This window comes from Erinaceus europaeus, chromosome 1, assembly GCF_950295315.1.
Source record: "Erinaceus europaeus chromosome 1, mEriEur2.1, whole genome shotgun sequence".
NCBI classification, from domain to species: Eukaryota; Metazoa; Chordata; class Mammalia; order Eulipotyphla; family Erinaceidae; genus Erinaceus; species Erinaceus europaeus.
The window spans coordinates 115583028-115655116 of NC_080162.1; the positions used below are offsets into that span (position 1 = coordinate 115583028).

Here is a 72089-nt window from a genome sequence, read left to right on the forward strand (position 1 = left end):
CTGATTCAATCCTCTCTTCCCCCATCCAAGCCACTCATGACACCATTACTACTTCCATTTGCCCCTCTCCTTTTCCTCCTCTCTCTCTCTCTGTATGTGGATGGAGCTGGAGTTCAGAGCCCTCTTATCCTCTCCCTCCTATTACTTCTCCTCCACGGGGGGGGGGGGGGTATGGATCAAGGTTGTTTTGGGGGTGCAGATGGTGAGAGTTCTGGCTTCTGTAATTGCTTCTCTGCTGCACATGGGCATTGGCAGGTCAATCCGTACCCCCGGCCTGTTTCTATCTTTCCCTAGTGAGCCAAACCTATGGAGAGTTTATTATTTTATTTTATTTTTTCTGGTGATTTCTTTTAGGTTGTGTGAGGAGAGCAGCCCTGGGCCGACAGTTGTGAGAGGCAGGGGAGCAGGAGGCTGGAGCACTGGGGTCACCTCAGAGGTGGGAAGCCAATTGTTTTCTCAGGACTCCTTACTAAAGTTTATTCTTGTCAGGACCTCTGTAGCTGGACTGGGCTAAAGCCATTTCCTACATGTAGCATCATTTATTTGAAATGGGCAACACACACACATACACACACACACACACACACACACACACACACACACACACACACACACCAATCCAAATGCAAAAGGAAAGAAAAAAAGGGGGGAGAGCTACTGAAGATCAGAGTCACTAAAAGTTCAGGCTAAGAATAGACAAGGAACTCTGAGATCTGTTTGGTTATGTGACCTCCTGCAGGGGTCTTGGCAACAAGCCCAACCCAGCTTTTGTTTTGTTTTGTTTTGTTTTGTTTTGTTTTGTTTTGTTTCTTTCTCATCCTTCACAGAGCAAGAGTCAAGAGACCTGGGTTCTAGACTGGGCTCTGCCAGGCCCTCCAGTGGCCATGGGGAAGCCCTTCCTCTGCATTTCAGCTGCCCATTTGTCAAGTGAAAGGGTCCATCTAGGCTCCTGTACTTTTCCAGCTCCTCTACAGGCAAGAACAGGAAGGGAAATAGAAAGATGCCTGGGTGACCTGAGAACCAGGAGACACAACACCTGGCCCCAGCTTTATTCCCTGTGAAGCCCAACCTCTGGGCTTCTGCAGTCTCATCTGCAGTGTTGTTAAAATTCGGTGGCTCCAGCTGGCCAGGCTAGCTTCACGGGCGGGTAACAGAGACGACCAGAGACATACGGCTGGGCAGAGAAGCTGTATTTCTTTATTCAGGAACAACGATTCATAAACTAACCCAAACTAATCACCAAACAGAACTCTGTTGCCTCTTTCCCCCGCAGCGGCGCCAAGCACCCTCGAACTCTGGAACTCTGGAACTCTCTCAGGGTTCCTTGGGGCGGGGACAAGCGGGCCGCGAAACTAGCAGGACTGAACCAATTTTCTTGGCAGGGGGAGAGCTAGAACAACCCAGTGTAAAGCATACAACACTGCAGAATGAGACGATAGGCTCCATCATCTACTCCTTCGGCTTGTGGTTTTTGAACACCTGCAGCAGCCCAGGATTCGTGTTTTATAGAAGTATAGGGCATCGAGACAGATGAGGTCTGTGTTCTCCTATGTTCTCCTGGAATCTCCAGACCATTAGAGACAGAGGAGATTAGCTGTAATCAATTACATCAGTAATTAAGATGTCATCAAGGCTAAGATATATATAGATCACATATGGCTTATAGGACCAGAAGATAGTTACAACCTCTATCAATCCCCATGCTCTGTGATCCGATAGGTCACTCCTCTGGAAGGTGCAGAGAAGCCCTTTAAAGAGCTCTTATCTTGGGGCCAGGTGGTGGCACACCTGTTTGAGCACACATATTACCATGAACAAGTGCCCAGGTTTGAGCCCCCAGTCCCCAGCTGCAGGAAGATAGCTTTTGTGAGTGGTGAAGCAGGGCTGCAGGTGTCTCTCTGTCTCTCTCCCTCTCTATCACCCCCTTCCTTCTCAATTTCTGTCTGTCTCTATACAATAAATAAATAAAGATAATTTTTAAAAAGTTAAAAAATAATAATGTTTAGAAGAATTAATAAGTGGGGCTGTGTGGTAGCACACCTAATTAAGCACACCTATTACCAAGCACAGGGACCTGGGTTCAAGCCCCTAGCCCCCACCTATAGGGGGAAGCTTCACAAATGGTAAAACAGTACTGCAGGTTTCTGTCCCCCACCCCCCCCTTAATCTCTCACCCTCTCAATTTCTCTCTGTCTTATAAAATTAAGAATTGTTCTAAAAATAGATGTTCACAGAATATCTTTTTTGTTTTTAAGAGAGAGTTAATAAGCAAAGGCCGAAAGATATCCACCCATGGGCCTGGCCTTGACGTTGCCTGAGAATGCCTGAGCTGTGTTTCTTACAGCCAGATATTTATTTCTTATCATGCCTTCTACAAACAGAGCTGGCACAAACCAGCAAATTTTTAGATGTAGCATGCTTTTTTCTTTCAATGCACATGGAAGGAGTAATATTCTTTTTTTTTTTAACTGAATTTTTGCCTCCAGGGTTATCACTGGGATTCAGTGCCAGCGCTATGAATCCACAGCTCCTGGTGGCCATTTTTTCCCCATTTTTATTGGATAGGACAGAGAGAAATTGAGAGAGGAGGGGAAGACAGAGAGGGAGAGAGACAGAGAGACACCCATAGACCTGCTTCACTGCTTGTGAAGCGCCCCACCCCTTGCAGGTGGGAAACCAGAGGCTTGAACCAGGATCCTTGTGCTTCGTACTATGTGCACTTAACCCAGTGTGCCACTGCCCAGCCCCCAGAAGTAATATTTTATTCTATTCTGAGCTACTGCTTTATTTTACTAACTAGCAAATCTCAGATTGCTGTATGTCAGCACATCACTGCATGAAGCTCTCCCTCACATGTGTAGATTTAGTTCTGGGTTCTCTATTCTGTTCCATTGGTCCATATGTCCATTTTTGTTCCAAGATCACATTGTTTTAATTACTGTTGCTTTGTAATATAAACTGAAGTCAGGGCTTGTGATGCCTCCATTTTTCTCCTTTTTCCTCAGGAGTGCTTTTGCTTTTCGTGTTTTTGTTTATTTGTTTATTTGTTTTTATAGTTCCAAAGACATTTTTGGATAAGTTGTTCAATTTCTTTGAAATATGCCATTGCGATTTTAATAGGGATTGCATTGAATCTGTAGATTGCTTTTGGCAGGATTGCCATATTAATGATATTTATTCTTCTAATCCATAAACAGGGGATATACTTCCATTTCTCTGTGTCATCCTCTTTTTTTAATATTTATTTTATTTATTTATTCCCTTTTGTGCCCTTGTTGTTTTATTGTTGTAGTTATTATTATTGTTGTCGTTGTTGGATAGGACAGAGAGAAATGGAGAGAGGAGGGGAAGACAGAGAGGAGGAGAGAAAGACAGACACCTGCAGACCTGCTTCACCGCCTGTGAAGCGACTCCCCTGCAGGTGGGGAGCCGGGGTTCAAACCGGGATCCTTATGTCGGTCCTTGTGCTTTGCGCCACCTGCACTTAACCCGCTGCGCTACAGCCCGACTCCCCTCTTTTTTTTTTTTTTTAACAATGTCTTATAGTTTTCCTTGGAAAAAGTCCTTCAGCTCCTTTGTTAGATTTATTCTTAGCTATTTTATCTTTTTGGATTTAATTCTAAATGGGATTCCTTCTTTGAGTTCCCTTTCCTCTGGCCCATCTTTTGTATAAAGAAATGCCACAGGTTTATGAGTATTGATTTTGTATGGCATATAGAGATTTTCTCCCACTCTGTAAGGGATCTCTTTGGTTGGTGTTTGTGTGTGTGTGTGTGTGTGTGTGTGTGTGTGTGTGTGTTTGCTGTGCAGGAGCTCTTTAATCAGATGTAGTCCCATTGGCTTATTTTTGTTTCAGTCTTCTTTGTAATTGGATTCATATCATTGAAGATGCCTTTAAAATTTATATGGAAAAGAGTTCTGGCAATATTTTCCCCCTAAGTATTTGATAGTTTATAGTCTAACATCCTACAGGAAGGAGGCTTCACAAGTGGTGAAGCAGTGCTACATATTATCTATCTATCTCTCTTTCCTCTTCTCAATTTCTGTCTCTGTCCCAAGTAAATAAATAAATAATACTTTTTTAAAATAACAAAACTAAACAAAGAAAGGAGTGTTGGCCAGGGGTTGGGGTTAACAATTTGAATAGGATGGTTAGGATATGTGAATTCTAATTCTCAGTCTCCTTATCTGTAAAAATGGGACAATAACAATACCTACCTATCTCATAGGATTATCAAAAGAAGTTAGTGAGGGTGGGGGTAGATAGCATAACGGTTATGAAAGAGACTCTCCAAAGTCCCAAGTTCAATCCCCCGTTCCACCATAAGCCAGAGCTGAGCAGTGCTCTGGTTAAAAAAGGAGGAGAAGGAGAAGTGGGAGGAAGAAGAGGAGAAGTTAGTGAGCTTATATCAAGTACATAATAGTAAGCATTTCATGGGGGGCGGGCAGGTGATAGTGCACCAGTTTAAGCGCACATAGTATGAAGCACAAGGATCCATGCAAGGATCCCAGTTCAAGCCCTAAGCCCCCCACCTGTGAGGGGGGTCACCTCAGAAGTGGTAAAGCAGGTCTGCAGGTATCTATCTTTGTCTCCTATCTTTCCCTTCCCTCTCAACTTCTCTCTATCCTATCCTATAAAATGTAGGAGGAAATGGCCTCCAGGAGCAGTGGATTGGTAGTGCCCAGAGCTCCAGGGGTAACCTTGGAGGCAAAAAAAAAAAAATTCATAGAGTATGACTATTCAGCCAAACATCCTTGTAACTGTGGCCTAGGGAAGGATGATTTGCCTAAGATCACAAGAAAAATGAAAGGTTGGCTATGAACCCAAACCAAAGCCTCTTTTACCCCCCAAACAGTGTCACTTAATTCGTTTATAAGATGGAGACAGAGAGATAGACGGAAGAGAGAGAAAACTCACTATACCAAAACTTCCATCAATGTGGTAGAGGCCAGTACACATTGCAAAGCACTATCCAAGTGAGCCATTTCACTGTCCCAGAGCTATTTTAATATTTAACTTTTATATATCTAATATTTTATATTCTTTTGTTTTATATATTTTGTATTGTGTATTTTATATTATATTTATTTTTTAATATATTTAATGTTTTAAATATTTATTTTTATTTATTTATTTTACCAGAGCCCTGCTTAGCTCTGGCTGAAAGTGGTGCTGGGGACTGAATCTGGAATCTGGAAGCCTCAGACACCAGTCTTTTTGCATAAACTGCTATGCTATTATGTGTCTCTCTGTCTCTCTCCCTTTCTATCTCCCCCATTCCTCTCAATTTATCTCTGTCACTATCCATAAATAAATGAATAAAATAAATAAATAAAATATTTTAAAATGCCATTTCAAATATTCCCACTTCCAAACATGCCATTTTAAATAGACCACAGCGTCTTTCTCTAAGGAGACCTCCTCCCAGGGCTGCCAGCGGGCAACGTGATTTTAAATGGGCTGAGATCTGAGAACATGACTCTCAGTATCAGAAAGAGGAGAGAGAAGGTGTGGGAGTACATGAGGTTCTTCTCTAAGGAGGAGCAGGCCAAGGTTTCACAAGGGTCTAAGGCTGAGCCTGCTGGGGTTTGCTCAGAAGACATCCCAGTCCACAACCATACTCCCAGCCAAAGGCAACAAGCTTTCTGGCTGCCGCTGGCCCATCTGCTCTGCTGAGACTCTCCCAGACTCTGGTCTCCCATTGGTCTCATTCCAAGGAATCTCCTGGAGGAAAGATAAGCGGCAATGCAGCCACAGCTGTAGAAATAGGACGTTCTGAAGGGCCCTTCCAGCCGCTTGGCCCAGTGAGATTTGCAAGTAGGCCAAGTGTGTGGTGGTGGTCTCTCAACTCTTTCTGGGCCTTGTCCTCACCTCGGGTCACCTCCATCCTCACCCTTAACTAAACACCCACTCCCTCCCCTGGCCTTCTGCTTACACAGAGCTCTCTCCTGCTCAAGTCCTGACCTTCATTCAGCCCTACTCATTCCTGCCTACTCGGCACTGCCTCCTATCCATCCTAAGCCCTCCTCCGGGAATAAATACATATAAGCGAGAGAGACGTTAAAGAGAGACCAAAGCATCACTCCACCATGATCTCCATCAAAATCTATTTGATTTTGGCATCCTTATCTTTTTGTTTTAATCATTTTTTTAAAAAAAATATGTATTTACTTTGGATAGAGACAGAGAGAAATTGAGAGGGGAGGAAGAGGTAGAGAGGTAGAAACAGAGAGACCTGCAGACATGCTTTACCACTCGTGAGGCTTCCCCCCGCAGGTGGGGGCTGTCGGCGTGAACCTGGGTCCTTGTGCACTGTGGTGTATGTGTCTTACTAAGTGTGCCACCACACAGCCCTCATTGTTTTCCTTTTTTTTTTTTTTTTTTTTTTTTTTTGCCTCCAGAGTTATCGCTGGAGTGAGTGCCAGCACTACAAATGCACTGTTCCTGGAGGCCATTTTTTTAACCATTTTACTGGATAGAACAGAGAGAAATTGAGAGGGGAGTGTGAGATAGAGGAGAGAGAAAGATAGATACCTGCAGACTTGCTTTGCTGCTCATGAAGTGTCTCCCTGCAGATGAGAAGCCAGAAGTTTGAACCCAGACCCTTGTTTGGGTTCTTGGCATAGTGCTATGTGCGCTTAGTACTATATGCACTTAACCAGATACACCATCACCCTGTTCCCCACTCTTCTTTTCTAACACTGTTGTGCATCAAACTCAGGGCCTCATGTATATAAGACACATGTTCATCAAATCACCCTCCCAGCCCTGGGAATATAAAGTGTTTTAAAATATATTTATTTATTTATTATTGGATAGGACAGAGAGAAATTGAGAGGTGCAGAGGAGACATAGAGAAAGAGACAGAGAAACACCTGCAACAATGCTTCACCGCTTGTAAAGTTTTCCCCCGCAGGTGGGGCTTGAACCTGGGTCCTTGTGCACTCAGGACATTGTGTAATGTGTGCACTCAACCAGGTGTACCACAGCCTGCCTGGACCCTGGAATATAAAGTTTAAAAGAAGGTGCTTAGACTGAGGGAGAGAGCTCTGTCAAGCAAGCTCTCTCCCAGTTCTATGGTCTTCTTCATTTCTTTTCCCCCCATTTTTTGTTGACCTTGTTGTATTTATTGTTATTGTTGTCATTGCTGTCATTGTTGCTAGTTAGGACAGAGAGAAATCGAGAGAGAAGGGGAAGACAGAGGGGGAAAAAGATAGACACCTGCAGACCTGCTTCACCGCTTGTGAAGTGACTCCCCTGCAGGTGGGGAGCTGGGGGCTCGAACCGAATCCTTGCTCCGGTTCTTGTGCTTCCGCCATGCGCACTTAACCTGCTGTGCTACCACTCAGCCAGTCCTCTTCATTTCTAAGTCACACTTAAACCTGTTACTATTTCTGAATGTCCTTCCTTTTCCTCTTCGCTCTCCAAGTCCTAATGGAATTGGCTTAATGTCTCTTAATGTCTATTAATGAGGTTCAGTGAACTTGGGCAAATCAGTTACATATGCCAGGACCTCAATTTCTTGATCTAAAACAAAATGTATAGCATATGGCATTTCAAGTACTACTATTAGTAGTGATGTTGTTATTAAGGCAAAGTATTCTGTAAAAGGACCCCAGTGACTCACTAATACAGAGAAGTGGTGAGGCCAGGGGCAGACACTCACAGAGTAGAGGTGCCGGAACTAAAATTCTCCCAAGAGCTATGTTATTATGAACTGAAGAAGAAGAAGGAGGAGGAGGAGGAGGAGGAGGAGGAGGAGGAGGAGGAGGAGGAGGAGGAGGAGGAGAAGGAAGGGAAGAAGAAGAAGAAGAAGGAGAAGGAGGAGGAGGAGGAGGAGGAGGAGGAGGAGGAGGAGGAGGAGAAGGAGAAGGAGAAGGAGAAGGAGAAGGAGAAGGAGAAGGAGAAGGAGAAGGAGAAGGAGAAGGAGAAGGAGAAGGAGAAGGAGAAGGAGAAGGAGAAGGAGAAGGAGCCAAACTGTCTCTAAGTCTTTGTGACAACTGGGGTAAGTTAGGAAGGTAGGAGCACAGAACTTTAGCAGTGGGAGTGGTGTGGGGTTACACCTTGTAAACCACTATTAAATCGCTAAGAAAAAATGTTTTACAGAGAAAGATTATGATGACCTGCCTTGTGAATGACAGATACTCAGTATGCAGTCCAAGGCCAGTATAAAGGAGTTCATAACTGAACAAGACACCTAGGTTTTAAGGTTCATTTTGATATTAAGTAGACCTCAATGTGGAAGAAAAAAAATCAAACCATCTTGGGATCATAGGTGTCTGCTTTTTTAAAAAAAATTTATATGTATTTATTTATTCCCTTTTGTTGTCCTTGTTTTATTATTGTAGTTATTATTGATGTCATTGTTGTTGGATAGGACAGACAGAAATGGAGAGAGGAGGGGAAGACAGAGAAGAGGACACCTGCAGACCTTTTTCACCGCCTGTGAAACGACTCCCCTGCAGGTGGGGAGCCAGGGGCTCAAACTGGGATCCTTATTCCGGTCCTTGTGCTTTGCGCCACCTGAGCACAGGTGTCTACTTTTAGTTATTTATTTTTTGAAGCACTGGGCTCTCTTACACAGAGGAATTTGCTGCTCCCAGATTAATTTTTTGTTGTTGTTTTTGTTCTTTTTATTTCAGATCAAGAAAAAGAGAGGGGCAGAGACTATACTGCTCTGTGCCCTTCTGAGCACACATGTCACCATACACAAGGATCCATGTTCAAGCCCCTAGTCCCCACCTGCAGGTGGGGGTGGATGTTTAACAAGCATGAAGCAGGTCTGCAGTTGTCTCTTCCTCTCTAACTTCCCTTCTCAATTTCTCTCTGCCCTATCAAATAAATTAATTTGTTTAGAGATTGGGGGGAGAGGAAGGGAAGGAGGAAGGGACACCACACAACATTCCACTCTCATGAAGCTTCTACCTAGTTTCATGGTGTTGCCATGTGGTCCCTGGAGTCAAACCCACAGACTCATGCATAGTAAGGCACACACTGTAGCAGGTGAATTATCTCCAGGCCTAAGTGTCATTATTATTATTGTTGTTGTTAATATTATTGTTATTATTATTTGCTTCCAGGATTATTGCTGGGGCTCAGTGTTGGCACTACAAATCCACTGCTCCTAGAAGCCATTTTTTTCCATTTTATTGGACAGGACATGGAGAAATTGAGAGAAGAAAAGGAGATAGAGAGGGAAAGAGAGAGACACCTGCAGACCTGCTTTACCACTTGTGAAGTCCCCCCTTGTGTAGGTCCTTGGACTTAGTACTAGTTGCACCTAACAGGGTGCACCACCACCTGGCCCCAAGTATCTACTTTTAAAATAAAGAGGAAAAAGAACTTTGGGTCAGATCAGCAACAGTTACTTGAGCACAATGATAGGACTAGCTGCAAGTTTCCTCTGCAAGAAGAAAGGATTGGATGAGAAATGTTCAATAAAGTTAAAGGATCTTGAACTCCAATTTGGGAAAGTGACCCAAGAAGATGCCCAAAGATGTCAAAACTGTAAACAAATATGTTAGTGTTTCCTCTTCTGTCCAAATTGTGACCATTTACAGTAAAAGATGGCACTCCTACTGGGATAATTTGAGAAAAAGTAAACATCTCCATGGCTAACACTCCTGCAAACTCTTTCAAGGAGTGCCCATATTCTCATCTTCAGGCACAGAGAAGACTAAGAAACAGCGTTCAGGATGGAGACCAGCGATTCTGAATTCTGAAATAACTAGTCACATGTGCACATCATCCTTCCTAACTGGAACAAACAATCCTGACCCCGGCTTTGTTTTGCTTTACTTCTCTCTCTCTCTTCCTTCTTTCCTTCCTTCCTTCCTTCCTTCCTTCCTTCCTTCCTTCCTTCCTTCCTTCCTTCCTTCTTTCCTTCCTTCCTTTCTTCTCTCTCTCTCTCTTTTTTTTTTGCCTCCAGTGTTATGTGTGCCTACACTACAAATCCAGTGCTCCTGAAGGCCTTTTTTTTTCTTTCAATTTTTTAGATAGGACAGAGAGAAATGAAGAGAGGAGGGGAAGACAGAGAGGGAGAGAGAAAGATGGATACCTGCAGACCTGCTTCACTGCTTGTGAAGCGATCCTCCTACAGGTAGGGAACTGGGGGTTTGAACTGGGATCCTTGCTTGTGTCCTTGTTCTTCGTACTATGTGCACTTAACCTGGTGTATCACCACCCAGACCCTCTTTCTTTCTTTCCTTCTTTCTTTCTTTCTTCCTCTCTCTTTTTGTAATTAAGAATTCAGTGCCTGTAGGACTTCACTGCTCCGATGGTCATATGTATATATATGGAGAGAGAGAGAGAGAGAGAGAGAGAGAGAGAGAAGAGGGAGAGGAGAGACACCTGCAGCACTGTGCTACCACTCCTGAAGGTTCCCTTCTGCAGGTGGAGACTGGGAGCTTGAATCCAGGTCCTCAAGATGATAGTGTATGCATTCTACCGTAAGAGCCACCAGGCTTTTCTTCTTGATGACCAAGGTGGGGTTGACAACCTCATCGGCTTGTGTCTTGGAGCCCTGCTGGGGTAACAGAAGCAATGAGACCCCTGGTGCTTTGGATGGTGAGCCGAACAAGCTGTTGTGAAGAGCAGCCTCCTGGCCAACCCTCCCATGGTCTGGGACACTTTCTAGCAGAGAGGAGCTGCTGGAGGAGGAGCAGTGCTGCTTTCACAGCCTTCAGTGACTTTCCACTGAGCTATGGGAAAATTTGACAGTTAGCTATGGCTGAATCATAGCCCAGAGGTCCTGACCACTCAGATCTTTGAAGATTCCTTTCATTCCTTTCCCAAAGGGGGAACCTGGCAGACTCCCGGTTGGTGATGCCATTTATCTTCTCTTCTTTGTGACTGGATGTAGGTGTAGCCTTGTGTTTGCTCAGTGGTGGCCTAGAGGGTGTGAGAACAACAGCATCTGTGATCTGTAACTGCAATGGCTCATGTCTATCTAGCACCTACAGGCACTGCATGCATCTTAGAGTTCTGTTTTTGTTTTTCATCCTATCTTCACAATCCCTCACTGGGATGTTCACTTTGGGAATCCCTAGTGTACAAATGAGGAGCATAAGGTGAAGAGGCTGCTGATTTGCCCTGGGTATAACGTCCTGAAATCTGTCACAAAATGTTCTCCTTCAGCCACCATGCTCCTCGCCACCAAGTCACACTGTATACAAACACCAACACAGATATTCTGAGCTCAAAGGCACTCGGGATATCACAGATCAACCACCAAATCCTGCAGCTGAGAAAACAGACCTGGGGAGCTGGTGGGAATTGTTTAATGACAGAGCCAGAGGCTGAGGCTGTGTCTTCCCTCCAGAGCTCAGCTCTCTCCCTCTCCCTTTCCCTGTCCCTCTCCCTCTCTCTCTCCTTACTGTATCTGAAGGACTCAGAGGGCTCTTTTTTTTAATGTTCATCCTACTCTTTTTTCTTTTTTATTGTTGTAGTTATTGATGTCGTCGTCGCTGTTGGATAGGACAGAGAGAAATGGAGAGAGAAGGGGAAGACAAAGATAGACACCTGCAGACCTGCTTCACCGCTTGTGACTCCCCTGCAGATGGGGAGCTGGGGGTTGGAACCGGGATCCTTACACTGGTCCTTGTGCTTTGCTCCACATGCGCTTAACTCGCTGCGCTACTGCCCGACTCCCTATCCTTCTCTTTTCATGGTGATTATGTCTTAACTTTCTTTTTTCTTTTTTGCCTCTAGGGTTATCACTGGGGCTTGGTGCTAACACTACGAATCCACTGCTACTGACCGCTGTTTTATCTACTTTATTGCTAGGACAGAGAAAATTTGAGAGAAGAGGGGAGATAGAGAGGAAGAGAGAAAAATAGATACCTGCAGACCTGCTTCTCCACTTGTGAAACATTCCTCCTGCAGGTGGGGAGCCAGGGAGCTCAAACCAGGATCCTTACTTGGGTCCTTGTGCTATGTACTATGTGTGCTTAACTGGGTGCATCACTGCCTGCCTCCCATACAGTTTTTATACAATTTCTTAACCTCTCCCTCCACGCCACCACTAATCCCACCTCCCTCTCCTTAGAAGTATTTTCGGAAACTTGGTACCATTTGCCCTCTTCTTGTTTTAAATCCCAAGAAATGAAAGTAGTTCTAGATAGAATTAAAGAAATATATGCTGGGAACATGGATAGCTTTTACCATGGTTGAGTATCCAGGTTCAAGCTGCAAGTCACTACATGGGAGCACCATGCAAGAGGGAAGCTTCTTGAGTGGTGGGGAAGTGTTGTGGTGTCTGTCCTCTCCCTCTCTGCTGTCTTTCAGCCACTATCTGAAAACAACAACAATAATGAAATAGTCTGCCAGCATCCATGGAATGGTCTCCCAGCAAAGCCCTGGTAGAAACAACAACAACACATGAAACAAAAAAACAAAACCCTTCTAACCTACTTTTTCTTCATCTGTTAAAGTATTTTAAACACTAGCATTCAGCTATAATTCCTTTATTATTATTATTATCTTTATTGGCTAGAAACAGCCAGAAATCAAGAGTGAAAGAAGAGATAGAGGGAGAGAGAGAGAGAGAGAGAGAGAGAGAGAGACCTGCAGACCTGCTTTACCAGTCATGAAGCTTTCCTCCTGCAGGAAGTGAGCTGGGGCTCGAACATGGGTAGAATATGGGTCCTTGAGCATCGTAACATGAGCATTCAACCAGGTGTGCCACCACATGGCTCCTTAGCTATAATTTCTTTTCTTTTTTTTTAAATTTTCCTTATTGGGAGATTAATGGTTTAAAGTTGACAGTAAAATATAGTAGTTTGTACATGTGTAATATTTCCCAGTTCTCCACATAACAATTCAATCCCCACTAGGTCCTGCCATCATGTCCATAACCGAACCCTCTCCCCACCACCAAAGTCTTTTACTTTCGTGGAATACACCAACTCCAGTCCAAATTCTGCTTTGTGTTTTCCCTTCTGATCTTGTTTTTCAACTTCTGTCTATGAGTGAGATCATCCCATATTCATCCTTCTCTTTCTGAATTATCTCACTTAACGTGATTTCTTCAAGCTCCATCCATATGGGGTGAAGAAGGTGAAATCACCGTTTTAATAGCTGAGTAGTATTCCATTGTGTATATAGACTACCGCTTACTCAGCCACTCATCTGTTGTTGGACACCTGGGTTGCTTCCATGTGTAATATTTTTGGCTATTACTAATTGTGCTGCTATGAACATAGGTTTACACAAATCTTTTTAGATGGGTTTGTTGTGTTCCTTAGGCTGTATCCCCAGGAGAGGAATTGCAAGGTTATAGGGTATGTCCACTTCTAGCCTTCTGAGAGTTCTTCAGACTCTCAGCTATAATTGCTTTTTTAAAAGAATTTATTTATTTATTTATTCATGAGAGAGATAGGAGTAGAGAAAGAACCAGACATCAATCTGGTACATGTGCTGCCGGGGACTGAACTCAGGACCTCATGGTTGAGAATCCAATACTTTATCCACTGTGCCGCTTCCAACTGTTAATCATCAACTACTGGTTTTTTATCTTCTCATGTACCTTCCTCTGCCTGCCATCTCAGGAAGTGCTGGCTGAGGCTTATGTGTGACTCCCTAGGCTCCTGTGTAACCCTGCTAGGCCTGACTCTTTCTCATATCCTCTCTCCTGTGATGGAGACAATGTCCCTTCTATTCCCCCAAGGAGTCTGTACACAATGACTTTGGTCCCGTTCTTTCTCATCCTCTTCTATATCTAAACTATCAAGAGGCGGGAAAGAGTCTGGAAATCATTTTGGGAAGGGGAGTTTGATCTTTACAGTTGATCTTTGCCCTCTGGGCAAATTAGTTTATCTTGCTGTACTTCATGGGCCAAGAGGATAAAAGACCCCACATCTAGATGATTTTGAGAATTAAAAAGCAAGAATATGTGGAGGGACTATTAGACTGCCTAGCACTTCCTCCCCCTCTCCTCTGGCTCCTTCCTCTGTTTACACACACACACACACACACATACACACACACCATTCAAAAGTTCCATTTTTAAAAAGGCCTCTCTTATCCTGAAACAATGAACTGTTCTTTCTCCTTCCTGTCATTCCATTTTTTCAAAGTACCCTTGCTGTGGGCCCTTCCTTCCCGCTATTCAATTCATTTCAACCACTATATCTGGAACTCCTCCTAGAGGTTACAGGAGCCCACTTCTATGCTCTCTTGAGCTTTGAAGCAGAAACACCTATGCAGTGAGCTGACATTATCAGCAACTGCTTCCCGGCACTCTGGTCAGGTGGTCTGCCCATCTCTGCCTCTCCTGCACATCTCAGTCACCGCCTGCCACCTCTCTCTACTCTCTGTCTCTACTTAATCTCCTCCACTCCCAAGGACAGAGGCACCATTACTCACTTACATTTCTTCTTATTATTATTATTAGTGATTTAATATTAATTTACAAAAAAGATAACAGGTATAACTCTGCACCATTCCCACCATCAGAGTTCTATGTCCCCAATTCCTCCATTGGAAGCTACAGCAGTTCTCTTAAGGTTGCAAATACGAGTTGACTATTATTTCTACAACTATCTGTCTATATTTGTATATATTTGCCCATTTTTCCCATGGTCCCATCTTCATTTCCCAAGTCTAGGTGTCTACACTTTTTTACTACATTCAAATGTACCGCTCTTTTTCCTCTTCTCTCTCCAGGTCCTGATGGAGTTGGAGTCCAGAGCCTTCAGGTCATCTCCCCCTATCATTTCTACCCCTCTGGGAGTATAGATTAAAATTATTTTGGAGGAGTCAGGCGGTAGCACAGGAGGTTAAGTGCAGATGGTGCAAAGCGTAAGGACAGCGTAAGGATCCCAGTTTGAGCCCCCGGCTCCCCACCTGCAGGGCAATCGCTTCACAGGCGGTGAAGCAGGTCTGCAGGTGTCTATCTTTCTCTCCCCCTCTCTGTCTTCCCCTCCTGTCTCCATTTCTCTCTGTCCTATCCAATAACAACAACATCAATAACAATAATAACTATAACAATAAGAACTAGGGCAACAAAAGGAAAAATAAATAAATAAATAAATATTTTTAAAAATTATTTTGGGTGGTCCGGGAGGTGGCGCACTGGATAAAGCATCAGACTCTCAAGCCTGAGGTCCTGAGTTCAATCCCTGGCAGCACATGTACCAGAGTGATGTCAGGTTCTTTCTCTCTCTCCTCCTATCTTTCTCATTAATAAATAAAATATTTTAAAAAATTATTTTGGGGGTACAGAAGATGGGAGTTCTGGTTTCTGCAACTGCTTCTTTATTGTACATGGGCATTGGCAGGTTGATCCATACCCCCAAATTCCTTTGATTTTTGATTTTTAGTTTTAGTTCTTTTTAAAATGTTTTTATTATCTTTACTTATTTATTGAATAGAGACAGCCAGAAATCGAGAGGGAAGGAGGTGATAGAGTGGGAGAGAGGCAGAGACACACATGTAGCCCTGCTTCACCACTCTCAAAGCTTCCCCCCTGCAGGTGGGGACCGGGGGCTCAAACCCAGGAGTCCTTGAGCATTGTAATATGTACGCCACCACCTGGTCCCATTTTTTTTTTAGTTTTAATTCTTTTTCATTAGTAATTTGATAATGATTGACAAGACTGTGGTATAAAATGGATACATTTCCACACAATTCCCATTACCAGAGTTCCACATCCCATCCCCTCCATTGAAAGTTTCCCTATTCTTTACCCATCTGGGAATATGGACCAAAGATCTTTATGGGGTGCAGAGGCTGAGAGGTCTGGCTTCTGTAAATTGCTTTTCTGCTTTATATCTTAATATATCTGCTTTATATGTTAATGACTTTCAGCCACCAAGTTGCAGATGCTCCTATATTCCATCCTTACTTTATTGGGCAGACAACCACACCAATATGTCCTGGAAACCCACCTCCCCAGAGGCCTGCCCCACTAGGGAAAGACAGAAACAGGCTGGGGATATGGATCCACCTGCCAACACCCATGTCTGGCGAAGAAGCAGTTTCAGAAACCAGACCTCCCATCTTCTGCACCCCATAAAGAATTTTGGTCCTAGAGGGGTAAAGAATAGGGAAGTTTCCAATGGAGGGGATGGAAGTCAGAACTCTGGTGGTGGGAACTGAATGGAATTGTACCCTCTTATCTTACAATCTTGTTAATCATTATTAAAGCACTAATAAAAGATAAAATAATAAAATGAATCATAGGGGGGAAAAGAATGGAGATAGCTCTTCTTTTAATTTCTTTATTGGGGAATTAAATGTTTTACATTCAATAGTAAATACAATAGTTTCTACATGCATAACATTTCTCAGTTTTCCATATAACAATACAACCCCCACTAGGTCCTCTGTGATCCTTTTTGGACCTGTATTCTGCCCCCCACCCACCCCAGAGTCTTTTACTTTGGTACACCAACTCCAGTCCAGGTTCTACTTGTGTTTTCTCTTCTGTTCTTGTTTTTCAACTTCTGCCTGAGAGTGAGATCATCCCATATTCATCCTTCTGTTTCAACTTATTTCACTTAACAAGAATTTTTCTTTTCTTTTTTTTTAAATTTCTTTATTGGGGAATTAAAGTTTTATATTCGAATGTAAATACAATAGTTTGTACATGCATAACATTTCCCAGTTTTAATTTGAAATTTTCAAGGTCCATCCAAGATCGGCTGAAAACGGTGAAGTCACCATTTTTTACAGTATTCCATTGTGTATATATACCACAACTTGCTCAGACACTCATCTGTTGTTGGACATCTGGGTTGCTTCCAGGTTTTGCATATTACAAATTGTGCTGCTAAGAACATATGTGTACACAGATCTTTTAGGATAGGTGTGTTGGGTTCCTTATGATATATCCCCAGGGGAGGAATTGCAGGATCATAGGGTAGGTCCAGTTCTAGCCTTCTGAGAGTTCTCCAGACTGTTCTCCACAGAGGTTGGACCTATTTAAATTCCCACCAGCAGTGCAGGAGGGTTCCTTCTACCTACAGCCTCTCCAGCATTTGCTGCTGTTACCTTTTCTGATGTATGACATTCTCACAAGAGTGAAGTGGTATCTCACTGTTGTCTTTATTTGCATTTCTCTGACAATCAAAGACTTGGAGCATTTTTTCATGTGTTTCTCAGCCTTTTGGATCTCTTCTGTGATGAATATTCTGTCCATGTCCTCTCCCAATTTTTGAATGGAGTTGTTTTCTTGTTGTGGAGTTTGGCAAGCTCTTTAGTTATTTTGGTTATTAGCCTCTTGTCTGATGTATGGCATGTAAAGATCTTCTCCCATTCTGTGAGGAGTCTCTTGGTTTGGGTAGTGGTTGCTTTTGCTGTGCAGAAGCTTTTTAATTTGATGTAGTCCTACAGGATTATACTTGCTTTAGTCTTCTTTGTAATTGGATTCGTTTCATTGAAAATGTCTTTAAAATTTATGCGGAAAAGAGTTCTGCCAATATTTTTCTCTAAGTATCTGATAGTTTGTGGTCTAACATCCAAGTCCTTGATCCACTTGGAATATACTTTTGTGTTTGTTGAAATATAGTGGTTCAGTTTCATTCTTCTGCATGTTTCAACCCATTGTTTCCAATACCATTTGTTGAAGAGACTCTGCTTTCCCCGTCTAATAGTCTGGGCCCCTTTGTCAAAGATTAGATGTCCCTAGGTGTGAGGGCTTACTTCCAGGCTTTCAATTCTATTCCACTGGTCAGTGTGTCTATTCATGTTCCAGTACCAAGCAGTTTTGATGACAATGGCCCTATAATACAATTTGCAATCTCGGAGTGTGATGCCTCCAGTTCTGTTCTTTCTTCTCAAGATTGTTTTGGCAATTCTAGGTCTTTTCTGGTTCCAGATAAACATTTGTAGCATTCGTTCTATTCTTCTAAAAAATGTGCTTGGGATCTTGATGGGGATAGCATTAAATTTGTACATGGCTCTGGGTAGTATATTCATTTTGATGATGTTAATTCTACCAACCCATGAACATGGAATATCTTTCCACTTCTTTGTGTCTTTTTCAATTTCCTTGAGTAGTAACTCATAATTTTCAGTATACAAGTCTTTTACTTCTTTGATTAGGTTTACTCCTAGATATTTTATTGTTTTTATTGTTATAGAAAAAGGAATTGATTTCTGGATTTCAATTTCTTCTAGCTTAGTGTTTGCATAGAGGAATGCCACTGACTTTTGAATGTTAATTTTGTAGCCCGACACCTTACTGTATTTTCTGATGATTTCCAAAAGCTTCTTGCTGGATTCCTTAGGTTTTTCCATGTATACTATCATGTCATCTGCAAATAGGGAGAGTTTGACTTCTCCTCCAATCTGTATGCCTTTAATTCCTTGCTCCTGCCTGACTGCTATGGCAAGAACTTCCAACACTATGTTGAATAGTAATGGTGATAGTGGGCAGCCCTGTCTAGTACCTGATCTGAGGGGAAATGCTTCCAGTTTTTCACCATTGAGTATGATGTTGACTGTAGGTTTGCTGTATATAGACTCCATATCTTCAGGAATTTTCCATCTATTCCCATTTTTTGTAGCGTTTTGATCTTAAAGGGATGTTGTATTTTGTCAAAGGCTTTCTCTACATCTATTGATATGAGCATGTGGATTTTTGGTCTTGCTTTTGTTGATGTGGTGGATCACGCTGATTGATTTATGTATATTAAACCGACCTTGCATCCCTTGGAAAAACCCTACTTGGTCATGAAGAACAATCTTTTTAATATACTGCTGTATCCGGTTGGCTAGAATTTTGTTCAATATTTTAGCATCTGTATTCATCAGAGATATTGGTCTGTAGTTTTCTTTTTCGGTTGTGTTCCTGTCTGCTTTTGGTATCAGAGTGATGTTGGCTTCATAGAAGCTGGAAGGGAGTATTCCTGTGTCTTCAATCTTCTGGAAGACTTTTAAAAGTAGAGGTATTAGTTCTTCTTTGAAGGTTTTTAAAAAATATTTATTTATTTATTTCCTTTTGTTGACCTTGTTGTTTTATTCTTGTAGTTATTGTTGTTGTTGTTGTTGCTATCATTGTTGTTGGATAGGACAGAGAGAAATGGAGAGAGGAGGGGAAGACAGAGAAGGGGAGATAAAGATAGACACCTGCAGACCTGCTTCACTGCCTGTGAAGTGACTCCCCTGCAGGTGGGGAGCTGGGGGCTCGAAACGTGATCCTTATGCCAGTTCTTGCACTTTGTGCCACCTGCGCTTAACCCACTGCACTACCGCCCAACTCCCTTTCTTTGAAGGTTTTATATAATTCATTTGTAAAACCATCTGGTCCAGGACTTTTATTCTTGGGGAGATTTTTGATAACTGTTTCAATTTCATTAGCTGTGATGGGCCTGTTCATGTTATCTAGTTCCTCTTTACTTAATTTTGGAAGTTCGTAGGTATCTAGGAAATCGTCCATTTCTTCCAGGTTCTCTAGCTTGGTGGCATATAGTTATTCATAGAAGCCTTACATGATATGTTGAATTTCTGTGGTGTCTGTTGTGATATCTCATCTTTCATTTATGATCTGATTTATTTTGGTCTTCCTTTTTTGTTTTTTGAGTCTGGCTAAAGGTTTGTCAATTTCGTTCACTCTTTTGAAGAACCAACATTTAAGTTCGTTGATCTTTTGTATGGTTTTCCTATTCTCAATGTTATTTATTTCTGCCCTAACTTTGGTGATTTCTGTCCTTCTAATTGCTTTAGGATTCCTTTGTTGTTCTTCTTCTAGGTCTTTAAGATGTGCAATCAGGCTGTTTATTTGTGCTTTTTCTTGATTCCTAATGTGTGCTTGTATGGCTATGAACTTCCCTCTCATTACTGACTTAGCTGTGTCTCAAATATTTTGATAGCTTGTGTCTTCATTTTCATTGAACTCTAGAAACATTTTAATTTCTTCCTTTATTTCCTCTTTGACCCAATAGTTGCTAGGTAGTGTACTGTTGAGCATCTACATTTTGGGACTATTACTAGTCTCTTGTTGATTGTTAAGTGTTAGTGTAATTCAACTGTGGTCTGAGTAGATGCTTGGGATGATTTCAATGCTCTTGAATTTGCTGATGCTGTCATTGTGGCCTAACCTATGGTCTATCCTTGAGAATGACCCATATGTATTCCAGTTTCTTGGGGTGAATGACTGTCAAAATGTCCAGTAGTTCTAGTTTATCTATCTCCTCATTTAGCTTCCTCATGTCTTTATTGATTTTCTACCTGGATGATCTGTCAAGTTGAGAGAGTGGGGTGTTGAAGTCCTCTATTATGACTGTGTTGCTGTTAATATATTGCTGTACCTCTTTCAGTAGATGTTTGATGTATTTAGATGGGTTCTCATTGGATGCAAAGATGTTAATAATTGTTAAGTCCTTTTGATTGACTGATCCACTGTGCATTAAGTAGTATCCATCCCTATCTTTTTAAATTTTATTTATTTTAAAGTCTATCATGTCAGATATGGGAATAGCTGTTCCTGCCCTTTTCTGTGGGCCATTGTCTTGTATGATAGTTTTCCATCCTTTCACTTTGAGTCTGTGTTTGTCTTGTTGAGCTAGGTTGGTTTCCTGTAGACAGCATATCGTTGGGTTCTGTTTTCTGATCCATCTTCCTACTTTGTGTCTTTTAATAGGTGAATTCATGTCAGTCAAACTTCAGGGCACCAGTATGCTGGGCTAGTTCACGGGTGGGAGACAGATGACCAGGGACATATGGCTGAGTAGAACAGTATTTCTTATTCATGAGCAAACGATTCAAAAAACTAGTCTAATCTAATCACAACCCAATTTGTCCTCCCTCTCTCTCCTCCGGTGGAAGAGTCAGGAACCAAGGAAGTATGTAGGACAGAGGGTGGAGAGAAGGAAGAAGTGTGAACTAGCAAGGACTAAACCAAAATTTCCCGGAGGCAGGGGGAGTGAGACCAAACCAATGTAACAGAATGACCATGTAAATAGACCACAACGTCAAGCAATGTAACAGAAGGGATCCCAGAAGCAGAACTAGAAGCATACCAACAATTCCCCCTTTTCTTTTTAACTAATTGACCATAGTATCAGGAGTGTGGGGTGAACAGAAACCTATATTGTACAGGCATTAAAAAAAAAAAACTCGCACAAACATGGAGGAACAAGTAAGCGAGCAACAAGAACCAGTGAGATGCCAAGGGAAGGCCTGAGGTGGGCGTTTCTTGCCTCCGTGGGCAAGGCTTATCAAGCTAAAGGACATTTTCAGCCTCTGAGGGCTTCTCTTGCCTCTGGGGCATTTCTTACCTTGATGGGCATTTCCTACTTCTGTGGGCATTACCTAGCAAGGAGTGGGGGATTGCCTATAGAGTCCCAAGGCAGCTGGCTGCAGTCAGTCTTTGAGAAACCCAGCAGCATAAAGGGAAGCTGCTGTAATTTCCAAGAGGTGTACCAGTGAGTCTGATAGAAGTGCCAGTACAAAGCAGATGTCCACGGAAGAAATGCCAGGGGGTGAGATGTTGCACGAGGAAGGTCAGCCACTGGAATTCTGCTCTTCTGTAGAGAACTTGACAGCTGCAATTCAGTTACTTGTGAAACAAAACTTGTAGCAGGTTAGAAGTTTACCACAATTCATGACTCCATTATAATTGGAAGTCCTTTCTGCTATGATTTTAAGGTTGCTTAAACAGTTTAAACAATAAAATGTGGAAAGGTAAACAGAAGAACCATGGTTAAAAGCCTCAGGCATGAGAATCATTAGCATAACCATTGTGCAATCTATCGTTCCTAATTGAGAAGGTATTTGAGAGCTTTACATATCAATTACATCTTTTTAACCTTTTGTTACACCTGTATAAGATGGAGACACAGCCTAGGTGTGTGCAGGTGTTTTAGACCAAATTAGTTAAAATATATTGATTTTTAACTAATTTTTACCTCAGACTTTAAATGTAAGTTAATTTTACCTTTATGAGAATTATGTTGAAAACCTTTTTCATTTAAATTTGCCTGGTAAGAATTTAGCCTTAAAGTTACATTTCTAACCTTAAAGTTAATGTTTACCAAACTTCAAACACACACATAAGCATGGTCTTCAATACACAAGGAGAAAAACTTTTGTTAAGAAGACATGTCATTTTAAACACGAATTTAGATCTGTACTTAGTTGTTCAGGGTGTGCGTTGTTTGGTGGTGGCCTCTTGCCCAACTTCACCTCCAGGAATTGTAGAGGTGCCATCACTGCACAGATGTCTGCATATTCTAGCTCCTCTGCCGTCAGAGCCGAGTTGGGGATCTTGGCCAGGGGGCCCAGTCCCAGCAGGGAGCCCACGGTCTCTGGGTGGTCCGGGATCTGCCCAGACACCATAGCAGGAGGGCGGGCGGGCAGGCAGTGCAGAAAGCCTGGGCCGAGGAACCCTGGGGTGGGGGCCAGGATGGGCTGCAACCCTGCCCGCCTTGCCTGCCTTGCCTGCCTTCCTGACCCCGGCGGCCAAACAGCATGGAGGGAGCCTGCGCCCAACACCCCTCGCCCTGCGGCGGCAAGCAGGCTCCTGCGGACAGACAGCAGGCGGAAACCAGAGTGTGGCCCAGAGCAAAATGTTCCAGAGACAGAGAAACTGTCTCATGAAGAAAGGGCAGAGGCCTTTGGAAACCTCTTCATAAGTAGAAAAGCAGCCTATAGTGAATAGGTAGCCAAACGTCTTCACTTATCTGGGGGATGGGCAGGTTAGGCCCCACGTTGGGCGCCATATGTCAGTCAAAGTTCAGGGCACCAGTATGCTGGGCTAGCTTCACAGACTGGAGACAGACGACCAGGGACACATGGCTGAGCAGAGAAACAATATTTCTTTATTCACGAGTGAACTATTCAAAAAACTAATCTAATCTAATCACAATCCAATTTGTCCTCCCTCTCTCTCCTCCGGCGGAAGAGTCAGGAACCAAGGAAGTATGTAGGATAGAGGGCGGGGAGAAGGAAGAAGCATGAACTAGCAAGGACTAAACCAAAATCTCCTGGAGGCAGGGGGAGTGAGACCAAACCAGTGTAACAGAATGACCATGTAAATAGACCACAACGTCAAACAATGTAACAGAAGGGATCCCAGAAGCAGAACTAGAAGCATACCAACAAATTCAGGCCACTGACATTTATTGATATCAAAGATTGAAGATATTTTAGCACCATTCTTATAGAGTTTTATAGTGTTCTGGTTTATGTCCTACTTAATGGTGTTCTGACTGTTTATAGGAGACCTTTCAGAACTTCTTTCAGGGCAAGCTTGGTGATAGTTTATTCTTTCAACTGTTGTTTGTCTGAGAAGGTTTTTATGCCTCCATCTAGTCTGAATGACAGTCTAGCAGGATACAGTAGTCTTGGTTGAAAGCCTTTCTCATTGAGCACTGGATAGAAGTCTTGCCATTCTCTTCTGGCCTGTAGTGTTTGTGTGGAGAAGTCTGTTGCTAATCTTATGGGTTTTCCTCTGTAGGTGATCTTTGTTTTTCTCTTTCAGCCTTCAGGATCCTTTCTTTGTCCTTTTCCTTTCCATTCTAAATATGATGTGTCTTGGTGTCTTTAAGTCTGGATTAATTCTGTTTGGGACCCTCTGGGATTCTTGAACCTTTATGTCTTTGATGTTTTGTAAAATAGAGAAGTTCTCAGCTATTATGTCTTGAAGGATGCATTCTTCCCTTCCCTCTCTTTCTTCCTCTGGTAAGCCAATAATGCGTATATTATTTCTTTTGAAGTCATCCCACAGGTCTCTGTTGTTGTTTTCAGTATCTCTTAATCTCTTTTTGAGATCTATTACTTCTTTTTTAGTTGTTTCTAATTTGTCCTAAATCTTGCTTATTCTGTCTTTAGCCTCATTGATTCTATTCTCTCTCCCCTCTACTGTTTTCTGAAGTTCATCTATTTTGTTACCCTGGTTTGATACTGTTTTAGCTTGTTCAGCTAGTTGTGTTCTTAGCTCAACTATTTCAGCTTTCAGCTCACTAATAAACTTAAGATAATTAGTGTTGTCTTCCAGGGTCTCATTTATTGTTTCTGCATTTCTGATGGCAATTCTTTCAAACTCTTTACTCACTCCTGTGATTATTTCCTTAAATAGTGTTTGGATGTTGACCTCATTATTCTGTGCTTTAACCTTTGGGGGGCTTTTAGCTGGACTCTTGTCCTGGTTCACTTCTCCAATATTTCTTCTTGTTCGTTTAACCATTCTATATAGTATATTATGAGGTCCCTCTCTCAGTACTATTCAAATTACTGATCACTCTTGCCTGGATTGACTTGTGTCTAAGTAAAGTAATTAAAGGGGTTCACAGTTGTGGAAATTGACAGTTGTTTCAATATTATTTTAATCCCTGCATTGGAGCTCAGTGTCTTAAAAGCCTCTTTTGTGCTTTTTCTTCCCTGTAGGCTTTAGGTGACTATGGGCTTTTAAACTATAAGTAGGCTTCTTAGCTTAATCACTGACTCCTGACCAAGAGATAAAGCAGGATGGGGCTAGATAATCCAGTGTTTATGCAAAGAGACTTTCACAGCTCCACCACTAGGCCACCAAGTTATAGATCTTCTCCTGAATTTCCTCGTTAGTTTTCTGTCCCCTGGTGTCAGCACAAGGCCTCCTTGCTGCTGCTCCAGATTCTGAGGGCAGTAGCAATGGAGACTCTCAATTGCATTTGGTGAGTCTCAGTGGAGTCCTCTCCTCCCTTCAGCCGTCCCCTTGTTGGTGAAACAGACTGGAGATAGTGTCTCAACTGGTAAACTGCCGGATTGTTACCAGCCACTTAATCTCTCCCTAGGCTCCTCTCTGTCCACGAGTCATACATGTTTGCACTCACTGGTGATTTGGTAGGCTCCTGAAGTTTTTCTAGTCCTGTCTTGTTGTGGTCTCCTGGAGATAGCTCTTATGAATTACTGACTCCCTCTTCTTCTACAGAGGCAGAATGCAAATATTCCCCTGCTTCTTTGGGCTCCTCTTAGGCTGATCTAGCAAACAAATGAACATCAGATAGGTTCCTAGGGAAAAGAGAATGAAGAAGAAGTTAATGACATATGTGTGGAGAATGTGCATGGCTGTAAGTTCCAGAGTAAACAGCACACACTGAGCCAAGCAGTGGGATGGGGCCTGGAGACAGAGGAAGGGGACTCACATGACAAGGAGAGATGGCTCCTATGACAAAACCAGATGTCCCAGTTGTCTGTCAGGCCATAAGATAGGTTTCGCCAAGAAAAAGTTTAATTTGAGGGTACCAGGAGATAGCTCACCAATAGAACACACACTACCATACGTGAGGAACTGAGTTCAAGTTGCTGGCCCTTAATCACCAGCACCATGCAAAGGGGAAACTTCAGAAGCAGTGGAGTAGTGCTGTGATGTCTGTCCACCTCTCTGTATCCCTTATGCTCTATGTGTAAGAAAAAAAAGAGAGTACTAAGAGATGTGGGATCATGCATGTGAAACCCTAGCAAAAGAGTGGCAGGAAAAAAATCAAACAGGAAGTTTATTCCTATAAATGTCCATTCTTTTTTTTTTTTTTTTGCCAGAACACTTCTCAGTTCTGGCTGTTGGTGGTGTGGAGGATTGAACCCGGGATTTTGGAGCCTCAGGCATGAGAGACTCTTTGCATCACCATTATGCTATCTAACCCCACTTTAGATACCATTTAAATACTTTTTTTTTTCCTCCAGGGTTATCGCTAGGGCTTGGTGTCAGCACTACAAACCCACTGCTCCTGGTGGCCATTTTCTTCCATTTTATTGGATAGGACAGAGAGAAATTGGGATAAGAGGGGGAGATAGAGAATGAGAGAGAAAGAGAGACACATTCAGACGCTTCACTGCTTGTGAAGCAACCCCCTGCAGGTGGGGAGCTGGGGTCTCAAACCGGGATCCTTGCACTGGTCTTTGCATTTCATACTATGTACACTTAACCAAGTATGCCACTGCCCAATGCCTAAAAATATATATTTGTATGAGAGAACTTTACATGAAACAAAGGCCAGGAGAGACAGAGACCAGAGCCTCACTCTGGTACATGCAACTTTAGAGATTTAACCAAGAATCTCAGGCACTCAACTCGAATGTTTTAAAAAATTGAATTATTCTCCCATCAATGAGCATTCTTCATTTTACTAAAAAAGATAATAGTGACAGATTCTCTTGAATCCCACAGGACCTCAATGTTCCAAATATTTTGAGAAGTGACATCACTGTGGAGAGAGGGTGGGTATTCCTGCCAAGAACAAGGGTTCCACTAATTATTTCATGGACCTGTTCTCAGGGTTTCCTCAAAGCAGTCAGACAAGCATCTTGAGCTAGAGAAGACCCAGAAAGGTGAAGCCACTTGTTCTGGATCACAGGACTAATGCAAAACAGAGTGAAGGCCATCAAGAGCATCATTCTGCTGCTGTGTCATGTTTCTGATCAAAGAACACTGCTTCCCAGTGTATGGAAAAGATATTAGTGAGGGCCCTGGGTGGTGGCTCACCTGGTTGAGTGCATATGTTACAATGCAAAAGGACCCAGGTTCGAGCCCCCGATCCCCACCTGCAGGGGGAAAGCTTTGCAAGTGGTGAAGAAGGGCTGCAGGTGTCTCTCTTTCTTTCCCTCTCTATATCTCCTCCTCCTCCTCTCTCAATTTCTGGCTGTCTCTATCCAATAAGTAAATAAAGATAATAAAAAAATTTTTAAAGAAAAGTTATTAGTAAAATGGTATTACTGCTACTAGTAAAGACCTCATATGGACATAGTAGTACTGTTTCCCTATCACTTTCTTTTTTTAAAAAATTTTATTATTATCTTTATTTATTGGTTAGAGAGTCAGAAATCGAGAGGGAAGGGGGAGATAGAGAGGGAGACAGACAGAGAGACACCTGCAAGCCTGCTTCACTACTTGAAAAGCTTTCCCCCTGCAGGTGGGGACTAGGGGCTTGAACCTGGGTCCTTGTGCACTGTAACATGTGCACTCAACCAGATGCGCCACCACCCAGCCCTCCCATCACTTTCTAAAATCAATTAAGTTAGGAAAATATAAGCACCAGTCATGAACATGTCACAGACTTTGAATTAAGTCTACTTTATAGAAGTATAGACTGTTAGAAGTAGAAATGTCTTGTAGGCTGGGTGGTGATGAACCTGGTTAAGCCCACATAATGCTAAGCACAAGAACCTGCGCAAGGACCAGGATTCGAAGAGCCTCTGCTATTCCCTACCTGCAGGGGGTACGCCTCACAGGCAGTGAAGCAGGTCTACAGATGTTGATCTCTCACCCTCTCTATCTTCTCCTCCTCTCTCAATTTCTCTCTGTTCAATTCAGTAAGATGGGGGGGCAGAATGGCTGCCAGGAGCAGTGGATTTGTAGTTCTGGCACTGAGTCCCAATGATAATCCTGGAGGCAAAAAATAAAATAAATACTGAGAAATGTTATGCATGTACAAACTACTGTATTTACTGTAGAATGTAAAACATTAATCCCCCAATAAAGAAATTAAATAAATAAATAAATAGAAATGTCTTTACATCATCAATCCAAAGTTACTCTGATAGTATTAGCACTGTAAAGTATGGTATATTTCAGGTCAAGAAGCAAAGAGAACTTCCTTCTCTTTAGGTGACACGTTCAACCAAAGGCATTGTGCATTTTACCACTAGGAGCATTATTTATGTGTTTCCATTAGAATATAGACAGTCCACTTGACTTACGCCTCTGTTAAGCCTCCTTATTCACCACTGGAACACCATACATGTTTATAGGTTTAGTAGAGGCTTATACTGTCTTAAACTGGGTAGGAAGGCTGCAGGCTTGAATTATTTAAGAGAAAAACATTTCCACTTGTTCTGCCAACCACGTTGATCAATGCTCACTTAAGTGATGTGATCATCTGCTCATTTTGTAAAGGTCTCTCTCTCTCTCTCTCTCTCATGACTAAGTAGTCTGCAGTCAATCTTCCTCTAATTGGATAATTTTCAGGCTTGTTTTATCCTTCCAACTTTTTTTTTTTAACAAATGCATGCAATCATGTTCCCTGTGATTGTGCAAAGCAATTCATAATCTGAGCCTCTCTTGAGGACACGTGTCTCTAGGACTCTGGATGCACTTCCTACTGGCTGGGGCAGTAGGGCCCTTTCTTTGCCTCTCCTGTTCCAGATGAATGGCTTAGCCTCCAATGATGAATTTTTCTGCCTGTTCTCTTGCTTTCCCTTCTTAAACTGACCTTCCTGTGTCCTTCTGGCTTGGACATTTGTTCTGCCACTGGACCTGTGTGGCCTTCTTGGTAAGCTATCGCTTCACATTGTCAACACAGCAACTGTTTATTAAGCACAGCAGTGTGCTGTACCTGGAATCTTATGTAGTTAATACAAACCACCCAACTCTTCCTCCTGCTCACTTACCACGTGCTTACCACCCCCTGTAGAGTCTGTTGTGTTTAGACCCAGCACAGTGCCTGTCAAGTAGCAGGTGCTAAAGAAATGAAGGAGTAGGAGCCATTGTGGTTCTGATTCAGAGAACAAGCACCATATATTTTATTCATGTTTGACCCCAGTGCCTGGCACAATGTTGGGTTCCCTCAACATTGCTTAGAAATCCTTAGAATGCTTAGAAAACTCTCCCATGAAGAGAACAAATACAGCACAGCCAGAAGATCATTACGAGACAAGCTGTGTGGGCTGCTGACTGCTGGAATGAGCTCTTCAGGTCTGGACAGGAAGGGTTCTCAGATAAGTCCACAAGGACTTGGGAGGCCAGAAGCATGGCTTGGGAATCTAAGGTGTCTATTCAGGAATACCTTGCTGACAAGTGACTGTAGAAGTTGAGTGCACAGGGCCAAGTGGTAGCATACCAGGTTGAGTGCACATGTCACCATGCACAAGGACAGAGGTTCAAGCCCCCAGTCCCCACCTTTAGGGGGAAGCTTCACAAACAATAAAGTAGGGTAGCAAGTCTCTCTCTCTTCCTCCCTATTTCCCCTCCTCCCTCCCTAATTCCTCTTTTTCCTATCAAGTAAAAAGGAAAAAATGGCATTCAGGAGCAATGGATTTGTCATGTAGACACAGAGCCCCAGAAATAAACTTAGTCACAATCAAAAAAGGAGGAAGAGGAGGAGGAGAAGTCAAGGCCTTGACACAGCATTAAACCAAATTCAAATTTCTTTCTGTGTGAATGAGTGAAGTATATTTGGTACAATTGCTCAGAAAATTGTTAATTTACCCCTAACAAACTCTGGCTACTTACTGTGGAAATAGTCTTCCACATATTGGAATTATTTTTCATTGTGTTGATTTTCAAATGAATATTGTCCTTGATTGTATGATACATTTATCTGTTACATGTTATAAATGTGATTTAAAAAATTAAAATTCAAGTCTCAGCAGTGCTGTTTAGTGGGCTAGCTCAGGGATTATAGCCAGGGATCTAACCTAGAGCCTTGCATCTGGTAAAGCATGCACTCTACTGGGTGAGCTATCTCCCAATACCTGGTAGTGCCAAGCTCAAATGTGTGGTAGCATCTCACACCTAAGAAAATGACTTACATCAACAAAACAGGAAAGGACAAGTGTTGGCAAGGTAGGGAACTCCACTATAGTGCTGGAGGGAGTGCAAACTGGTGCAGCCCCATTGAAAGACTATATGGACAGTCCTTAAACAAATAAAAATGGAATTACCTTGTAGCTCAGCAATGCCACTCTTGGGCATTTATACAAATGTTATGTAAACACTAATTTGAGGGGACATATGCACCCGTATGTTCATAGCTGCATTATTCACAATAGCCAGAATGGAAGCAGCCTAAATGCCCATCAACAGATGACTGGCTAAAGAAGCTATGGGTCAGGGAGACAGCGTAATGATTATACAAAAGACTACAGCGTAATGATTATACAAAAGACTCTCATGCCTGAGGTTCTGAGGTCCCAAGGTCCCAAGTTCAATCCCCAATACCACCATAATCTAGAGATGATCAGTGCTCTGGTCTGTCTGTTTCTGTCTCTGTATCTCTCTCATTAAAGTAAAAAATATTTTTTAAGTTATGGGATGTAAACTCTATGGAATACTATTCTGCAATAAAAAAGATGATATGGTGTCCTTTTTGACAAAATTGATGGAGCTGAAGGTGATTATTTTTGGCAAAAGATGTCGAGACTTTCTTTTTTTTTTTTCTTCTTTTTTTTAATTGGGGAATTAATGTTTTACATTCAACAGTAAGTACAATAGTTTGTACATGCGTAACATTCCCCAGTTTCCCATATAACAACACAACCCCCACTAGGTCCTCTGAATCCTTCTTGGACCTGTATTCTCCCCACCCACCCACCCACCCCAGAGTCTTTTACTTTGGTGCGATACACCAGTTCCATTTCAGGTTCTACTTTTTTTTTCTTCTGATCTTGTTTTTCAACTTCTGCCTGAGAGTGAGATCATCCCATATTCATCCTTCTGTTTCTGACTGATTTCACTTAACATGAATTTTTCAAGGTCCATCCAAGATTGGCTGAAAACGGTGAAGTCACCATTTTTTACAGCTGAGTAGTATTCCATTGTGTATATATACCACAACTTGCTCAGCCACTCATCTGTTGTTGGACACCTGGGTTGCTTCCAGGCTTCGGCTATTACAAATTGCACTGCTAAGAACATATGTGTACACAGATCTTTTTGGATGGATGTGTTGGGTTCCTTAGGATATATCCCCAGGAGAGGAATTGCAGGATGATAGGGTAGATCCAGTTCTAGCCTTCTGAAAGTTCTCCAGACTGTTCTCCACAGAGGTTGGACCAATTTACATTCCCAGCAGCAGTGCAGGAGGGTTCCTTTGACCCCACACCCTCTCCAGCATTTGCTGTTGTTACCTTTTCTGATGTATGACATTGTCACAGGAGTGAAGTGGTATCTCGTTGTTGTCTTTATTTGCATTTCTCTGACAATCAGAGACTTGGAGCATTTTTTTCATGTGTTTCTCAGCCTTTTGGATCTCTTCTGTGATTAATATTCTGTCCATGTCCTCCCCCCATTTTTGGATGGGGTTATTTGTTGTCTTGTTGTTGAGTTTGGCAAGCTCTTTATATATGTTGGTTATTAAACTTTTGTCTGATGTATGGCATGTAAAGATCTTCTCCCATTCTGTGAGGGGTCTCTTAGTTTGGGTAGTGGTTTCTTTAGCTGTGAAGAAGCTTTTTAATTTTATGTAATCCCATAGGTTTATACTTGCCTTAGTCTTCTTTGTAATTGGATTTGTTTCATTGAAGATGTCTTTAAAATGTATGTGGAAAAGAGTTCTGCCAATATTTTCTTTTAAGTATCTGATAGTTTGTGGTCTAACATCCAAGTCCTTGATCCACTTGGAATTTACTTTTGTGTTTGTTGAAATATAGTGGTTCAGTTTCATTCTTCTGCATGTTTCAACCCATTGTTTCCAACACCATTTGTTGAAGAGACTCTGCTTTCCCCATTTAGTAGTCTGAGCCCCTTTGTCAAAGATTAGATGTCCATAGGTGTGGGGGCTCACTTCTTGGCTCTCAATTCTATTCCACTGGTCAGTGTGTCTGTTCATGTTCCAGTACCAAGCAGTTTTGATGACAATGGCTCTATAATACAATTTGCAATCTCGGAGTGTGATGCCTCCAGTTCTGTTCTTTCTTCTCAAGATTGTTTTGGCAATTCTAGGTCTTTTCTGGTTCCAGATAAACATTTGTAGCATTCGTTCTATTCTTCTAAAAAATGTGCTTGGGATCTTGATGGGGATAGCATTAAATTTGTACATGGCTCTGGGTAGTATATTCATTTTGATGATGTTAATTCTACCAACCCATGAACATGGAATATCTTCCCACTTCTTTGTGCCTTTTTCAGTTTCCTTGAGGAGTGACTCATAATTTTAGTATACAAGTCTTTCACTTCTTTGATTAGGTTTACTCCTAGATATTTTATTGTTTTTGTTGCTATAGTAAAAGGAATTGATTTCTGGATTTCAATTTCTTCTAGCTTAGTGTTTGCATAGAGGAATGCCACTGACTTTTGAATGTTAATTTTGTAGCCCGACACCTTACTGTATTTTCTGATGATTTCTAAAACCTTCTTGCTGGATTCCTTAGGTTTTTCTGTGTATACTATCATGTCATCTGCAAATAGGGAGAGTTTGATTTCTTCTCTTCCAATCTGTATCCTTTAATTCCTTGCTCCTGCCTGATTGCTATGGCAAGAACTTCCAACACTATGTTGAATAGTAATGGTGATAGTGGGCAGCCCTGTCTAGTACCTGATCTGAGTGAAAATGCTTCCAGTTTTTCACCGTTGAGTATGATGTTGGCTGTAGGTTTGCTATACATAGACTTCACTATCTTCAGGAATTTTCCATCTATTCCCATTTTTGTAGTGTTTTGATCATAAAGGGATGTTGTATTTTGTCAAAGGCTTTCTCTGCATCTATTGATATGACCATGTGGTTTTTTGGTCTTTCTTTTGTTGATGTGGTGGATCACATTGATTGATTTACTTATATTAAACCAACCTTGCATGCCTGGGATAAACCCCACTTGGTCATGATGAACAATCTTTTTAATATACTGCTGTATCCGGTTGGCTAGAATTTTGTTCAGTATTTTAGCATCTATGTTCATCAGAGATATTGGTCTGTAGTTTTCTTTTTTGGTTGTGTTCCTGTCTGCTTTTGGTATCAAAGTGATGTTGGCTTCATAGAAGCTGGAAGGGAGTATTCCAGTGTCTTCAGTCTTCTGGAAGACTTTTAAAAGTAGAGGTATTAGTTCTTCTTTGAAGGGTTTGTAGAATTCATTTGTAAAACCATCTGGTCCAGGACTTTTATTTTGGGGGAGATTTTTGATAACTTTCAATTTCATTAGCTGTGATGGGCCTGTTCATGTTATCCACTTCCTCTTTACTTAGTTTTGGAAGTTGGTAGGTATCTAGGAAATCGTCCATTTCTTCCAGGTTCTCTAGCTTGGTGGCATATCAACTTTCATAGAAGCCTCGCATGATATGTTGAATTTCTGCGGTGTCTGTTGTGATATCTCCTCTTTCATTTACAATCCGATTTATTTGGGTCTGCTCCCTTTTTTTTTTTTTTTGAGTCTGGCTAAAGGTTTGTCTATTTTGTTCACTCTTTTGAAGAACCAACATTTACTTTTGTATGGTTTTATTTATCTTTTGTATGGTTTTCTTATTCTCAGTGTTATTTATTTCTGCCCTAACTTTAATGATTTCTGTCCTTCTGGTTGCTTTAGGGTTCCTTTCTTCTTCTTCTTCTTCTTCTTCTTCTTCTTCTTCTTCTTCTTCTTCTTCTTCTTCTTCTTCTTCTTCTTCTTTTTCAAGGTCTTTAAAATGTGCAATCAGGCTGTTTATTTGTGCTTTTTCTTGTTTCCTAATATGTGCTTGTATGGCTATGAACTTCCCTCTCAGTACTGCCTTAGCTGTGTCCCAAATATTTTGATAGCTTGTGTCTTCATTTTCATTGAACTCTCGAAAAATTTTGATTTCTTCCTTGATTTTCTCTTTGACCCAGAGGTTGTTAAGAAGTGTACTGTTGAGCTTCCACATTTTGGGACTATTACTAATCTTTTGTTGATTGTTAAGTGTTGGTTTAATTCCACTGTGGTCTGAGAAGATGCTTGGGATGATTTCAATGCTCTTGAATTTGCTGATGCTGTCTTTGTGGCCTAACATATATGGTCTATCCTTGAGAATGACCCGTGTGGATTTGAGTAAAATGTGTATTCCAGTTTGTTGGGATGAATGACTAAAAATATGGAACGCTTCACAAATTTGCATGTCATCCTTGTGCAGGGGCCATGCTAATCTTCTCTGTATCGTTCCAATTTTAGTGTATGTGCTGCTGAAGCAAGCACAAGAGACTACTTTCAAGTTGTAATTTCTCTTGATAACCACACAATAGCTGTTTCATACCATAATCCTGGGACCAGAATTCCTGTTACCTGTCGGTATCAGAATTTAGGTTCCCATGTATTCGCAATAAAATCAGTCTTTTTAAAAGTTTTTTTCTTTATTATCTTTATGTATTGGATACAGACAGCCAGAAATCAAGAGATAGGGGAAGATAGAGAGACACCTGCAGCTCTGCTTCCCACTTACTTCCTGCAGGTGGGGCCCAGGGGCTTGAACCCACCTGGGTTGTTGCTCATTGTAACATGTGCACTCAACCAGGAGCACCACCACTCAGCCCCAATAAAATCCATCTTTTTCTTTATCAAATCAAACCAACAAGCACATGATTACTTCCATTACCCCTACTAATGAAACCTTCACATCATCTGGCTGTCCAGTAAGCTCTTACTTCTTCAGATACCGGGCCAAACTGTATGTCTTTTTTTAAACTTTATTTATTGGATAGAGACAACCAGAAATCAAAAGGGAAGGGGGTGATAGCGAGGGAGAGAGAGAGAGAGAGAGATACCTGCAGACCTGTTTCACCACTTGCAAAGCTTTCCCCCTGCAAGTGGGGACTGGGGGTTCGAACCTGGGTCCTTGCTCATTGTAACATGTGCATTCAACCAGGTGTGTCACCATCCTGCCCCAAAACTGTATGTCTTGTATTGCTCTGTGATCTGTTTATGGTGCCTTGCAATTGATATTCCTAGGGGTTTTATTTTTGGTTTTGGTTTTTTGGTTCATGTTATATCAATACCCACAAATCACAGACTATCTGCTTCAACTACCATCTGATGATTGACTTTCTCCTTTAACTCTCCTACCAAGTGTTCATCTAGGCTGTTCTTGAACACCCTGAATGGCCGAGATGCACCTCCAAAGGCAGGCTATATCATCTTTGGGTGACCTTGTGGTAATAATTTTTTCAGGGCAAAATATACCTCCCTGGGATATATATATAATTTATTTATTAATCAGAGCACTGATCAGCTCTGGCTTATGGTAGTGCAGGGAGTTGAACCTGGGACTTTGAAGCCTCAGGCATGAGAGTTTCTTTACATAACCATTATGCTATCTACCCCTGCCCTCTCCTGGATTTTGCATTATTTTTCTGGATGAATGTTCCCAGAGCCTTCAACTATCTGTTGTTATTTATTTTGAGTGTTCTCACAATCATCATTCCTTTATTTTGCTAGAGCATAAGCTCAGCTCTGGCATACACTGGTGCAAGGGAATGAATTTGGGATCTCAGAGCCTCAGGCATAAAAGTTGTCTGCATAGCCATTATGCTGTCTCCCTGGGTCAGCATGATTCTCTTCCTGGTTGATTCACCATGATCTATAAATACATGCCTTGTATATACCAGAACTAGATAGCTTTCAGGTGAGCTCTGCTCAGCATAGACCAAAGTAGGTCTGTTACCTTCCTTTTTCTTGGGACACTATGTTCTCCATAATAAAACAAAGGACGACAGCATCTTTGTTTGTAGCCTCAACACATTGCTGACACATTGAACTTAAAGACAACTGGGCCTCCTCTTCCAAATTCTACACATGTCACTGCTCAGCTCGCTGCACATTTTACACAATTGTTTTTGGTTTTTTTTTGGGGGGGGGTTAGAGATGAAGCTTTATTTTTATTTTATTTATTTACCAGAATGACACTTGATGAAATTTAGGTCCCAGAGATTCAAGCCCAGATTTTGCCTTCCTGATGCTATGCAAGCCTATATTTAGTTTGCAAGTCCATATGCTTAGACAAACCAGTGGTGAGTCATGTGCTAGCTTTATGACCAAGCTAGTCAGCTTTGCTCTGTTTCATGGTCTCAGACTGCAGCCTTCTTCAAACTTACTATTTATCATCAGAAAAGTTAATAGAAAGAGTACAAATGATTCCAGTGAAAATGTATTTGTCACCACTGGAAAAAATAACTCAGAATCAGGTATCTGCTACATTAAGGATGATGGGTTTGTAATTCCCCCAAGGGAATATTATATCCAAACACCTGTTCCTCAGTTAACAATATTATTTTCTAGAAATAACACTGAGTAGATTTTTCAAAGGCATTTCCACTTAACTTATTTGATCCTTCCAAATCAAAGTAGGTTAAGTATTACCCTTATATATAGATGGAGAAATTAAGATCCAGTAAAGGCATACCTTATCTATAGTTACATGGCTAAGGAGGGGTAGAGGCTCCAAAGTTCTAGGTTCAATCACCTGCACCAACTCAATCCAGAGCTGAACAGTACTCTGGAAAGAAAGAGAGAAAGAGAGAGATAGAAAGGAAGGAAGGAAAGGGGAGTGGAAGAGAGAATAGAAGAGAGAGAGGAAGGAAGGAAGGGAGGCTAGAAGAAAAGGAGAAAAGAGAAGAGGAAAGGAAGGGAAGGGAAGGGAAGGGAGGGAAGGGGAGGGGAGGGGAGGGGAAGGGAAAGGAAGGGAAGGGAGGGAAGGGGAGGGAAGGGAAGGGAAAGGGGAAGGGGAAGGGAAGGGAAGGGAGGGGAGGGGCGGGGAGGGGAGGGGAAGGGAGGGGAGGGGAGGGGAGGAGGACTTTAAATCACTAATATCCATGGAGATGTCCTCTAGAGTTAGACATCATGTCATCTAGATTTTTACACAGGTTTCTCTGAAAACAATTGCTATAGTGCCTAAACCTTGCAATCACAGAGTCATCAAACTCATTGCAATTATTCCAGTGTCTGTAACTTTTGAAATTGGTTAAGCAGCAGCAAATATAATTTACCTAAAGCTACAGTTTCCCCTCTTCAGGTGGGGACTGAGGGCTTGGGGGTTTGAACCTGGGTTTCTGCTCGTGATGACATGTGTGTTCTGCTGAGTATACCACTACCCAGCCTTCTGGCTCCTCCAATTGAATCTTAAAGTTTGGGTAAGAATTATCTATGTTCAGAAGGTTGGGAACAAAGCTGGTATGGCTTGTCTGTGTGACCAGACACAGTTTAAGAATGTGGGAACCCAAACCCACAGGATAACATGGAATTATAATATGTGGTGAGGTCTAATCTGAAAGCTGTGCCATCTCATCTTGGACTTTGGCTCAAACTAACAGGACACCACTGAAGAACGACCCACCCTTGGAACCAACACTGGGCAGAGTTTGATATTTGGAAGCAGAAAGATGGGCTATGAGTTTAAATAATCTAGGAAATTATGAGAGTCTGTGCAAAGAGCATGTGAGAAGCAAAAAGAAAGATCTGATGCAGATGCATCAGATCACTCATATTTAAAAAAAAAAAAGTTGAGACTGTGACCCAGGAAGTGCACAATGGCTAGGGAACTGGACTCACATGGAACACATGAGGTTCTGTGTTCGATCTTCAGCATTATCTGTTCCAGACTGCTGTTCTGCCTTTCTCACCTCAGGTGAACCAATGTATTAGCAGAAGCCAGACTACACTGAAGGTTTCCTAAGGCTCTTTTTTGCTATAAAGTATTTATTTCATACAAAAACTTATTTGATAGAGATAGAAAGGCAAAGATGCTTACTATAGCACCGATGCCTTCCTTCAATCTAGAGGGTGGGAAGGGGGCAGGGACGGTACCTGGCTGTGCACATGGCAAAGCAGCACACTGTAAAATAATTTTTTTTTAAATTTTAAATTGGGAGTTGGGCGGTAGCACAGAGGGTTAACCGCACATGGCTCGAAGAATACGACCGGGCATAAGGATCCCGATTCAAGCCCCTGGCTCCTCACCTGCAGGGGAGTCAGATCACAAGAGGTGAAGCAGGTCTGCAGTGCAGGTGTCTGTCTTTCTCTCCTCCTCTCTGTCTTCCTTTCCTCTCTTGAATTCTCTCTGTCCTATCCAACAATGACGACATCAATAATAATAACTACAACAATAAAACAGGGCAACAAAAAAGAATAAATAAATAAGTAAATATTTTTTAAAAAGAAAAAAATTCTTTTAAAAAATTAAATTATCTTTATTCATTGTATGGCGACAGTCAGAAACCAAGAGGGAAGAGAGAGACAGAGAGGGAAAGAGACAGAGAGAGACACCTATAGCACTGCTTCACCACTTGTGAAGCTTTCCCCCTGCAGGAGGGAACTGGGAGCTCGAACCCGGGTCCTTGTGCACTGTAACATGTAAGCTCCACCAAGTGCACCACCACCCAGCAACTATAAAATCATTTTAATTAAGTTATTTCAAATATAAAAGAATGCATAATAGCAAACACCAAGATTTTTCAATTCGAACAGTATACGTTTCAATTTTTTTTTCAAGTTCTAGAAGTATATATAAAGCTGGATTATTCTTCCATCCCAGTCCTTTTTTCCAGTGGTAGCTACCATATTGAAGTTGTGATGTGCTATCCTTCCTCCTGTTTTTATTTTCATTTTTTATTCATTTATTAGAGACATAGAAATCAAGGAGAGAGAGAGACATCTGCAGCACTGCTTCACTGCTTGTTAAGCTTTCCTCCTGCAGGTGGGGGCCAGGGGCTAGAACCAGGGTCCTTGTGCATGGAAACATGGTCACTCAGTTGAGTGCGTCACCACCTGGCCTCATCTAGCTCTCCAGGCCAATTTTTCTGACAGAAAGAAAGAGACAGAGAGAGAGAGAGAGAGAGAGAGAGAGAGAAATCACACATCACAGCATGGAAACTTCCCCCAGAATGGTAAGGCCCAGACTTGAACCCAGGTGGCATCCATGGCAAGTCAGGTACACTATCCAGGTGAGCTAGCTTGCTAGCCCAGATATAGAAAATTCTAATACTTACCTTTATTTGAACCCCTCAAATTAGTGTTTCATATTTGTGAAGCATTGGTTTATAAAAACCAAATGCCCTGTCTCCAACAAAAGGGAAAGAAGGATTAAACAATTTGCCTAGTAATAATAGTTTCTCCTTCAAAGTTTAGCTGAAATATTAACCACTTTAATGAATGTGTCCTCTACCCCATTGGAATTAATTCCTTTGACAGTCATTTATGAATGCCAAGGCCCTGTACATCAGACCCAGCTCCTGCCCACAGAAATAATTGTTCAATAGTATTTGATAAATGCTCTAATAAAAGTACCCATATTAGATTATTGAGGCCTTTCCCTGGGGCTATTGCAGGCTTTAAAAAGGGACTACTTCTTGGAGGGTGAATCGGAACTCTCAAAACAGACAAGAGAAGGTCAGTGCAGGTAGAGAGACATTGAATGAAGACGGTACGGAGGTTAATAATATTCTGTTGTGATACTGGAGAATGAACCCACCGTCTTTCATATGTGTGATGCCACAGATAAGCAGCTACTCTGAGACATTTTTTTTTATATATATATAAAAAGGAAACACTGACAAAGCCATAGGCTAAGAGGGGTACAACTCCACACAATTCCCACCACCAGAACTCCATATACCATCCCCTCCCTTGATAGCTTTCCTATTCTTTTACCCTCTGGGAGTATGGACCCAGGGTCATTGTGGGATGCAGAAGGTGGAAGGTCTGGCTTCTGTAATTGCTTCCCTGCTGAACATGGGCATTGACAGGTCGATCCATACTCCCATCCTGCCTCTCTCTTTCCCTAGTGGGGTGGGGTTCTGGGGAATCTGAGCTCCAGGACACATTGGTGGGGTTGTCTGTCCAGGGAAGTCTGTAAGCATCCTGCAATCATCTGGAACATGGTGGCTGAAAAGGGAGTTAATATATAAAGCCAAACAAGTTGTTGACTTCTGATACTTTAAGTTTTTTAATGTTTATTTATTCCTTTTTGTTGCCCTTGTTGTTTTACCATTGTTTTGGTTATTATTATCGTCATTATTGATGTCATTGTTGTTGGATAGGACAGAGAGAAATGGAGAGAGATGGGGAAGACAGAGGAGGAAAGAAAGATGGACACCTGCAGACCTGCTTCAACACCTGTAAAGTGACTCCCCTGCAGGTGGGGAGCTGGGGGCTCCAACTGGGATCCTTACACCGGTCCTTGTGCTTTGTGCCACCTGTGCTTAACCCGCTGTGCTACCGCCTGACTCCCCTGAGACTTTTTTACCCTTTGTTTATTATTTATTTATTTAGGATAGAGAAAGAGACAAATTGGGAGGGAAGCAGGAAAGAGAGAGGGAGAGAGAGAGAGAGACCTAGAGGACTACTTCACTGCTTGTGAAGCTTTTCCCCTATAAGTAAGGACCTGAGTCCCTTCTGCCCTATAATGTGTGTGCTGAACCAGGTGCACCACCACCTGGTCCCTCATCCTTTATTTTGGACAGAGAGGAGAGAAGGAGAGACAGAGAGAGGGTCCTCATAGCCTCTCCATGGCCCATACAGCTCCCACAGAGGTGACCATGGTGCCCTCAGGTGGTGTCAGTGTTGGAATCCAGGGTCTTGAGACTGTGCACATAGGAAGATTCTTACTTCACTGGGTGAACTGTGCCCAGCTAACCCCCAGTAATCGTATTTATTTATTTAATTATTTATTTTACCAGAGCACTGCTCAGCTCTGGTTTATGGAGGTGGAGGGAATTGAACCTGGGGCCCTGGAGCCTCAGGCATGAGAGTTTCTTTGCATAACCACTATGCTATCTACCCCTGCCTCAGTAATAGCTTTTAGAAAGACAACTAAGGGGAAATATTGGAGGCAGAGAGAGAAATTGAAAGACCGGAAACAGTTCATGCACAACGTGACACAATTACAGGCATAAGGTACAGGAGGGAAGGATTTTGGCAAGACTCAGGAAATAAATTTAGCAGAACTTGGTGCTTGATTGTACGGGAAAAGAAAGAGCATGGAGGGGGTTGGGCTGTAGTTCAGCGGGTTAAGTGCACGTGGCCCAAAGTACAAGGACCGGCTTAAGGATCCCAGTTCGAGCCCCTGGCTCCCCACCTGCAGGGTGGTCACTTCACAGGCGGTGAAGCAGGTCTGCAGGTGTCTTTCTCTCCCCCCCCCTCTGTATCCCCTCCTCTCTCCATTTCTCTCTGTCCTATCCGGCAACAACAATAACAATGACAATAATAATAATAACGAACTCAAGGGTAACAACAACAAGGGCAACAAAATGGGAAAAATGGCCTCCAGGAGCAGTGGATTCGTAGTGCAGGCACCGAGCCCCAGGGATAATCCTGGAGGCAAAAAAAAAGGAAGGAAGGAAGGAAGGAAGGAAGGAAGGAAGGAAGGAAGGAAGGGAAAAAGAGCATGGAGGAGTTGAGATGACTGTCAAAGAAGTGGGCAGTGAGGCTACTAAAATAGGAGATACCATGCAGAAAATTGGAGTAGGCTTAAGTAAGAGGGGTTCACTGTTCCCTTGGAGGTAATTTGAGTAGGTGGTAAGTCTCTGCTAAGCGGTCTTGCATGATTTCCCTTTCTAGGTTAGAAAGCATCCCTTTGGGCAGGGTAGTGGTACACCTGTAGAAAGCACACATTTCCATGTGCAAGGACCCAGGTTCAAGCCCCTATACCCCACCTGCAGAAGGTAGCTCCAGAAGTAGTGAAACAGGTGTCTCTCTATCTCCCCCTCCCCTCTAAAGGTCACTCTGTCTCTATCAAAATAAATAAATATTTATCTTAAAAGGAAGAGGGGAGTGAAATAACTCACTGTTTTGCCATGTGCATGACCCAAGCCCAACCCCCACCACATTAAAAAGAAGCTTTGAGTACACACATTGCAGTATGCAAGGACCCATGTTCAAGCCCCTAATCCCCACCTGCAGGGGTGGGAGCTTCACAATAGTGAAGCAGAGCTGCAGGTGTCTCTTTCTCTCTCTCTCTCTCTCTTTCATGCTCTGTCTCTCCCTTCCCTCCGGATTTCTATTTCTATCCAAAATTAATAAATAAAAGAAAAACATTTTAAAAGAGAAACCACTCATCCCTCTGAATTTCATAGCATAAAATACATTCTTTTTTCATATTAAAATATTTGAATCTGCTATATTTATGTTTGCCTCTACTTCTCCCACCCCACTCCCAATCCTGGGACTTGAACTTGTAGAATTTCACTGCTCTGGCCATTTGATTAATTCAGTAGTTCAGACGCAGAGTAACATCCCAGCATGGGGTGCTTTCTCCTGCTGCCACAACTGTTCCCAGGTGGTGCCAGGGCTGAGCCCTAGCAAGTAAGCTATGTGCCCAGTGAGCGATTTCTCTAACCCTGTCCCTGCCTTAGAACTTAGAGGAAAAATCACTAGATTTTTGTCTATTGGCATATTACCCTTGCTTCAGTAACTTCCATACCAAAAGACTGCAGTTCCAGTTTGTGTTCTTGGGAAGGGAAACTAGGTAGCATAGTGGTTATGCAAAGAGACCCTCAAGCCTCAGACTCCAAAGTCCCAGACTTAATTCCCACCATACCACCATAGGCCAGAGCTGAGCAGTGCTATGGCAAAATAAATTTAAAAAAAAAAATTTTTTAAGTTTGCATTCTTGGAATGGCAGATGCTAGAAACTGTCAGCCAACACTTAGCAGAACAATGAGCAAAACTGTGAGGGGCTTACATAAAATATCTTGAGAATTTGACCTTGTGCCTTCCCTGGTGTTCATCTGTCTTTTAAGCCCTCTGGCAAGATAGTGGGGCTGCGTTTTACAGGCAGAGCAGCTTAAGTCCAGGGCACCAGAATAACTTCCCTGTGGGCCCCTGGTTTGCAGCGCAGCCTGTCCCTTTTATGATGCTGCTTTGCCAGAATAAACCAGGCGGGTGGTCGTGTCTTATAGTTTCACTGGGCTGGAGAGAGTCCTCCAGAGGGGCATGCCCTGTGAACTGGACACATCAGCTCAGTCGTCTGGGACACAAGGCCCAGGTAAGCGCCAGGGAGCCGAGGTGGGGGCAGCGGGTGTGCACCCCCAGGGTGCAGACCAGTGATGCCCAGCAGTGCAGGGCGCCTTTGGGACACCGGGCTGCCTGTACACCTTGCTCTGCAGTCCCCAGAAGTCTGCAGCCTCCATTCCGGGGGCTGAAGACTGAGGTCGTGGAAGAGAACAGCACCTCCACCCCTTGAGGCTCCCAGAGGGGAAAGCCCTGTTGGGGAGCCTCACCTGCCACTTCTCCTAGTCTCCTGGTTTCCTGGTCTCCTGCGGGCACAGAGTCCTTTGGTTGGTTTTTTGTTGTTTTTGTTTGTTTGCTTGTTGTTTTTCCCAGAGCACTGCTCAGCTATTGCTTATGGGGGGGGGGGGGTTGAACCTGGGACTTTGGAGCCTCAGACATAAGAGTCTTTTTGCAAAACCATTATGCTGTGTCTCTCCCCCCCCACACACACACACACACTGTCTGGTCTTTTGCAAGCCCAGGGGGCGGGGCGGGGGTGGGGGTATCCCAGAGCGCCCCTGCAGGGGAGAGGGAGAGACTTGCGAGGGCCTGCCCCTCCTCCCCTGCCCCGCCCCCTCTGCCTCCCCGGGCGAAGGGCAAGGAGTTTGGGTCCCGGTGTCGCCATGGCGGGATCACACTGGGAATCGGTGGAGCAGTGCTTGGAAAAGCACTTGCCAGCTGCAGACCTGCGGGAGGTGAAACGCATTCTCTATGGCAAGGAGACCAGGTCAGGGACCCATGGGCTGGGAGGCAGGAAAACTTTGGGGAGCGAATGGGAGTCGAGTGTCTGTCTGGAGGCCCTGAGGGACAACTTAGGGTGGTGCTGAAGGGGTCCCAGGGACCAGCGGTGACAGATTCTGAGTTGGCAAGGAGAAGCTATAGTCGGGAGGGTTCATAACCTGGGAGTGACCATTACACACTTCCAGGGTGGCCTAGAATTAGAAAATGTCAGGGTGTTTGCTTGCTTGCTTGCTCGCTTGCTCGCTTGCTTGCTTGCTTGCTTGCTTGTTTTCTTGTCACCAGAGCTTTCTCTGTGGCCACTCAACTTTCCTTGCTTACCTTTAGTGATTAGATCTCTCTGGAGGGCCAGGCCAAATCACACTTATACCTATTCCTGTGACCAGGGGAGTGCTTCAGCAGATCAAATGCATGCTCTGCCAACCTGAGGATCCAGGTTCGCTACTTGGCACTGCACAGGGCCAGCATATCACTCTCTTTTCTTTCATTAAGTGCATCTTTTAAAAACAAAACAAAAAACGTGGTCCGGGAGGTGGCACAGTGGATAAAGCTCTGGACTCTCAAGCATGAGGTCCTGAGTTCAATCCCTGGAAGCACAAGTACCAGAGTGATGTCTGGTTCTCTCTCTCTCCTCCTATCTTTCTCATGAATAAATAAATAAATAAATCTTAAAAACAAAACAAACAAAAACCTCATTCCCATAGCTAGAAACTATAGCTTGAGACATCCTCTTGCTGTGGGGCTTTCTCTGGGAGTCTCAACTCTAAGAGACACCCCCCAATGATGAGTCTATACTGGTGCAGAAGCTTGAATGAGGTGGGTGGGGGTGAGGCTGGGCATATTCTCCTAGGAGAAAAACAAAGCAGAACTCAAGGGCATCAGGGAGAAGTAAAGCTCAAGAGTTTTGGGAAAAGAAGCAGACTTTCCCACATGATTGGCTAGTAGGAGCACATTTTAGAGATCTAAGTAAGGACTACTTTGCAGAGAGACTTTATGTGAACTAACGGGTTATTCAGGGGCAAAGAGGGATTGCAGTGAAATAGAAGTCCATGCTCATTAGCCAATGACCAACAGGCCTTAGCATGGGGTTAGGCTGTTTGTAACTGAGTAACTACCCTGGCCCTTCCTCTTTTTTCCTGCTCCCTTTTCTTGGTTCTGTTCTACTTAGCACTGACCCCCTTCCAAGCTTTACCTCCAAGGTATAACCCTTTGTATTTGTTCATGCCTCACAGTTGGATGGAACTGGACTACAAAGAGGATTGTAAACTGAAGGTAGATAATATCCAGTCTTAGGCCAGGTGGTGCTGTACCTGCTTAAGCACACACATTACTATACATAAGGACCTGGGTTCAAGATCCTGGTCCCTACTTGCAGGGGGAAAGCTTCACAAGTGTTGAAATAGGGCTGCAGGTCTCCCTCCCCCCCCCCTCTCTCTCTCTCTCTCTCTCTATATATATATATATATATCCCTCTCCTCTCAATTTCTGCCTCTATCCAATAGTAAATAAAAAATACTTTAAAAAATTACTAATCTCTAAAAAAAAAAAACCTTTTGCACTTCTACTCATTCCTCACAACCTGATTCAAATGGTTATGAACATCTGGTAGTCCCCTGAGTCCTCAGACTATCTTAGGTGTCTCTTGCTACACTCCAGCAAAACCACCTCTCCAGGTTTTTGGTTTTTTTCCAGAGCACTGCTCAGCTCTGGTTTATGGTGGTGTGGGGGATTGAACCTGAGACTTTGGAGCCTCAGGCATGAAAGTCTGACAATCCAGATATTAAGGGTGACAGAGGAAAACTAACCACCTGTGTAGAGTGTACAAAGGGATGGAGTATAGGTCTCCTTTCTTTTTAAAAAATATTATTTATTTATTCATTTTTATTTTATTTATTTATTCTACTTTTTTTTTTTACTAGAGCACTGCTCAGCTCTGGCTGATGGTAGTTGGGGGATTGAATCTGAGACTTTGAAGCCTCAGGCATGAGAAGCTCTTTGCGTAATCATTATGCTATCTACCCTTACTTGTTATTCACTCATTATTGGATAGAGACAGAGAGAAGTTGAGAGGGGAAGGGAATATAGAGAGGGAGAGAATCAGAGAGACACCTGCAGACCTGCTTCACCACTCATGAAGCTTTCCCCCTGAATGTGAGGACCAGGGGCTCAAACCTGTGTCCTTGCACTCTGTAATGTGTGCTCTTTTTTTAATATTTATTTATTTCCTTTTTGTTACCCTTGTTGTTTTTATTGTTGTTGTAGTTATTATTGCTGTTGATGTCATCATTGGATAGGACAGAGAGAAATGGAGAGAGGAGGGGAAGACAGAGAGGAGGAAAGAAAGATAGACACCTGCAGACCTGCTTTACCGCCTGTGAAGCGACTCCCCTGCAGGTGGAGAACCAGGGGCTCGAACCGGGGTCCTTACGCAGGTCCTTGCGCTTTGCACCATGTGCACTTAACCCACTGTGCTACCACCTGACTCCCCTGTAATGTGTGCTCTTAACCAGGTGTACCACCACCTGGCCCCAGGTCTTTTTTCTTAAAATAAATAAATAAATAAATAAATAAATAAATAAATACAGTATTTGTTTATTATCAGAGCACTACTCAGCTCTGGCTTATCATTGTGCCAGGGATTGAACCTGGGACCTAGGAACCTCAGGCAGGAGTTTTTCTTGGTTTTGTTTTTGTTTTTCCTTCTGGGTTATTGCTGGTGCTTGGTGCCTGCACTACGAATCCATTGCTCCTGGAGGCCATTTTCCCCATTTTGTTGCCCTTGTCGTTACCCTTGCTGTTGTCATTATTATTGTTGTCATTGCTGTTGTTGCTGCTGGATAGGACAGAGAGAAGTCAAGAGAGGAAGGGAGACAGAAAGGGGGAGAGAAAGATAGACACCTGCAGACCTGCTTCACTGCCTGTGAAGGGACCCCCCCCCCACAAGTGGGGAGCTGGAGCTCAAACCAAGATTCTTATGCCGGTCCTTGTGCTTTGCAGCATTTGTGCTTAACCTGCTGCACTACTGCCTGACCCCCAGGCAGAAGTCATTTTGCATAACCATTATGCTATTTCCTTGGACCCCACTCCACCCTACCTTTTTAAAATTTCTTTAAGATCCACATATTTCTTTTTATGAGAGAAAGATGAAGCAGGGTCTTTCCCAAATTTTTCATATATATGGTGGTCCTGGGGGTTGAACCTGGGACCTGGAGCAACAAATCCTACTGTGTGCTAATAGGCTAACCCCACTGTGCTTGCTTGCTTGCTTCTGATTGTTTCCCTCATGGGAGAGACTCAAACAGCTTTAACAGAGCATTGTGGCAGACACCACCCAAGCCCTATTTTCCTTTAACTGGGAAAGGCATCTGGAAACAGAACAGAGTACTGTCATATGTGTAACACACACACACACACACACACACACACACACACCATGAATAGAAAAAAAATCACTGAAAAATCACATAATGTGTTCCCCACCACCACCATCTATTTTTCTTTTGGTGTATTCAAACCTAAGTCAACCATATTTCTAAAAAGGATTCCTTACATCCTAGTCTAAAACTAAACTGTGGTGTGTTTTAAGATTTATTGCTCATACAATGAACCTGAAGACGTCTGGCATATCTGTTCTGCAATGAGTGTGGGGATACTGAGGACCCTTGGCTGACAGAAATACTTCCCCCTTGTCACCAATTCACAATACACTGTATATATTTTTTTCTTTCTTACAGCCCCTTGCAAGAGCCTTAGTGACTTGCCATCGTCACAAAGGTTCATCTCATGGCTTCATAATTACCAGCTTTTCCCACCCACATATTTGTGGAAACACATCAACGTGTTTTTAAAGAAAGTTTCTGTCTGAGATTTCAGCCTAGACACTGAGCTGGGACAGAGAGGGGAGCTCCATTTTCATCTGCCCCCTTCACCCCATTTCCAGTGTTTGCTTTTTCCCCCGTGAGCATGGGTTTCTTTGGTAGCAAAGTCGCAGCTTAATTATTTAAAACACTGATGGTAAAGAGCCATTAGAGGGGGAAAGATGGATTTCCAAAAGACAGAAGTTGCCAGGAGTCAAGAGCTGGGTTCCCTGGGGCAAGGGCTGCCTTGACTTCAGGTCAGAGAGGTATGTGAGGTTGTTATGCCCACCATTTCCCGGAGCTGAGCCTTTTGTGGGTACTGCATCTGTTTGTGGAATGAGGCTTGGGGCAGGACACAGCTTGGCCTGCAGGGTCTTGGCCTAGGACAGTGTTCACAGGGAGCAGGGATGGGGGTCTAGAGGCAACAAAGAAGCAGAGCCTCACTCACTGACATGGTTGATGGTGGTGGAAAGGAGGGCAAAAGCACAGCTGTGGACAGTGAGCACAGAGAGGATGCTGACCAGGAACCAGTTATGGAAGAACCAAGCACTGTCCCTCCTGACATCTTCCTGAGTGGAGTGTCCAGCCCCCTGGCCTAAGGGAAATGGCTGTGAGCCCTAACAAGGGTCTAAGAGGAGGCAGACATCCTCTTCTCCAGTTCCTGTCCTCCACAGAGACCTGTCCTGAGGCAGAGGCCTGCTGAGGGCTGAGGGGCTGGGGGATGTGGGGGTAGCCTCTACCTTAGGGTAGGAGCAGTGACTCTGAGCCAGCCTTTGATGGGAGGCAAGGTGTGGGCACTGCTGCTATTTCTAACCTGCAGAGGAACGGAGCCCTGAATAGTTGAAAAGCAGGCTGATTGTCAGGGGCGGAACCGAACTTAGAGCTGTCAGGGCCTTCACAGGAAAAAGCACCTGGCAGGAGGCGGAGACAGGGGGGCTCGGGCTGACAGGCCTGTGATTTTTGAAAGAAACGTCTTTAAAAAAGTGATTTGAAGTAGGAGAGAAATATTATTATTAGATAATGGCTGTCAGGTTATTTTTTGATGTGTTCTCTTGTGTATTTCATAACCGCCTCGTACTTAGATGGTAAACCCTTCCTGGGTGGAGACCACATCCCCGAGTCCCTGCAGATGCCAACTCTGTCCTGGGTGCACAGCAGGTGTTTACTCTGTGACCAGTGGTCACTCCAGAGCGAGCCATTCATAAATAATTCACTGGTTTTTGTTAATAAACCACAAACCAGGGAGAGCTCTTGGCACTTTGGTCTAGTGACTTGGGGCTCATCCAGCCCACACAGAAGGGGGACATGAAATTGTCTCTCTCACACATACACATTCACACCAATGACAGCAGCCTCGGGGTCACCAGACATTTAAATCCTTAGTGGCAGAGGGACACAAGACTCTCTGCCATGCCCGCCACTCCTGACTCCTCCACTTGGCCACCTCCTGGTTCTCAAAGTCTGTTCTTTCCTGTCACAACCTGTCTGTCCCCCCTATGCTAAGCACTGAGCCCAGTTCACAGACACTCTTAGGAATTCGGCACCTCCACTCCATGCTCAGTGCAGGCCTTTTAATCCCTCAAAAACATCTACCTCTTGACAAGTGGCCTGGATTTTCCCCTGTGCTCCCTAACTGCCAGATGTAACCCTGTCACCTGTCTGGCCACTGTCAAGTGAAGTCCAAACTTATTGGAGTGTCCATTCTTGGCTGGGCTGAGGTCTCCCATGAAATCCCCACAGCCCTAGACAGATCCATTTGCCACCTCCTTCTCCTCCTTCCCCTCTTTTTTCTCCTCCTCCTCCACCTTCAATTTATTTATTTATTTATTTATTTATTATCTAAATTTATCTAATAGCAACATCTAGAAATAGAGATGGAAGGGGGAGATAGAGAGGGAGAGAGACAATTGCAGCACTGCTTTACCACTCACAAAGCTTTCCCACTGTAGGTGGTGACTGGGGGCTCAAATCTGAGTCCTTGTGCACTGTAACATGTGCGCTGAACCAGGTACAACAACACTGGGTCCCTCAATTTATTTATCTGTTTGTTTGTTTGTTATTGTTTGTATATCAGTGAAAGAAAGAGAGTGAACCAGAGCACAGTCTTGGCATTTCCAATTCTGGGACTTGAACTTGGAACCTCATGATTGAGAATCCAACACTTTATCCACTGTGCCACCTCCCAAGCTACCTCCCATCCCATCTGCCTTCTTGCCAATACATCAGCACCTATTCTCCCCCACCCCCTTGTCTTTTTTGCCTCCACAGTTATTGTTGAGGCTCGGTAACTGTGCTACGAATCCATTGAACCTGTGGCCATTTTTTCGATTTTATTGGATAGGACTGAGAGAAGTTGAGAAAGGAGGGGAAGATAGAGAGAGGGACAGAAAGATAGGCACTGCAAACCTGCTTCACCATTTGTGAAGTGACCCCCCCTGCAGGTGGGGAGCTGGGGGCTCCAACTGGAATTCTTGGACTTAGTACTATGTGCGCTTAACCTGGTGCACCACTGCCTGGCCCCTCAGCACTTTTTTTCTGACAGAGAAATGACAATGGGGAGCTGTTAACAGACCTTAAACTGTCTTCTTCCTCTCCCCCTGTCTAGGAAGCTGGATCTGCCCTCCAGGGCCTGCCAAACCGCCTTGGAAGGGGAATTTGAACTGCAGGGGTATGCCTTCGAGGCTGCGGTGGAGCAACTCAGGCACCCTCGGATCGTGCGTGTGGGGCTTGTTCAGAACAGAACACCCCTCCCTGCAGACACCCCAGTGGCCAAACAGGTATAGTCTCTTGTGTTCACAATTCCATATATCCACAAGTGCACAGTGGCTGCTCTCTGTTTTGAGCACCATCCACAGGTCCACAGGCACCTTGAAGCAGTCTCCTGGACCTCTCTGTCCAACCCCCCTCCACACACACACACACACACACACACACACACACACACACACACACACACATATTCTGCTCCTGCATGTCTCTGGTTCTTTCTCTTCTGACTCCTACCTTTCTCTGCCTGCTGCCTCTCAGTCTGTCCTGTATTTCCACCTTCCCCTTCTCTTCTTTTTAATTTTAATGTTTTATTTATTTATTTATTATTGGATAGAGATAGAGAGAAAGTGAGAGGTGTGGGAGAGGTAGAGAGGGAGAGAGACAGAAAGATACCTGCAGACCTGATTCACCACTCGTCAAGCTTTCCCCCTGCAGGTGGGGACCAGGGGCTTGAACCTGGGTCCTGGCTCACTGTAATGTGTGTGCTTAACTAGGTGCACCACCACCTGCCCCCCTTCTTCTCCAATGTTTCCCTGACCGGTCGTGAGTGTGCCCTTGCGACTGGCTCACACTCTCTCCATGGAACTCTGCCTCTTGGCCTCTTGCCACAAGGCCACCTGCCAGAACACACTAGCCAGGACCTGTCCCTGTCCCTGTCCCTGTCCCTGACTTTCTCTGCCTTGATCCAAAGGGCAGGGAGGCACCATGCCCCAGTGGCTGTCAACTGATGGTGCCTGCAGGGCTGTGGGAATATGATAGGCATTTGCTTATAATCTTTCGGGTGATATGCATGTGACAGCATTCTGTATTTCCCTAAAGAAACATGTTGTCACAGGTGCAGGTGACTTGTTGTATACACTCTTCACAGCCTTCATCCAGCTGTTCACATATTCAGGGTGCTCTCTGTGGAGGTCCCCTTGGGTAACAGCTCACTGATGTGTTCATTCTTAGGGAGCCACAAACTCATGCTTTGCACCCCGTCAGCATCCAGAAAATGTCCATGGAGGCCCCAGTGTGCATGGCCCTGGAGAGGGGGGTATTTAAGAGCTGGTCCTCTCTGGCCTTTTTTTTTTTTCCTTCCAGGGTTATCACTGGGGCTCACTGCCAGCACTATGAACTCACTGCTCCCAGAGGCCATTTTTTCCATTTTATTGGATAAGACAGAGAGAAATTGAGAGAGAAGGGGAAGATAGATAGGGAGAAAGAAAGAGACATACCTGCAGCCCTGCTTCACTGCTTGTGAAGTGTTCCCTCTGCAGGTGGGAAGCCAGAGGTTCAAACCCAGACCCTGTGCATGTCCTTGTGCTTTGTACTATATGCACTTAACCAGGTACATCACTGCCTAGCCCCCTCTCTGGCTGTTCATCCTGGATCCTCGGGTTTTCTCTGAGTGTCTCCTGGGAGCCAGGCTCATGTTGAGAACACAGAAAATGGGGGTTCTGGCCTCCCGCCCCCAAGAGGTACATGGGGTCATAGGCATGGCAGGCAATGGGGGGGGGGGGGTAACAGCGCGGTGAGAACAGTGCTGCCATGGAGGTGTTTGCAGGCTGGGGGTGCAGAAGGACCTCAGTGCCTATCCTTGACCTGGACAGTTAATATGTGTGGGATGGGGGGACTGGAGAGGAGGTGGGGAGATAGGTGGCAAGAGGAGAGGAATCCCATTTCCAGTGGTGAAGGCTGAAACAAAGGAGGGTGAGTCATCAGTGATAGGACACAGGACATCCCTACATCTCCCTAAGATAAGTCTGAAAAACACTCACCCCCACCATCATGCACCAGGACATGAGAGAAAGAGAGGGAGAGGGGAAGGGAAGGGGAGGGGGAGGGAGAAGGCGAAGGAGAAAGAGAGAGAGGCTGGGTCATGGAGCACCCAGTTAAGCACACATAGTACTATGAGTAAGGGTATGTGCAAGGACCTGGGTTTGAGTCCCTGCTCCCCACCTGTAGCAGGAAGCTTCATGAGCAGGTCTATGGGTATCTGTCTTTCTCTCTCCCTCTGTCTCCCACTCCTCTCTCAATTTCCCTCTGTCTTATTGAATAGGAAAAAATAATAATAAGGCCACTAGAAACAGTGGATTCATAGTGCCAGAGACTGGAGGCAAAGAGAGAGAGAGGGGGAGAGGGAAAAGGAGAGGGAGAGAGGAAGAGGGAGAGAGTTTGAGAGGCCAGAACACTGGCAGGAATTGAAGCTAGGGCCCCAGCCTCTGAGCCACCCTCCACTGTCCCTATAGAGGCATCTTATCATGCACCCAGCAACCTTTCAGGTCAGGCAGGCAGTGTTCCCCTCACTGGATGAGGCTCCAGGCTCAGTGAGGCTGTACCCAAGTGTGTATGGGTCCTCGGTCTCTGCAAGTCCATTATTTATTACCTGGCTTGGTCCTGATGAGAGCACCAAGTATTAGAACACCCCTACCTGACACATCTTATAGCTTGTTGAGTGGGGATATGGCTCTCCATGAGTGTTGGCATGAGTTCTGCTAGTGGTCTCAACCAATAGAAATCAATCTAGTCTAATTCATTCTTTGTTTTGTTTTTTAATATTTTTTAAGAATTTTATTTATTTATTCATTCATGAGAAAGATAGGAGGAGAGAAAGAACCAGACATCACTCTGGTATATGTGCTTTGAGGGATCAGGACCTCATGGTTGAGAATCCAATGCTTTGTCCACTTTGTCACCTCCCAGACCACATTTGTTAATATTTTATTGGGGGAGGTTATTTACAGAAAATGCAATTATTGAGACATGTAAAATTTCTGTTTTCTGCAAACCACGCTCACCTAATCCATTGTTGTTGTAGTTATTATTATTGGATAGAGACTGAGAGAAATTGAGAAAGGAGGGGAAGGAAAAGAGGGAGAGAGACAGAGAGATAACTGCAGCACTTCTTCACCACTCATGAAGCTTTCCCCTTGCAGGTGGGGACCAGGGGCTTGAACCTGGGTCCTTGTGTACAGTAATGTGTACACTTAAGCAGGTGCGCCACTGACCAGACCCCATCTAATCTATTCTTTTTAAATGTCCAGGTGTCTGCCCTTCACAGCCGCATAGAGGCTATTGCAGAGGTGGCTGCCATGTGTGGAGTTAACATCATCTGCTTCCAGGAAGCGTGGAGTAAGTCTTACAGCCCCCAGCTCTCTCTGCAGCCTTGGGGCAGTAATGTATTACCTCCCTGTCACCAACAGTGTCTGCTACGAGTGGTTTCTTTTTCATCTCTGTTCTTTCCCATTAATAGAAAAGCTCTTTGTCAACACCTGAAACCCTGGGACCCCACTACCTTGTTGTGTCTTGTAATCAGTTCTCCCTCCCCAATTGTTCTGACTCTAGTCACTCTTTCCTCACTCCAGGGCACTTACCACTGCCCTGGTCTGAGGCACCTTTTGTTCTCTCCTCTGCATCTATAATTGCTGCCAGTTGGTCTCCTTATGCCTTCTAATTGGTTCTCTATATCTAAGAAAGATCTCTGTAAATCACAGTTCTTCACTGCAGTCAGTTCCTCATTTCCACCTCTGGGTCTCATCTCTACTAGACTCAGTCCTGAACTTCCTGGTTCCAACCTTTCATCCAGCTCAGTCTCCAGATCTCAATCTAGCACCTACCTTCCCAATTAAAGTTGTTCAGTTGTTATATACTTTAGTACTATGTGAATTTTTTTTCTGGATTTCATGTTTACCAAAATGATAGATTCTTGTGATTTAGAGTTCACAACAGAACTACAAATGAATCCACAAGGTCCATTATCAAAGCAGATCTATCCTCACCAGGGCCAACCACTTTCAATTCTTAGCTGATCTGGTTGGATTTTATTATGAATCCACTACTCCTGGCAGCCATATTTTTTCCATTTTATTGACTAGGACAGAGATAAATTGAGAGGGGAGGAGGGAGGTAGGGAGAGAGAAAGATAGGCACCTGCAGACCTGCTTCACTGCTTATGAAGCGTTCCCTTTGCAGGTGGGGAGTGTGGGCTTGAACTTGGATCTTTGCATGGATCCTTGCACTTCTTACTATGTATGCTTCACTGGATGTGCCACCTCCCAGCCCCTTCACTTTCTTATCATTGTCTGTTAACTTCCATCAAAGGAAGATAGTCCTTTCTCTCCTTCTGCCCCCTCTGGACATACACCTTTCCTATTCCATGCTCCATCTAATATCTGCCCAGCCATTTGGTAGAAGGTGACAGATTTATGTGATCTGAAGAGAAACCAGAGTATTGCCATTTGGTAAACACAGATTTCTTCATGAATAGATGTCAGGTTTTTTCTGGAGTTTGTTTGGTTTTCTCTCTACTGACCACAAATTCTACCCAAACCTTCTTTAAGTCTCCTAAGTCTCCTGGTGAGGCTTATACAACATGAAGCAATCTGTCCATTCCATTTCCTGAAAGCCATGTGTCTCAGAGTCTTCTGCATTCCTGGTGTGAATTAGCTGCCTCTGTCATCCTAGGGATTCCCTTTACCTTGCTTTTGAAATTCTTTCTATCCCATCTTTCTTTTTTCTTGGTCAACTCCTTTATTTTGGCTAGATAGATAATATATAAGAGGATATAGAAGGTAAAGTTTTTGAGACCTTGCATACTTGAAGATACATTTATCCTGTGACTCTTTTAGTAGTCTGGTTAGTTGTAGAAATCTTGGTTAGAAATGTTTTTCTTCAGAGGGGTGACTGTGTAGCTCCATTGTCTTCTGGTTCCAGATGTTACTGATGTTCTCTGATTCTTTTACTTTTCATAACAGTGTGTGCTTAACCCCCAGTTTTTGACACTCTACTTGGTGTCCCTAAGGTCTGGACCCTCTATTTAACTCTCTTTGAAAAAGCAGCCACCAGCCTCCTGTTAGAGTGGGAAAGGTATAGCCCAGCCCATGCGGTGGAGGAGGCTCTGGGCTTCTAGCTGATTCTTAAACAGACCTTTCACCCATTCTTCTTGTCCTCTCTCCCTGCTTACCCACCTTCAGAGCCCAGCAGTGCCCTGGCTCCTGAGCTTCTAAGGGGTCTGTGGGAGTGAGTGGGGTACTTCCTGGCTTTGTCCATTGCATGGGAACTCAATTTTCTAAGATATTTATGCAATCTCTGCTTTCCAGTGTACCATGTTTTCTTGCTATTTCAGAGCCCCAGTACCTTTGTACAAAAGTTCTTCTACTGCCTATAATGGTAGGGGTTTTAGGAAAGAACAAAGATATATCTGTGGTCTGCTACCTGTACCCAGAAACTCATCCCATGTTTCACATTTCTCTTTACTTAATGACCATTATTTCTCAGTTCTCCAAGCATTAGGAGAGGCTCAGATGCCCCCAAGAGTAAAGGGAAATCTACATGTACTTACACTTGTTTCTGTAACACCTGACTGATTTTTTTTTTAACCAGAGCATTAATCAGCTCTGGTTTATAGTGGTGTGGGGATTGAACCTGGGACTTTGGAGGCTCAAGGAGGAGAATTTCTTTGCATAACCATTATGCTATAATACCTGATTCATCTGTATCCTCCATTAGAATGTAAGCTCCATGAGGTTAGTGACTGAGTAGTGGGGCTTTTTTTTCATCCCATTCCCCATCACTTTATTTTTTACATTAAAAAATCCAATTATGGTAAATATATATGACATAGTATTTCTGACCTTTATTGCTGATAAGTATACAAGTCAGCGGTGTTGTGTACATTTACAAAGTTGTGGGGCCAGGCAGTGTCGCACCTGGTTAAGCGCCCACAGTAAAGTATACAAGAACCCAGGTTCAAGCCCCTGGGCCCCACTTGCAGGGAGAAAGCTTCATGAGTGCTGAAACAGGGCTGCAGGTGTCTCTCCGTTTCTTTCCTTCTCTGTCTCCCCCCTCTCAATTTCTCTCTGTCTCTACCCAATAAAATAAATAAATAAATAACAAAATTGTGTAATCATCACACTACCAATACTCAAAACTGTTTCATCACCTCCAACAAAAACTCTGTAGCCACTTAGCCATAACTCCCCCTAACCTCCATCGCCCCAGATGATCCCTATTCTCCTATGAATTGATCTATTCTGGGTATATACAGAAGTGGAGTAAGATAGCATTGGCCCTGTGGTGTCTGACTTCTTTCACTTAATAAGTTTTTAAGGTCCATCCCTGTTGCTGCATGTGTCCAAATCCCATCCCTCATATGGTGTCTACTGTTCCTTCATTCCATTTCTATCTTTAGTGGCAAGGACAGTCCTTTGTATAAAGACACTGAAAAGTATTTACTGGTGGTTTGGTCAATTTATTTCCTATGTTGAATCTGGAAACTCTTCATTCATCCAGCCCTTGTAGATTCTCACCTCTGGGGAACCCAGAGAACTTCTCTGTGCAGAGTTGAGCAATCTGTCCTACTGATATTACAACCACACGGGATTATAATTCAGCTCCTGGATTATAACTCCCTCCCTCTTTCACCACTCTCACCTCTCACCCCCACTTTTAGATTGGCAGCTCTGAGTCTGTAGACACATGAAGACTCTATCTAATACATGTGAGAATCCCTTTCCCCTTTTAACTTGAAAACTGAGGTTGGGACTTTGCAGCTTGCCTCCCCCAGCCTCCATTCCAAATCCTTCTTTTGAAGATTGGTTTACATTAGAGCAGTTGTGTAAACAGGAAGAGGAGTCATTAAAATGGAAATGGAGAAATCTGGAATGCTTAGCAACCTGAAATGATATCAGCATGGAGGGTTTTATTCTCCTGGGACATTTGAGTCTTTCTTAATGCTCTGAAAGCTGAGAATGAATGGTCATTAAGGGACATTTTTGTTATCAACAATTTTTTTGTTGTTATTTCCTTAAAATAGTTCATCTCTCTCTGCAGAGAGATCCTGGGGATTCTTGCACCCAGGCTCTTAAGACTGTGACTGGAAGAGCCTGCTCCCACTTGGCTTGTACACCGATACCCTGGGTATGCATGATGGTAACAGTGCCACTTGGTGGTCTCCTTGCACCAGAACCACCTTAGAACCAGGCCTCTGTGGTGGGAAAGAATTGTGAGGGTAGATCTCTTCCTTTCTTTCTTTTTCTTTAATGAGGATTAATGGTTTACAGTCAACAGTAAAATACAGTAGTTTATACATGTGTAACATTTCTCAGTTTTCCACATAACAGTGCAACACCCCCCCCAGGTCCTCCTATGCCGTCATGTTCCAGGACCTGAACCCTCACCCTTCACCCCAGTCTTTTACTTTGGTTCAATACACCAAACCCAATCCAAGTTCTGCTCTGTGTTTTCTTATTTTTCAGCTTCTTTTTTTAAAATTAGTGATTTAATAATGATTGGCAACATTCTGGGATAAAAGGGGTACAATTCCATGTAATTCCCACCACCAGAGCACCATATCCCATCCCTTCCATTGGGAGGTTCACTATTCTTTATACCCCTGAGAGTATGGACCAAAGATCTCTATAGGGTGCAGAAGGTGGGAGGTCTGGCTTCTCTAATTGCTTATGCACTGGACATGGGCATTGTCAGGTGGATCCATACCCCCAGCCTGTTTCTGCATTTCCCTAGTGGGGTAGGGTTCTGGGGAGGTGGAGTTCCAGGACATATAGGTAAAGTTGTCTGCCTGGGGAAGTCAGGTTGGTGTCATGGTAGTAGTTTTCAACTTTTCTCTACCAGTGAGATCATCCCATAGCCATCCTCTTTCTGACTTATATCACTTAATATGACTCCTTCAAGTGAGGTAGCTATTCCTTCTTTGTTAGACAAGAGGAGGCATGGCTATTTCTCAAAGGGATCAGGGGATAAGATTCCTATTATCAGGCTTGGCATTGTGCCAGGCATATTGCCAGTATTTGAAAAAGACCAGCTGCAGTTATTACACACACACACACACACACACACACATCATGCCTCAACCAGCTAGAGCACTGCCCATCATATCACACAGCTTTAGCAGGTGCTTTCCACAGGTTAGTTCAGAATCAGTGGGAAAAAATAGCAAGCTTCTGGAAACTTCCCTTTGGCTAATCCTCCAGAAAGAAATAGACTTAAATTACTGAACAAAGATTTAAAGAAGATACAGACTTGAGGTTGATGCGATCACATAATGGTTATGTAAAATGACCTTCATGCCTGAGACACCAAAGATCCCAGGTTCAATCTCCAGCACCACCATAAGCCAGAGGTAAGTAGTATTTGGTGGGGGTTGGGGGGGGGAGTAGATACAGAATTGATTCCAACTAAGAATCGAGTGTTCCAAATAAGAAAGAAAGATACAACTGCATGTTTTGCAGTTGGAAACAGTCAACGGGGGGAAATGAGGTCAGTTAGAAGACAAATCTAGAGAGAGTTGGGCAGTAGCGCAGTGGGTTAAGAGCAGGTGGTGCAAAGTGCAAGGACCGGCCTAAGGATCCTGGTTCGAGCCCCTGGCTCCCCACCTGCAGGGGAGTCACTTCATAGGTAGTGAAGCAGGTCTGCAGGTGTCTATCTTTCTCTCCCCCTCTCTGTCTTCCCCTCCTCTCTCCATTTCTCTCTGTCCTATCCAACAACAACAGCTATAACAATAACAACCACAGCAAGGGCAACAAGGGCAACAAAATGGGAGAAATGGCCTCCAGGAGCAGTGGATCTGTAGTGCTGGCACCGAGCCCCAGTGATAACCCTGGAGGTAAAAAAAAAAAAAAAAAAAAAAGAAAGAAAGAAAGAAAGAGAGAGAACTGCTTCACTGCTTGTGAAGTGTCCCCCCTGCAGGTGGGGACCCAGGGTTTGAACCTGGGTCCTTGTGCATCTTGACATGAGTACCTTACCAGATGTGCTATTGCCTGTACCCTCCCCCTTTTAATGCTCTTTAAACTGTTGATGTAGTAGCCCAGGATATTGAAATTCAATATTAAAATATTGAAATTCAATATTAAAATATTGAAGCTAAGAGCATGAGATTGCAAGTTTGATCCTGCTTCCCCTCTGCTAGTGGGGACTTGGGGCTTGAACCCAATGTGTGCTCTCTTCTAGCTGCCCACGAAGTTTTCAAACTTTGTATGGTATCATTAATTGAATCACTTTTCTTAGTTCCCCAGAAATCTCCCTGGACCTGGTAAAAGGAGGGTTTCCATGGCAATATGTCAAGGGTCCCAATCCTATCCTCAGTCACCCTTTGATACTTTCACAGGAGAGTCTTGGCTGTGTTCTTGCCTGCCTACAGACTGGTCAGCACATAGGGGGTTGAACAACTGGGAGTAATTTTGAGCTGTGCCTCTTGCAAAAAAAAAAATTAAATCATGATTTTCATTGTAATAAAATCTTCACAACACAGACTTTACATTTCAGTCATATGGAGTTTGTGATTCTATAGCACTAAGTGCACTCACATTGTTTCAGACCCATTGCCACTGTCCAGTTTCAGCATTTCTTCATCTCCCCAGGTGGAAACTCTGTGTCCATTAGACAGCTTTCCATTCCCCTTCCCACCTCCGGGGACTACCAGCTCACCTTCTGTCTTTATGAATTTCACTGCATTTGGTCCTGCCTCTGAGTGGACTATATTTTCTTGTTTAGCAGAATGTCCTTAATGTTTACCCACATTGTAAACATATACATATTTTATATACTGGTAAATAAATTAAGATTAATTAATTAAGATAAGAAAAACTATATTTATTTATTGGATAGAGACAGCCAGAAACCGAGAGGGAAGGGGTAGATAGGAAGAGAGAGACAGAGAGACACCTGCAGCCCTGCTTCACCATTTGCAAAGTTTCCCCCCTGCAGGTGGGAACTGGGAGCTCAAACCCAGGTCCTTGTGCACTGTAACATGTAAGCTCAACCAGGTGCACCACCACTCAGTCCCTCCAATAAATGAATAAAGATAATTTTTTTTAAAAGAAAGGAAAGAAGGAAGGAAGGTAGATAGGATAGATAGACAGACAAACAGACAGATATTTAGTGCAGTCCTTCATTGTGCCATGAAGCCCAGAAGCTTCCAGTCTATGTGTCAGCCCCCAGGGACATGCTCAGAAGCCGGTCATAAGTGCTTGGAGAAGGGCAAACGCTAGAAGAAGAAAAGAAGTGCTTGGAGATGGGTTGTCTGTGGAGACCCTCCACTGTCAGCCATGAGCACTAGCTCTGATTCTGACCTTTCTCTTGTTCACAGCTATGCCCTTTGCTTTCTGTACAAGAGAGAAGCTTCCATGGACGGAGTTTGCTGAGTCAGCAGATGACGGCCCCACCACCAGATTCTGTCAGAAGGTAAGACATTAACTGCTCCTCTGGCAGGTCGCCAGGGACAGTCACAGCTGCCTGATATGACCCTTCACCGGGGAAAATGCACCCATTTGGTGCTTGTTTTGCCAGATAAGAAAAGATAGCACTATTTACGGCCCCTTTTTTTTATTAGTGATTTAATAATGATTGACAAGATTGTGGGATAAAAGGGATACAATTCCACACAAATCCCACCACCAGAGTTCCATATCCCACCCCCTCCATTGGAAGCTTCCCTATTCTTTATCCCTCTGGGAGTATGGACCATTATGGGGCGCAGAAGGTGGGAGGTCTGTCTTCTGTAATTGCTTCTTTGCTGTTCATGCAACCTGTTTCTATCTTTCCCTAGTGGGGTAGGGTTCTGGAGAAGTGAGGTTCCAGGACACATTGGTGAGGTCATCTGCCTAGGGAAGTCAGGTTGGCATCATGGTAGTATCTGCAACTTTGCCGAAAAGCATTAAGATATAAAGCAGGACAAATTGTTTAATAATCAAGATCCTAAAGGTAAGGATATAGCAGGTGAGATTTGGGGTTTCCATTTTGGAAAAAGCTACTAGGTGTATTTTAGGTATATTCCAAGGGGCCTATGACTTCAGTAATTTTGGCCTGAGCCCAACAGCTAACATGCAGGTGGGCTAAAGGTATTGTCTGGGAGATGATGTCAGAGTTGGAAATAGGACTAGAAAGCTGGATCAGAGCAGAGAGTAGCTCCCAAATATGGGGAAATTAGATAAATACTGTTAACTATAAACCTCATCGATCTGGCCTCGGGCCCATGTTTCTACCCTTGGTTGTTGGTTTTTTTTTTTTTTAATATTTATTCATTTCCTTTTGTTGCCCCTGTTGTTTTGTTGTTGTAGTTATTATTGCTGTTGTTATTGATATTGTCGTTGTTGGATAGGACAGAGAGAAATGGAGAGAGGAGGGGAAGATACAGAGGGGGAGTGAAAGATAGACACCTGAAGACTGGTTTCACCACTTGTGAAGCAACTCCCCTGCAGGTGGGGAGCCGGGGGCTCGAACTGGGAACCTTATGCCAGTCTTTGCGCTTTGTGCCACGTGCACTTAACCCACTGTGCTACCGCCTGACTCCCAACTACCCTTGTTTTAAATATACTTTCATGTTAACTCATAATTTCAGTCTTGAGGCCCTTAGTGGCTTGTTCAGGTAAGAGAATCGCAGCCTGGGGTGGGGTAGCTTGGGGGTGACTCCCCAAGAAGTTTCTGCACCCAGTGAGTATCAGAGCTAGGACTCTAGAGCTAGGAGAGGGGTGAGGCAGGGTCCTTGTCCACAGCCCTGCCTTCTTTGCTTAGTTATGTAAACTTCACTTCACGGTCTGTCTCATCAATGCCGAAAAGGGAGTTCATTCTTCTGCACCAAAACCTCCTAATGCATGTTGTGCGATTCCATTTGTATGAAGTGTCCGGGACAGACAGATGCATAGAGGCAGAGAGCTGATTAGTGTTGCCAGGGGCTGGGAGTATGATGGTGAGGAGGAACTGCTAATGGGTTCTAGGTTTCCACTTGGGATGATTAAAATGTGTTAAAATTAGATGGTGGTCACAGTTGCACGACTCAGTGAATGTACTGGGAAAAAAAAAAACACCGCCTGGCACACTTCAAAATGGACTTTATGCTCTGTGAGTTACATCTCAATAAAGCTGTGATCAATAAAACTGTAATGTTGGGAGTTGAGCAGTAGCGCCACGGGTTAAGTGCACATGGAGCGAAGTGCAAAGACCGGCGTAAGAATCCCGGTTCGAGCCCCCGCCTCCCCACCTGCAGGGGGGTTGCTTCACAGGCGGTGAAGCAGGTCTGCAGGTGTCTATCTTTCTCTCCCCCTCTCTGTCTCCCCTTCCTCTCTCCATTTCTCTCTGTCCTATCCAAGAACAATGACAACAACAATAATAATACAACAACAGCAATGATAAACAACAAGGGCAACAAAAGGGAAAAAATGGCCTCCAGGAGCAGTGGATTCATAGTGCAGGCACCGAACACCAGCAATAACCCTGGAGGCAAAGAAAAAAAACGTAATGTTCAGCAGAGATTATGAAGAGGAACTTTCCACCTCTAACAAAAGAATGTATATCATTTCTCCCTGTCCCATTGCAGACTTTATACACATATTTAGGGTTTTTCTGAGTATGCACAGGTGATGGAGGGTGTACCAGTACTGAGCTGTGAGTCTAAACAGCAGTGTCTTCAGGCTTTAGGGAAAAAACTTTCTCAACCATCAGGTTGCTGATTCTATGTCATGGGGGGAAAGAGGAAAGGGACTGGGTAGGAGGTGAGTACAGATGACATATCTGAGACAGGGCTGGAAGAGGAAAAAGAGAAAACGGGGAGGAATCGTGACAGGGGACATCTATGTTTTGTTTTTGTTTTTGTTTTTGCCTCCAGGGTTATTTTATCACTGGGGCTTGGTGTCAGCACTACAAATCCACTGCTCCTTGGTGGCCATTTTTTTCCATTTTATTGGACAGGATAGAAAGAAAATGAGAGAGGGGAAAAAGATAGAGAGAGGGACAGAGAGAAAGAAAGACACATGCAGCCCTGCTTCATGTCTTATGAACTGTGTCCCTCCCTCTACCTCCCTCCCCCCACAGGTGGAGAGCCAGGGTCTTGAACTCAGATCCTTGCTCAGGTTCTTGCACTTAATACTATGTGCACTTAACAGGGTGCACCAACGTCTGGCCCCAGGGGCATCTGTTTGCATTGAGACAGACAGAGTCCCCTTCTCAGGGCTCGTAGCAACACTGACACCTTCCACAACAGTGAATCTTCCCCTTTCTCCTTTTATAAGTGGAAGTTGTGATGGGCTAGTTAGAGTGTGGGAAAAATGACTTCCCTAGATGTGCATGTCCTCTTGGTCATCAAGTCTGTGTGCAACAAAAGGAGTTTGATGCCAGAGAGGTGATGTGTGTGTGTGTGTGTGTGTGTGTGTGTGTGTGTGTGTGCGTTTGTGTATGAATAGATAGATAAATGAGAAATATGATTGCTTTTTATTGTAATAAAACACACACAACAACAGCAGCAGTAACAATCACAATTATAACAAAATATATTATCCTGTGTTTGGGAAAGAGGTAACATAGTATTAGAATTCAGAATTTGTATGTGTGGGGTTCATAGTTTGATCCCTTACTGTCCTGGACTCACTCTCTCTCTCTCTGTCTCTCTCTCTTTCAGTAAATAAATGCACTTATATCTCTGTCATTTTAACTGTAGGTAGAATTCAGTAGTGTTAAGAATCCTCACCCTGATGTGAACAAGATCTCCAGAAGTTCTTCATCTTTTCAGTTGGAAACTTTATACACATTTAACAAGCACCCTCTACCCCCAGCCACTGGTAACCCAAGTTCTACTTTCTGTTTCAGTGGATTTAGCTACTTCAGATAATCTCACCTAAGAGACTTATACAGTGTTTATCTTCTTGTAACCAGCTTGTTTCACCACATATAATGTCCTCAAGATTAATCTATATCATGGATGACATCATGCCATCCCTGTGACAGGATTTTCTTCCTTTTTTAAGGCGAGTATGTCACTGTAGGGATGTGATGCTTTTCATGTTTCCCTTCACTCTTCAGCGGCTATTTAGGTTGCATCCATCTTTTGGCTGTTGTGATTAAAGCTATTGTGAATGTGGGTGTATGAAGATCTTTTCTAGACACTGTGTTTCAGCTCTTTTGAACATATCTATACCCTAAAGGACAATTGGATCAGAAGGTAGTTGTATTTTTAATTTGGGGGGGACCATCATATGCTTTTGGCAGTAGACGTGTCACTTTACATTCCTAACAATAGTGCTCAAGCACACTTCAAACTTTTTTATTATCTCTATTTATTGGATAGAGACAGCCAGAAATTGAGATGGAAGGGGAAGATATAGAGAGACAAAGGACAGAGAGACACATGCAGCCCTGTTTTACCACTTGTGAAGCTTTCCCCCTGCAGGTGGAGACCAGAGGCTTGGACTTGGGTCCTTGTACACTCAATCAGGTGTGCCAACACACTGCCCCTTAACAGTTATTATTCTTATCTTGCCAAGCTTGAACACCAATTCAGCACAGGCAGTAAGTCTCCCAAAGAAAGTCTATTCTTCATTTGAAAGAGGGGGGACAGGTGGTAGTGTACCTGGTTGAGTGCACGTTAGAATGTGAAAGGACCTGGGTTAAAGCCCCCAATCCCCGCCTGCAGGGGAAAGCTTTGCGAGTGGTGAAGTAGAGCTGCAGGTGTCTCTCTTTTTCCTTCTCTATCTTCCCCTTACCTCTCAATTTCTGGCTATCTTTATCCAATAAATAAAGATAATTTAAAAAGAACATTTTAAAAAACTATGACATTTAATTTAAAGGAAGTCTCTCAGCTACCCCTTTTTTTTTCTTCCCAGTTGGCAAAGAAACATGACATGGTGGTGGTATCTCCCATTCTGGAACGAGATGGAGAGCACGGGGATATCCTATGGAACACCGCTGTGGTGGTCTCCAATTCGGGGGCTGTCCTGGGGAAGACTAGGAAAAACCACATCCCCAGAGTGGGGGACTTCAACGAGGTAAGACCAACACGGCACAGCTCTCAGGGGACCTTCTGGAAGAGGGTGGTGTCAGGCCCTATCACAACATGGTCTCAGTGATGGAGCAGAGTGGTGGTGGGGAACCTCCAGACATTGTCCTGTGTGCAGGTGGGACTCCCAGGTGAGTTCTTTTTTTTTTTTTTTTTTTTTGGGAAAATTTTATTTTTGTTTTTCCTCCAGCGTTATCTCTGGGGGTTGGTGCTGGCATTATATATCCATTGCTCTGGGAAGTCATTTTTTTCCATTTTATTAGGACAAAGAAATGGAGAGAGAAGGGGGTGATAGAGAGGGAGAAAGACAAATATCTGCAGCTTCACTGCTTCACCGCTTGTGAAGTGTCCCTGCTGCAGGTGAGGAGCTGGGGTTTCAAACCTGGATCCTTGCTCAGGTCCTTGAACTGAGTACTATGTGTGCTTAACCAGGTGTGCCATCGCCTGGCCCCAGAAAATGTAATTTGAAGTAGTGTATATATGGAATCCAGAAAAAACTGTGGGCACACATGAAATAATTTTTGTCACCCCTCTCTGCCCAAGAATCTGAGCTCCTTGCCTGACAGCCTAATATTTGTGGGGCTGTTAGGAGGTGAGGTTGGGGATCCTTCCCTGTGGCTCAGGGCTCATCAGCCAGGTACCCCTGCTGGGTGCAGGGCACTATGCCTGCAGGTGTGCTAGGTGTGTTACTTGGGGCTTCACACTCAGCACATCAGGGGAGCTGCTTTGATTGGGTGCTGTCAGTTGTGGTGAGGTAGGGTAGAGGGAGTGGGTGCTGGAAGGAAGGAAGTGAACTCCACCTAATACCCGAGATATGAAATCTGAACTCGACCAGCTGTAAACAGAGGCGTCCAGGATGTGCTGCCCTGTGTCCTCCACCTTGCTGCCTGATGGCTCCCCTCCCAGCACTCTCAGGCCGGCCAGGCGAGCTGGAAGGGATCAGCAGAGCCAGCTGAGGTTCCAGGGGAGGAGGGAGGACCCGGTGTTTCTCAGTAACAGTGGGAGGTGGGGGCAGGAAGACTCTCACCTGTTTACCCTGGGATTAATCTTTAGCTCTCACAGATAGTGAAGGGCTTGTCTCCATGCACCAGGATGTGCTCTGCTGCCCACCACATACACACCCTGGGTTCAGCCTGACCCTTCCCTGAAATGCTAGGGAGCAAATCTATTTGGTACCCAGACTGCTCCTCTACCTTTCTTTACCACCACCCCTGAGAATGTCTGAGAGTCAGCACCCCCAAGGAGACAGGCAGAGAGGCCAGGGGGCAGAGCTGTGATCCTCCCACCTGTCCAACCCAGGTGGCTTAAGCCCTGGCTGCCCAGAGAGCCTAGTGAAAAACAACACTCTCAGATTTGATTTCCCATCTTAGATTCCAGGCCCCTTCAGCTTGAAGTGTTTTTTGTTTGTTTTTGTTTTTTTTGACTCCAAGGTCTTTGCTAGGGTTTGGTGCCAGCACTATGAATCCACTGCTTCTGGTGGCCATTGGTCCCATTTTACTGGAGAGGACAGAAAAATTGAGAGGGGATGGGGCGATAGAGAGGGAGAGAGAAAAAGAGACACCTGCAGACCTGCTTTGCCTCTTGAAGCATCTCCCCCTGCAAGTGGGAAGCTGAGAGACTCAAACTTGGGTCCTTGTGCTTAGTACTATGTGTGCTTAACTGGGTGCACCACCACCCATCCCCTCCCCACCTCCTTCTTTTTGAGAAAGTAGGAGGGGGCCGGGTGATGGTGCACCTGGTTGAGCACACATGTTATAATGCACAAGGACCCGGTTCAAGTCCCCCAGTTCCCACCTGCAGGGGGAAAGCTTTGCAAGTGGTGAAGGAGGACTGCAGATGTCTCTCTGTCTCTCTCCCTCTCTCTGTCTCTCCCCTTTCCTCTTGGTTTCTGACTGTATCTATTCAATAAAGATAACTTAAAAAGAGATAAAGTAGGAGGAGAGAAAGAAAAGAACTAGACACCACTCTGGTACATGTACTGCCAGGAATTGAACTCAGGACCTCCTATGTGAGAGTCTAATGCTTTATCCACTGAACCACCTCCTGGATCACCAGCTTGAAGTCTTCATAGAGGCATGTTGTTGGAGAGGACACTCACCAGCTGTTGTTAGCATCAACCAAACCTCCATCTTGGGTCATGCCCTGGTTGAAGTCTGGCCAAAATGTATACTATGGGCAGTTGCTTTTGGGAATTTTTTGATCTGTCAAAAAAGAAATAGTGGGGAAATGTTTAAGCCACAATGATTTTCCCTTGATCTGCCTTGTTAACATGTCTGAATTTTTTAGGGTTGCTTTGATTTCTTTCTTTTTAATGTATTGAAATTTTAGAACTTAGAGGCACATCAAAAAGTGTGACTTAGAGCCCATCGTTTCTGTCCCGTATTAGGCAAGGGGATTCTCACAATTCAGAGGCTTCACCCCAGGGCCCTGTGTTTTACAGTCCACTTACTACATGGAGGGGAACCTGGGCCACCCGGTGTTTCAGACTCAGTTTGGGAGGATTGCTGTGAACATCTGCTACGGACGGCACCACCCTCTCAACTGGCTCATGTACAGCCTCAACGGGGCTGAGATCATCTTCAACCCTTCGGCCACCATTGGAGTGCTCAGGTCAGCCATCAGGGAGGGCTAACTTTTGAGGCCTCAGGAGGTGGTGCACCATGTTAAGCTCACATAGTACAAATAGTTCAAGCCCCCGGCTCTCCACCTGCAGGGGGATTCTCTTCACAAGCAATGAAACAGGTCTGCAGGTGTCTTTCTTTCCCCTCCACCCCCTTCTCTCTCAACTTCTCTTTGTCCTATTCAATAAAAAGGGGGGAAAATGGCCACCAGGAGCAGTGAATTTGTAGTGCAAGCACCAAGCCCCAGCAATAACCACAGAGGCAAAATAATAATAATAATCTTTAATAATAATGTAAAATCCTAACTTTTGCCACAATTCTGAATTTAAGGGGCGAGGTGGTGGCATATCTGGTTGAGCTCACATTACCATACACAAGGACCTGGGTTCGAGCCCCCAGTCCCCACCTGCAGGGGGAAAGCCTTGCTAGTGGTAAAACAGGAACAGAGCTACAGGTGTCTCTGTCTCTCTCCTTCCCTCTCTCTCTCCCACTCCCCTCTCAATTTCTTGCTGTCTCCAATAAATAAAGATAATAAAAATTTAAATATATATACATGAACACAAAAGTATGAGGGGATAACAACCATCTATAACATCCCACCTCAATTGTCAGGATACAAAAAAAAAAAAAAACTCTCCTTGTAAAGTGACCAGAACATCAGCAGGGTACCTGACACACATCAGCCCCCTTCCTGTCACAGCTGCAGCACTCCTGGGGGTTGGGGGAGGGCACCGTGGATGCAAAGCCTCAGGTCTACAGAATTGGGGGAGGGGCATGGAGGATAGAAATCCTGGCAAAAGAAGGAGCCACTGAGGGAAGCTCAAAGTTGAGACGATCCTTATGAGGTTGGGCAAGTGGCTCCAAAAAAATTTTTTTAACTATTTTATGTATCACCAGAGCACTACTGAGCTCTGGCTTATGGCAGTGCTGGGGGTTGAACCTGAACCTTGGTGCCTCAGGCTGTTACACTACTTACTGATATTTTTTTCTTTGTTATTGGATAGAGACAGAGAGAAATTGAGAAGGGAAGCAAAGATAGAGAGGGAGAGAGACAGAAAGACACCTGCAGCCTTGCTTCACCACTCATGAAACTTCCCCCCTGCAGGTGGGGGCCAGGGGCTTGAAACTGGGTCATTGTACACTGTACTGTGTGCACTCAACCAGGTGAACCTTACTGATAGACTTTAGCCAGCAAAATATGCTTGTGTGACACCCATGCCTGTGTTAGATTCATCCTGCAACAGACAGGAGCATTCTGATGCATAATGAGGCAGGCCTGGCAGACACAGACACCTCTGGGCTCCAGGGCTTCTGCCCTGGAGGATGACACAGCAGGTCTGCGTTGGCTGCTTCTCTCTTTCCCGGTGGCCCAGTAGCAGGGTGGATTCCAGAGCTCTAGGAATCTGTGTGCAGAGCTCGTCCTTCCCAGCCCACTTCACCAGAGAAGGGCCATGAATCACACTAGCACTGACTTTCACTCTCAGTTGTCCTGGTTGCCAGGACCCAAGCAGGGATGGAGTGCAGGGAGTCCTCGTCCTTCTGTGGAAGGCCAGCTCGGGGAATTCTGCTAGACAAAAGGGTTGTTGCTGGGACTTGGTGCTTGCAAGAGGAATCCACTGATCCCAGCAACCATCCCCCTGCCTTTTTTTTTTAATATGACAGATAGAAATTGAAAGGGGAGGAGAAGATGGGGGGCGAGAGAGGGGACTGGGTGGTGGAGCACCTGGTTGAGTGCACATGTTACAATGCTGAATAACCCCAGTCCCCACCTGCAAGGGGAAAGCTTTATGAGTAGTGAAGCATGGCTGCAGGTGTCTCTCTTTCTCTCTCCCTCCCTCTTTTTTTTAATTTTATTATCTTTATTTATTGGTTAGAGACAGCCAGAAATCGAGAGGGGAAGGGAAAAGAAGGAGAGAGAGACAGAGAGACATCTGCAATGCTGCTTCACCACTCACAAAGGTTTTTCTCTGCAGATGTGGACCAGGGGCTCGAACCCGGGTCCTTGTACACTGTAACATGTGCACTCAACCAGGTGTGCCACCACCCATCCCTTCTCTCTCCCTCTCTATCTCCTCCTTCCCTCTTGATTTCTGGCTTTCTCTATCCAATAAATAAAGATGTTTAAAGAGGCAGTTGGAGAGGAAGACACCTGCAACCCTACTTCATCACTCATGAACCCCTGCAGGTGAGGAATGGGGATTTGAACCCCAGCCCCTGTGCATAATAATGTGTACACTCAAGTGCCAACCCTGGGCACTCCACCACCTAGCCTCCTGGACAGAATTCTTTTGAGTTCCCTACTGGCCATACATGTCACTCTGGTGCTCAGATCTCTTCTAAATGTTAGAATTTGACATTTCCTATACCATAAAAACACAGTGCCCTCTTCTTAGGAGAGGCATCCCTCTCAACAGCTTTCTGATGTGCACAGCAGTTCCCACCAGACCTGCCATTACGGGGCTGTGCACCTGCAGGTCTGGTTGCAGTCCAGGAGCAATGCCGTTGGGGTGGAAGGAGAAATGGCAATCTGGATCTTCCCTCAAAGAAACTAGGTCACCATGATCGCCCCTGTTGGAGGTGGCCAACCAGGTGTCATTAGTCATCCGACCAACCGCCAGGCCCAGGGAGAGTCTCCACTCCACCCCTAGGCCAGCCCCCTACTTCAGGCCAAGTAGGAGACTTTCAGCTAGACTCCCCTTGGGGGTCCTTATCAGAGCCTGAAGCCAACACCCCTACTATCCAGGCCCTCACTGGCTCTTAAGCTTTGGCCTCAGGTCACCTTGCCGACCTCGCTCCCTCAGGCTTTTCTTAGACCCAATTAAGCCAACAGAAGCATCCTGATGTAACATGCACACAGCTGCTTGTGTCTGCAGCAGCCTAGTAAACTTATTAAAAGCTACTGATTTTCCTTCCTTAGCCACTGTCATGGAATCCATGCCTCTCAGGGGTGTGGTGCAGCCAGCCGCCAGTCAGAACACGACCACTGACCTCTAAGAAAGTGGTGGGCTTCCCGAGCTTCTAAAACGTTCCCACCCTCTGACTTGGCCATCAGACTCCTAGAACTTTATCCTGAAGAAGAAACAAAAAAAAGGAGGGTGGGGTCAACTGGTGGGGCACACGGTTGAGCACGCACATCACCATGAGTAAGGACCCGGGTTCAAGTCCCCATCCCCACCTACAGGCAGGAAACTTCAAGAACGGCAAAGCCATGCTGTGGTTGTCTTTCCTTCTTTCTCTCTCCATACCTCCCCACCCCCATCCCTCTGTCTCTATCATAAAAGAAAGAAAAAGAAAAAAATGGCATCAGGAATGGTGGACTTGTATGAAAGATAGACCCTAGCAATAACCCTAACTGCAGAAAATGTTAGCACTAATACAATACTAATACTAGTACAAAACTAATGCTAATACAATACTAATACTAGTACTAATGCTAATACAATACTAATACTCTTATAATACTAATACTAACACTAATACAATGCTAATGCTAATATAATACTAATACTCGTACTAGCACTAATACTAACACTAATACAATGCTAATGCCATACTAATACAACTTTAAAGCTAATACTAATCCTAATACTAATAGGGATAGTATCCAGGAAGCTGCTTCTGCTGGCAGCACTTATAATAAGAGAAAAACCCAAGAATGAGAGGAATAGCAGTGGGGGCCGAGTGGTAGGTAGTGCACCTGGTTGAGTGCACATGTTACAATGCACAAGGACCTGGTTTGAGCCCCCAGTCCCCACCTGCAGGGGGAAAGCTTTGCGAGTGGGAAAACAGTGTTGCAGGTATCTCTGTCTCTCACCCTCTCTATCATCCCTTCCCTCTTGATTTCTGGCTGTCTCTGTACAATAAATAAGTAAAGATAATAATTTTAAAAATGTAAAGGAATAGCAGGTAAAATTCAACCCATCTCCACCAAGTGTTACTAAAGCAGCCACTGGGGAAAAAAAAGAGTCCTAAAAAAAACAAATATTTAAAAAAAGAGTCCTTATGAAGATAACACACTATCATAATAGAAGATCTTTCTGAACTAGGATCAAGACAATGAAAAGCTGTTTGTTTTTGTCAAGGACATTAATGGAGTTTGGAAAAACAATAGATTTATTTTTTTGTCATCTTTAGGGCTTCACTGCTCCGGGCTGACTTTTTATTTAAATTTCTTTATTAAGGGATTGATGGTTTACAGTGGGCAGTAAAATAGTTTGTACATGCATATCATTTCTCAGTTTTCCACATAACAATTCAGCCCCGACTAGGTCTTCATCTGCCATCAAGTTGCAGGACTTGAGCCCTCCCCCCACCCCAGAGTCTTTTACTTTGGTGCAATACACCAACTCCAGTCCAAGTTCTGCTAAGGTTTTTTTCCCCTTCTGATCTTGTTTTGCAATTTCTTTTTTTTTAATTTTCTATTATCTTTATTTATTGGATAGAGACAGCCAGAAATCAAGAGGAAAAGGGGTAATAGAGAGGGAGAGAGACAGAGAGATACCTGCAGCCCTGCTTCACCACTCGTAAAGCTTTCCCCCTGCCGGTGGGGACCAGGGGCTCGAACCCAGGTCCTTGCACTGTAACTTGTGCACTCAACCAGGTGCACCACCACCCTGGCTCCCCACCTGTGGGGTCACTTCATGGGTGGTGTAGCAGGTCTGCATGTGTCTATCTTTCTTTCCTCTTCTCTGTTTTCCCATCCCCTCTCGGTTTCTCTCTGTCCTATCCAACAATGACAACACCAATAACAATAATAATGATAACAACAATAATGATAACAACAA

The 72089-nt window shown here is 44.0% G+C and overlaps 1 protein-coding gene and 1 non-coding gene across 2 annotated transcripts in view; one reads left to right on the forward strand and one right to left on the reverse strand.

Annotated features, from left to right (window-relative positions):
- Positions 1 to 33668: 33668 nt before the first annotated feature.
- LOC132542668 (U6 spliceosomal RNA) lies at positions 33669 to 33775 on the reverse strand. Its single transcript, XR_009553637.1, has one exon. It is a non-coding gene; the product is annotated as a U6 spliceosomal RNA (small nuclear RNA).
- Positions 33776 to 43139: 9364 nt separating this feature from the next.
- Positions 43140 to 72089, forward strand: part of UPB1 (beta-ureidopropionase 1) — a 39455-nt gene continuing 10505 nt past the window's right edge. Inside the window, exons 1-6 of the mRNA XM_007533793.3 lie at positions 43140 to 43283; positions 49757 to 49928; positions 52947 to 53034; positions 60008 to 60102; positions 64512 to 64673; positions 67125 to 67294. Coding sequence (XP_007533855.2) covers positions 43180 to 43283; positions 49757 to 49928; positions 52947 to 53034; positions 60008 to 60102; positions 64512 to 64673; positions 67125 to 67294 — 791 coding nt within the window. The 5' untranslated portion in view covers positions 43140 to 43179. The remainder of the gene's footprint in view (positions 43284 to 49756; positions 49929 to 52946; positions 53035 to 60007; positions 60103 to 64511; positions 64674 to 67124; positions 67295 to 72089) is intronic.